The sequence below is a fragment of the Gouania willdenowi genome, chromosome 11 (assembly GCF_900634775.1).
Source record: "Gouania willdenowi chromosome 11, fGouWil2.1, whole genome shotgun sequence".
NCBI classification, from domain to species: Eukaryota; Metazoa; Chordata; class Actinopteri; order Blenniiformes; family Gobiesocidae; genus Gouania; species Gouania willdenowi.
In genome coordinates this window covers 3,701,531-3,753,676 of record NC_041054.1, presented here as the reverse complement: position 1 = coordinate 3,753,676, position 52,146 = coordinate 3,701,531, and the positions used below count along the sequence as shown (strand labels likewise).

The 52,146-nt window shown below is 37.8% G+C and overlaps 1 protein-coding gene across 1 annotated transcript; it reads left to right on the top strand.

Moving 5' to 3' along the window:
• The first annotated feature begins 42,146 nt into the window (after positions 1–42,146).
• Positions 42,147–50,278, top strand: LOC114472700 (cyclin-dependent kinase 5 activator 1). Its single transcript, XM_028462018.1, has 2 exons — positions 42,147–42,478; positions 45,085–50,278. Exon 2 carries the CDS (start codon positions 45,208–45,210, stop codon positions 46,198–46,200), a length of 993 nt encoding a protein of 330 aa, XP_028317819.1. The 5' UTR covers positions 42,147–42,478; positions 45,085–45,207; the 3' UTR covers positions 46,201–50,278.
• The last annotated feature ends 1,868 nt before the right edge of the window (positions 50,279–52,146 follow it).

Below are 52,146 nucleotides of genomic sequence, written 5' to 3'. Positions count from 1 at the left end.
CAAATACAAGACATAAATTCACCCATTATATGGTGAAAAAGTTTGCATAATATTGTCCCAATACAAATCGGGGAGGGTTTAGTCTGTGTCATAGCTATCCACCATATGACAAGATTTCGGAGAAAGATTTTGTACAAGACTAGACATCTCTGTCTTTTTGGCCAAACGTTTAAAATATCTGTGATAAATTGTGATGTTGTCCCACAACGTGCATGGGAGGGTATGTTGTGATTTCCCCTTGATTGAAACAAGAGCACTCATTGAGGGCAAAGCTCCAAATCTCCTCTTTGCCAGATATTGAGAGTTTTTGACAGGCTTGGGAAAAATTTCTATCCCAATTAATAACCATACAGTAGGTCTAAATGTATGGCCACGCACATTTTTTGTATTGAAATTCGCAATCTGGTGTCATGTACTGAGAGCACATCATACTGAGATTGTATGTACGCATATATGTGTATGCGCACACATGCGCACTACTGGAAAATGAATTTTTGCTAAAAAATAATAATTCATTTTTGTTTTCAAAGTGAACAGATACGTGTTTTATTTGTTTATTGGATTAGGTTAGGGTTATAATCTCTGTACGGAGGTAAACTCAGACCGGATTCAATTTGGATAAAACTTAGTGGAGTAATTGAAGAACCAACCTGACGTAACAAATCAAATTTCACAAAGATCCATCAATTAGGCAATGTACTGATCCAGAATCAGCTGTGGCTACACTGTAGCTTACCACCATCAGTATGACTGTGTGAGTGACTGGTGTAAATGAATAATGGCTATTATTATTGATATCTGCGATCGTTAGAAATCAGAGGCCCTAAATTTGAATGTAAAAATAAAATAAACCAATATGTAAATCTAGGACAATATCATCATTGTTATTATTATCATAAATTGGTTTGCATCCCCCAAACGTTTGACCTCTGGCTTCTAGATTCAGCTGTATAACTAATATGTGAAAACTAAAAGTAACTTACTTACACCAGGTACCATGTTATAAAACTAGTCCGTGTTTAATTCCTTAGATGGTGTTGTTATGTTGTTGCTGATGATTGTTGTTATTGGAAGGGTTCATGTTTAGTTGATGAAGTTCCTGTAATGGCACCAACAATATGGACATTGTTCTGCATTCAGGAGACACACAGGCTCCTGATGAAGCTCCTGTAAGACGACAAGCTGTGGTCCGTAAACTAACAAGAATCCTGTTTAGACTAATTAATTAAACATTTCACGGAGAAGTTTAAAAAACTAAGATTCCACAAATTGACTCATCGTGATACGAGCTCCAAATATCTATAAGTATAGATATTTGGATTGCTTCCACTGACTTGGTTGGACAAATGCCATTCTGAGGTAATCTATTTCATCAATCAACACATGGTTTAAATGATGGTTTTAGAGCCAGCTCTGATGACAGATGGACTGATCAACTGATTGTGACTGAATTATTCACTCTGAACATAACTCCCTATTCTGCTGATTTTTTTTCTTGATGTAAGCGCCCAAGGATTGCATCCCAAGATGCACTATTCTGTCGCCAACCTCGTCTCATCCGTGGGACCCTGATGCCCGACCTGAACCCATTAAGCCCCTCGGGCCCACCAGGCCTTTTATGAGGGCTATTAGGACCACCATTCAGGTCACGATGACCTTCTCTTGAGCTAAAGGGGCCACAGGGCGTGGAGGGAGGGGCTGGGAAACAACAGGGTTGACCTCAAACTCCTGTGTGGTGAATGGTGTGACCTTCACTCAGTGAAGAGAAGACGAAAAGGCCAACGAGACAAAAAAGACCAAAGGAGTGAAAAAGAGGCTCACTCAGGACTCTACAGAGGGGGCTAGGATACAGTAAGTAAAGTTCTGGAAATCCTTGAATTCAACGCATCTCTTAGAAGAATCTGACTTTGTTGAAGAGGAGAATTCCATTTTCTGTTACACAATGTTTGCGAGGTGCAGAACAAGAGCATGGGTAATAGCACTACAATCAGGCTTTTCATAGCAATTAGCCACCAATGCTACCAACCAATATCGATAACATAATGAATTAAAAACAAGACGTATTAATGTTAATGGCGTTTTAAGATTTTCATTGCATGATATTTCCAAAAATGGGCATCATTGGACAAAGTCTGCATCAATATTATTGGAAATAACAATATCAATACTTTGAAATTTGAATAGATTTAGATAAATTTTACAGATGTTTTTGAAACATCAGTCGGGGCCGGACAGTCGCCCTACATGATACTTAGACACTTTAAAGAACAGAATCAATCACATAATTAATGTTTTTTGAAAACGCAAAGTGATTGCATGTGTATGGGAGGTACAACATATATGATACTTTTTTTAAAAGCATTTAACATTTTTAGACTTAAAAACATTTTTTTTTTTAAATTAATTTCTTTCTCTAACTATTCCAAAAACAAACTATATCAAATGTTGATATGAACAGTTTCCATAGTACAATTCTTACCAACTTTTCTTGAGCTTCAGCTTCAAACAGTGCTTCGTTATTGAGAGAAGTGTCTCATCTTAATCTCTCACAGTTTATATTTTATATGCTGGAATTTAATTAAACTGGAAAGACTATCACCTGCTACAGAAAAGCTATAGCAAATGACTGTTTCAAGCCCCTAATTTTTTTGCATTTATGAAAAACCATGGGCAATAAATTGACAAAGTTGTAGGTTTAGACCAGGGGTCCCCAATCCTGCTCCTCAAGGGCCACTATCCAGCATGTCTTAGATGTTTCCCTCTTCCAACACACCTGATTCAAATGATGAACTCATCATCAAGCTCTGCAGAAGCCTGATAATGATCCTGGTCATTTGAATCAGGTGTGTTGGAAGAGGGAAACATCTAAAACATGCTGGATAGTGGCCCTTGAGGACCAGGATTGGGGGACCCCTGGTTTAGACAAAGCTACGATCCTACATGTCTCAGAAAAGTTATAAACGATGCAGAAAGACCCCCTCGGTAACAACACATTACACCAAGAAAATTAACAATCTAACGCCTCTTTCAGATGGGATGTTATTTTATACCTGTGTATTAAACACCTAAGACATTAGCAACGTCAACTCATCGGCCAATCATTGTCAAATGACCTTCAGTTCCGTGACTTTTATGGACTTTAGATTCATTTGAGATCTTCTTGTAGGTATACTGAAATCTGCATGCTGCTAAACTTCAAAACTCAAATTGTACAATCTGCAAGATTACAGTTCGTTGCTACAGTAAACCTCTGCACGCGTGACCGCAAACGCTTTAATCTGCGACTCTTTGACATGAGGATATGAAAATTACAGTGAGTTATCTCTGTTGAGGTTTATGTTTTCAGTCTGCACAAAGGGAACGTGTACACAGCTCTTGTTTGGGTGCGTGGAATAAACACTGACACAAATGTTAAGCACTGTACACATTATTATGAGCCTTTTTCATTGAAATTGAAAATAAAAATGACCCGCTGTCATCTTTATGACACTGAGCAGCATGTTCCATAACATTTGTTCTTTGTTCCATAACACACAGAACGTACATGCTGTCTGCAGAATGAGAGCTATCATATGAAACTAAGTACAGTGGAAGACAACAGACTAAATAAAAAAAAAAGAGTTTTACAGTTTTAGAGATCCAACAGTGACACCGTGCTGTCAGATTTCATAACTCACTAGTGTTTGATGTGATTAATGCTTGAAAAACATGTTTTCACTAACAAATATAATAATGTCCGTATAGAGAAGGAAGACAATTTAGAGGTTTCGATTTTCCATTTAAAAATTTCCCAAATTCTGTTTCAGAGTTCACCCATTTCAGTTTAACCTCTTCTGTTTTGTTCCGCTTCATCAGCTTTCCCTAATTAGATGTCATTACTGGCTTTTAAATTGACTGAAAATGTGCCAAACATGCTTAACTGAGTTATATATTTTTTATTATTCGCACTGAATGCATGCACTGAAATTACATAGAATTTTGCGTAAGATTTGACGTATGTCTGTTTGCTAAAGTTATTACACATTAGACCACCCCGTTTTATGGTGATAAATTGCATGAAAACGTGTCATATCATTGTCCCAAAAAATGTCAGTGGTAGTGAAGATTTAGTCTATGTCATATCTATTTCCATTTCATTTGCCATCATATCATGTCATATCTTGACCACTTGTTTGTTGATGGTAAAAGATTGCATGTAAATGTACCACATTGTCCAAAAACATGCATGTGAGGTTATATTCTCATACATTTTGCAATTTCCACTTGATTTATAAAATAATAAAGATAATAATAACAATATTGCCATTTCCATTTCAGGAAGTGAATGCAGTTTTTTCCGTCCGACTTCCGAGATCATGGAAAATCGGATGCTCTAGGTATTGTGCTTTATAGGCTCGGAAAATGACCGTACACTGTGGGATTCAACATGTTCACAGGCCACAGTGTTATTATACCAAACACAATCTCAAGCAGGCAGAGGATCAGAGAAAACATCAACAGAAGGCAACCACCCAGTGAGTGCAATTATTAACTATTCGCCTTTTAATAAGACCACAAAGAAATATCCGAGTGCATTTATATTTAGAGCTGAAGAAAAAAAAACAAAACACCGCCGCTAAACAAAAGGAATGTTCGGGGCGAACAATCTGAGCAGTCCAGCAGCGAATTAAAAACCAATCGTCTGATCTGCAAGTCACGCAAAGCCTCTGCAGACAAAGAGCATTTCCACATATTGTTACATAACGCACACTATTGTGTGACATGTTTCATCTATGCAGTGTTGCCGCGCCACAAACAAGGAAAAGACTTTGGAATGTTTACCTTCACTCGCTACACTAGGTCTGTCAGTTGTTCTATTTCAAAATCACATTATTCACTTTCTGAATTTAGATTACAATGTACAAAACAAACATAAAGAGGGAGAGCACAAAATGCAACCGAAACTCCTCCTAAAAAACTACTTCAAAGCATTAGAAATCATTTCAGTATTTGTAAAATCTATGAGTTTTGAGATTTGATTTACATCAGTGCAAAAGGAGGCAAAAATCAACCAATATTATGTGACGATCTGTAGTGAAAAATCCCAGGTGGGGCCAGAGGTTCACCCTCACACACTCCGATTCACTCCTTCAGGCAATTTAGATTCCAATGAACCTGACACGCATAGTTTTGGATTGTGGGAGGAAACTGGAAAACACTGACGCCAGCACGGGGAGAACATGCAAACTCCACACAGAAAGGTCCTCAGTGTTCACTCTGGAGCTCAAAACCAGGACCATCTTGCTTTCAGGCAGGCGAGCAAACACCTTCACGAGACATGGTCAATCATTGTGTAATTATTTACTGTGGAAAGAGCTCTGTAAAGAATGAGGCAAATACTTCAATCATAACACTAACATGTACCAAACAAAAGGTTGATGATCATGTTGATTCTACATTAAAAAAAAAAAATTGTGTAAGGAAAGATAATAAACATGGATAATGACCAAAGATATCAACATTCAAAGAAAAAAAAGCCGTTTCTTGTTTCTCTTTCTCTTTATTTCAAATCAGGCCCATGAAACAAAAAAGCCTCACATGCATGTTTTAGGACAATATTCCACATTTACACGCTATTTTTCAGCAGAAAACGGGTGATTGAATGTCTAGAAAGTTTGACGAACAAACAAATGTGTCCAATTTCACCTATAATCCTGATGAAAATCTCTCACTCCGTACATGTTATGGTTTGAGTAGTGATCATGTTATCCTGTATTATTGTGTTCTGATGAAAAAGCGGTTCACATTATAATGACTGTGGTAATCTGAACGGGCTCTGATACAAAGACAGGTTTAGCTGATGGTGTATTAGCTCAACTGGTGATGAGTTTTCCTGGTGACACGTCACAGCAGACGCATCTCGTAATCACACGGCTTCATAGGTTTTAATGCAAAACGTGACGATGATTCGCCAGTTGTCTGTAATCAAAAGTTTGACAATGTATTTGGAGTGTGGCGAACTTTGCACTTGCAAAGTGATCTTGCATGATTTTAGCGTCACCATCTCATTTATGTAAATCATCTGAAGCATATCCATGTAAAATAATAACAATAGATGACTCTATTAACCATATTTAGCATGTTCCGCATGATTTCAGGAAGCTTAATAGCCTCTAGAGAGTAAAGTCATCCAAACAGAGAAAGATGATAAAACAAAAAAGTGTTGCATGACGAGGAAATTAATTAACCCTGAAAGAGAATTTGGGAAATTTTGAGATGGAAAACCGGAGGCCCTATGTATAAAAAAGAAGTCCTAGGACTTAGGAACTCTTCAACACATTGGATATTGTTTGGAAATGATGAAGAAAAACACCGACATGGACTATGAAAAACCTTGGGCATTCCAGGATTGTAAAATGGGAAGCACAGTGATTCCTGTCACCGTGATAACGACACTGCAGCACATCCATCAATGCTCGGCTGTATTTGTTTAGCAGAGTGTTTCCTCTGTCCAGTCTTCAGTCTGAACACTGCCCTGCTCTTTTATCTCTTTAGTAAAACACGGCGTATCAACGCTCCAGCCGCTGCAGTGCAGACATCCGGACGTTAGAGAGTGAAATGTGCTTCACTCGGAGAACAGATTGGTTTCTGCACTCACTTGGTCTGCTGACCTTTCCTCTGGCACAGGAGCTGCACTGACAATGACAGCCCCCATGATAAAATGGCACAGTTTGGACGTGAAAGTCAAAAACATGGCCGGATTTTTCTTGGCAGCTAGGTTTGTTATCTTAGAGTTATTTAAGCAGCAGAATGAAAGCAGTTACTTTTTAAAAAAGGACAAGCTTCTGGCAAAGACTCCACCCTCATATTTCACCTGTGGGACGGCTGAGACAGCTCAAAGTCAATATATCTTTCTAATGTTAGAAGATATTTTTCATCCAATTTATATCCTACAGCCACTCTCTTCCCATCTGTGTACTTGCTGCTGTTGTACTTGGGATTAAAACACTGCACTGTATAATAATGAGTGAAAGCTAGGCCTGGGCAATATATTGAGATTTCAGATATATCGAGTTTTCCATCTTGGCAATGCAGAAAATTACAATAGCGATATATACTTTTTTATAGCTTATTTTGTATTAAAATACTTGTTTTAGGAGTCACTGCTTTTGCTACAGTTTCTGAGTGCGTCCTAACCCAGACCTAAAAAAGCCACAGTACAACACTCACTCACACTTGCTGTCCCCTTCTGCAATATGTGCTAAAAGTGGCAAATATTGCAGAAGCTGTTTGTTAATAAATGTGCCTGTGTGGCATTTTGAATCACAACATTTTACATATTAATTTAATTGTTTGACTTTATTTTAATTAAAAATATCAATATTTATATCATCTACTGTCATTTTGAGAAAAAATATTGAGATATGACTTTTGGTCCATATCGCCCAGCCCTAGTGAAAGCATGAGTTACAATCCCTTAAACATCTGTGACAGGGTGACTGTGGCAGCAGATGTAGCTGACCTCCACCAGTACGAGTAAGAAGAGGGAATACTGTAAATATTAGCGGCTGCAAACACATTTCAGGTGTTTTCTCGGACTGGAAGATGTGGCAAAACAATGGCGGATGTTTATTTTGAGGGATTACACGGAAAGACCTGAATCCAGCCGAAATTGAATGTCTAGTGTAGTGAAATGGTTTCACAGAGAATACCTGGAACAAACAAGAAGAGAAATATAGTTAAACCAATCACTGGCCTCCTTGTCTGGAGAAGAAACACAAGAAATCAGAGAAAGAATGAAGTTACACTTCTATGCATCCGTCTACGGACTCCACATCCCACAATGCAACGCACAAGACTTGTCCCACAATGTTAATAAGAGTGCAGCTTTAACTAATAAGATAAAATACAGAAGTCCTTACAGATTACCAGCTCTACCATCACATTAAATCTCTCATCTGAGATAATGTCACAGCTAACAAAGTGGACTGGACTAGATTTCTCTGCACAGGAAGCAAGTTGAAACCATTTCTCAGCCCATTGTGGGGGCGATTGTTGGTCACTGAACCTGAAACAAGTAGTTTCTCCTGAAAGGCCAAAAGGAAGACAAGAGCAGGACAAAGGGGTGAAAGAAAGAGAGGAATGAAGAGCAGAAGCTGTAGGTTAGAGTGCAAAGATGCAGAGTGAGGTGAACCTGAATCCAGAGGATTCGAAGCACACGTTCTGATTTCAGATCCATATATGGATGTCTTTGGTTTTAACACTGTTTAATTATCAGAGCTGAGGAGAGATATCACAGCACAATCCTGTTTTTTCACCTTTTTTCTTTATGTTATCACTTGTTTATCATAACCTGAAGTGATTTTTGGTCTTGTCTGAAATAATGGTTTAAAATAGCTTTCAGTGGAAGCTGTAAAGAGCCAACACAGGCATAGGGGACACTGATAGTATCAGTGAGAGAATGGTGAGTTACTTGCCTTTATTTGTTAAAAGTTGTGCCTGTTTAATATCCCTTTGTTCACTACATAAATTAATAATAATTTGGTTGATTTAATGTGGTTTCATGAACACAAACCTAAATGTTAATCAGTGTTATTCAGGTGTAGTACTATGAACATGTCACAGATTGTGCGTCAGTATTTTCTTAATTGCATTTATGTTAATGAAAACTATGTTTAAGATGTTTATTGCATTTATTAAATATTTAATACGTATTTTTTATTTCACTTAAGTAATATTTTGAGCTACCTTTATTTGTATTGCAGTAGTTTAAGATAAGAAACAGCTGAAGTCACTGTCAGATCTATTCAGGTAGATCCATCAGATAACTATCCACATTGGTCATGTGATGCAGGTATCAGCAGCTCCTCTAAGGAAATCCAGGATAAGCGTGAACTCTTATGGTAAAGCGTTGGTTTTTACCGCCTCAGATTCAGAGGCCGTTTCTTTGAGACCTCTGACAACAACAACGCAGATCAAAGCTGCACCCAAAGGTCATGGGGTTCAGGCCCCCCGTGGGCTGATTAAAGTCATCAAACGCAGCTGCATGATCCCAACCTGAACCTGTAAACCTGTCTCTCGCTACACGATGAAATACGTCCAAGTGTTGCTATGGCGTTCACGAATGCTGACAGCGAACATATCTCGTCGACATTGAGGTCACCCAGTCAGCACAGATATGAGGAAACGGCCGAGTCGTGCTGCTGTCGCACTAATCCCACAGCCCTGTGCCTGCAGCACCGTGCGCTGCCTGACAAATACACACCTCAAAACACTCTTAACAGCTCCATTAGCTGGCTGCCATCGGCCGATGGCGTCGACAGACAGATCCTCACTGAGTTAATCCTGCTGCTCGCAGCGGCTTCAGAGAGATAAGGGCTACAGGGCAGCCTCTGACATGGTTTAACATTATTTAAAACTTCTTATAATCATCAAATAATTTCATTTAGGATTAGGAAAGAACACCAAGAAAAGCATTTCCACACAGTAAGTGAGAATTAATTTCAACTTTCCTTCAAAGTCTATTTTAAGACGCTCACATTTCTAGTTCAGATTCAAATTTCTGGTTTGGAAGTGTCTGAACTTTGGTGATTACCAGTGAACCAGCCTGTGTTCAGACCAATTTGAGCATAACCAAGGTGGACAGATGGAGGATCTACACCCCAATCCAGTAGGTGGTGGTAATTCACCTGAAGATGGTTTTCAAACGGCAATTTAACCTATCATCAGAAGAATAACAGGTGGCAACAATGGAAACTTGATGGATCGAGTATAGTTCTATTCAAAAGATGAACAATGTGTTGTAGAACCAAAGAACGGGAGCCGGAGGGGGAGTATTCAGCGCAGAACTCCAATCTTCTATTCGCCATTTAACACTGCTCTTCTCTCTCTCACTAACGCAGAAGAGAACCAGCATGTGCAACACCCAAAATACTTCCCACCGGAAACACACAATAAGGTCCCACAACCTCCCATTCACTGGGTGAATTATGAACATAAACTGTCACTACAAAGTGTTGTTTCAAAAATCATGTTTTTGTAGCTTCACTCATTTTTCTATTTAAAAAAACACATTTTATACACAATCTTAAACTTATCAGCAAAACTGTATCTGAAATCTCGACACAGTGTTTACCGTGGAAATGAAAGCAGACTTTCAAGTGGCAATTTAAATCTCCTACATTTGTTTGTTGAATAACTGATCTTTATTTATGAATTGATCTATGAAGCCTACACTATGTCTTTATCTGATTTAAAAAAAGAATCTTTAAATGAACAGTCACAATGGTAAATAGACTTGATATACAACACCCTTTAATAACCACCAAAATAGTCCCAAAGCACTTTACAATGTCAGTTACATTCACCCATTCACACTCACAGTCACACCAATGGTACAGCGCTGCCATTATGTGTGATATCTCTTACTATGGGTGTAAGAAAATATCAATTTGCCGATATATCGTGATATTTCCCCGCACGATTATCGTACTGATCCAGAAAATGTCCAAATTGATTTTTTTAATCATGTTTTTTAACCAAAAAAAAAAAAAAAAAAATTTAATTGCAACATATGCATAGTACGTAAACGCTCGGTCACTAGCTGTCAGTGAACCACATCAGACCTTGTTAAATTACTTCACTCCTCAATGCATTTTAGCTGGAAGTTTTATAGATTTGGTTACTTTAAAAATATATATATATATAGAATCAAGAATCTGTTGTAGAAGCAAAATCTTTCCAGTTATTTATTACAATTCAAGTCGTGCAAGTCCAATGAATAGCTTGAAATGGTACAAAGATAAGTGCTGAACAGCCAGAGGTTAAAAAAAAAGGTTTGGTTACCCAAAACTGAAAAATAATGTACATTTCAGAATTATACAAATAGGCCTGTAGCAATGAAGGTTAAATCAGCCTTGAACGCTGGTGCTACTAATTCCAACAGGTGTTCCAACTTTTCTTGGTTACTTACAGTTCCAATTCCCTCTGTTTGCATAAATGGATTCCATGATTTATTTTTCAACTAAAATTGCTTATTTGTTTTATGCTTTCATTTCAGAGTGCAATGACACAATAAACTGATTAATTTTCACACAAAAAAACTGTAAAACTGTTCTAAAACTTTTGACCAGTAGTGAAATTCAACAGTTTGATAAACATATCACTTGTTTTTGATATTGGTACCTGAATTACAGTTAGTTACCATTTACTTGTTCTCGCAAGTAAAAAAAAAAGGAAATCAATTGTATGTCATTTTGTACATGTAAAGGTGAAATTTGTAATTAATTATATACTTCACGATGTATATCGTATTGTTTAGTATCGGGATATATCGTATCGCGACATGCAAATCGTGAATCGTGTCGTGAGATTCATGGCAATGCACACCCCTATCTATTACAATATCACACTTAAACACAGAAGTAAGTGAGAGGTGAATATGTTTGTATACTGGTGTGTTATAGAACCAGTGAACCTCACCACAGCTCTGCTAACTCTGTGTTCAGCCTGAGTGAAATCAGCTGAAAAACCTCAAACAACTCTTTTACGAGTCACTTAGAGCATGTGAACATTTGATGCTTCAGCCTTAGCTCCCAAAGCTCCGCTGGAACATTTTTCCACATGGCAGGTGGTCTAATGACTGGTTTGTTTTTCATAATCTAGCAATCTGTTTCACTTCAGGTGGTATTTGACAGCAATGAACATCTCTGTGTAACGTAAGTCATCCCGTGGTCGTGGTTCGATGTTAGCTCTAGAGCTCAGGTAGATCACGCTGAAACTATAACCACACCGCACAGAGATTTGCGTGATGTTCCGAGTGCTGCGCTGCCCGTAGGGAACATTACACAGACAGTGATCATGCTTGCAAGCACCTGCTAAGGATTTTGGAAAAAGAAATTCCTGACATTCGTGTTGTGTGTGCTCCGCATTGACCTTGCAGTTCACACACCAGCATTCCTGAGTTACTACAGGGAGGAAAGCTAATTTATTCCCAGCTTCAGTAAAGGGACGAGCCGCAGCACACACACATTCCTGTGACACATGGAGCAGATTTGATTCATGACAGCTGAGGTTTAGCTGATAATGCTGTGAGCGACAGGCCGACAAACACTGCACATGATACACTGTCAACATCGGCAGCAACAAATAGTCAAACATGCAAACAGTTCCTCTGCAAAAGCAAATAAAGGAGTAGTAATATTGTTTAATATTTAGACTTAAAGAGACAAAATAAAATATCTAAATGCACCAAAAATAACTGTCCTGAATGATTCCAATCACAATCAGATTCCATCTTGTACAGAAGCATCCTCTTTTGCAGAAGTTTTCAACTCTTGGGTCACAAACCAGTTTTCTCCAACATACTTGAGTCACAGAAAACTTGTAAAATGTGCTTTTATTTTGAAGGGAATCTATTCTTATAGCAGTTTTTGATCAATTTCCACTAATAACAGGTTGCAGTCATGGTCACATGATCACTCGTCCATCTGTGACAGGCAGCAAGAGATTTTGAACGGAATTATTGGCAGAATTTGTCAGTTTCTCACACTTTCTAGACAATCAGTCACACGCTTTCTGAAGAAAAAAAACTGTAAATGTGTGATATCGTCCCAAAACATACATGTGAGGCCTTTCTGTGTCATGTTGGGGGAAAAAAGAAACGGGCCAGATTTATTTTTCCATTTCAGAATGTGAATTCCTTTTTTTCCGTCCACTTTTCCTGAGCCTGCAGAATCGGACGCCACGTTATCCTATAAGATACCCCAAGGGTGAAATTTATGTCGTCTACACAGAATTAAAGTCAGGATTAGTTACTGCTCTGTCACATGCACAGAAACGTGTCCACGTACAATAAAAATAGACACTTTAAAAAGCCTTAAACATCTGTTTTAGTCTGTGGGAGGAAACTTACATAAAAAGTCACAAATCTAGATTTAAACCTTGGATCTCCTCCCCGTCTCTCTGAATCCCCTAATTAGGCTGGTGGTGATTAAAAAAGACACATTTATGACCCTGTTTAGATCAATTCTGATTGAAATAAGTATAAAAAATGTACTAGCGTATATATTTGCCTTCAAATTTAAGTCAAAGTGGAAATAAAAGACCATAAACTAACCCATGTATAGAACATTATTTTAATAAATCTCTGCTGCAGTGATTTCCTTATTGAGAAATATTTTAGAGACTCGGGCATCAACAGAAGAAAGCTGAGCGTGCATAAAGTGAGCAGAAGGTGCGTTTGGAGTTTAAAAAACAGGATCATACATCATTATTTATTGTTGTAGGAACTAATAAGTTCTAATATGAGCCGCACAAAGCCTGAGATGAAACCTCTCGGCCTCTTTTGATTTTCCTGACGTGTCCGAGCGACTTAGATGTTCAGGGAGGTCAGGCGACATTTCTGAGCAGGAACGTCAGTGTTTGTTTGGGGTTGGAGGATCTGTGTGTAGCTGCAGGAGGCCCCACCTGGAAGTACTTCTGCAGGGTCAAAGGTCAATGCTATTGAACCTGAGTGACAACGTCTGTATGCAAACAAAAAGCAGCGCGGAACGAGAGAAATGTTCATAGGGACAAAAGGAAAGGACACATTACTCTTAGTGAGCATCACTGCCTTTTTAGTCGATTCCTCATTAGCTTTAACAAACAAAGTTAGTTAAAATACCAATGATACTATGACTACAACTACTAATTAAAATTATTTCAGGGTTTTTTTTTTCATCTTTATTTAGTTTGATTGAGATTTGTTCCATGTGAACATTTTTGTTTAGTTTTTATTTTACTGACATAAATTTCCATCTTCTTTGTCTTGCATTCAGTCTAGTTACAAGCACTCACGGACCAACCTATGATGAACATCTTCCACAGCAGTAAGCATTTAATAGGTCTTGTATCTAGACACTCATCAGAACCAGCAAATCTGTATTAAGGTGCGTTCACACTGAAAGCGACTACAGCGACTCTGGCAACTCGATTACATTCAAAATCAATGTAAATGACACAACGTCAAGTGACCTCCTTTCAAACGACGCAACTCACGCAAGTCCAGCGACTCAATTGCGCGATCTGAGTCTCTGGAAGTAGCTCAAAGTTGAAAATGTTTAACTTTTCAAGCAATTTTGAATGACGCTGTGTCGCAACATGCAATCATCAATAAGTTTCTTCCTACTTCACTTCTCGGATTGTCACATCAATGGAGAAACATGGAGGAAAGAGTAATTGTGGCTGAATGCGGCTACCCCGTCTTGTACGACACCTGTGCTCCTTTTTACCGGGGCCGCAATAAAAAGGAAGGAGCAAGCATGGGGGAAAGTGAGCCAAGATGTACGGATCAGCCATGTTTTATGTGAAAATGAAAATTGAGCCGGAAACAGGCTTTGAAATTGGCGGCGTAGATGATGAAGCTAGCAAAAAGCACGACTATGTTCAAGCGACTCATCAAAGGCTATTTAAGCAACTATAGTCGCTGAAGTGGTATTATTGTGGATATTGTGAAGCAGTCAAAAAAAGAAAGTTGATTTAAAAACACGATTGGATGTCGTGTCGACCACCATTACATTTTTAGAAAGGCTGATGTAGATGCAAAACCAACAGTACGTGAATATAGCTATTTTGTTGTTTATGATGTTTCTAGCAGTTTTGTGGGTTTTTTAATGCAACATTTCTTAAGCTATGTTATCTTAAAAAAAAAAAAGATTTCTGATTTCAGTTTATTTTATACAGTTTACAGGATTGAAACATGTTTGTTTCTAAATTAGCAAACTGGCACCAGCTTTTCTTTTCACTCACAACAATTAATCCATCACTCATCCTTGTTTGTGCTTTGAAGTTTCATAGTCTGGATTCTTTCATACAATCATAGGAAACAAAAAACTGTTTTATATCAATAGTGGCATCTGATCTAATATCAATCATGAATGTAGAAACAAAATCCTGACAGTCACAGGAAGGCCTCCACCAGCAGACAAGAATAGGTGTCACTTTGTTTGCAGCTCTTTGTGAGGACGCCACTGGCTCGCTATCACAAAGCCTGGTTCAACAATCAAGGATGCCAACTGTGGCTGAGTAACGCAATGAAAGGCAGGACGCAACATCAACAACAAGCTAAGCTGCAGAGACCAAAACTGAGCTTCTTCCCGCCTGATTCGTTTTCAGTGTCACAAAGGTGATAAGAGGATTTTCCAAGAAAGCCGTGCTGACTGTTGTCCTGGTTCCCACCAAACTGGAGAGAGCACAACAAGAGGAGAAGGTGGTTGATAAGCCTGCAGCTCCTGCCAAGTGTTTACTATGTGTAGAGGAGGTCACGATGCTTTTGAAACCTTTTTAGCCAAAATTAGAGGCACATCAGCAGGACTTTGACCCAGTCAGAAAGAGAGTCCAGATTCAACCAAGGACAGAGAACCGTCTCCAGGAGTATTTAGTCTATTCAGCGATCGCTCCTCATAACATCCACGGGGGGTTCACAGCCATCGTGTCTCTGCTTATCGAAGCATGCCAGACATTCCCTGGGCCGTGTGTGGATGTATGCGTGGAGGTGTTTGTGTTTGTGCATGCATGCTCTGACCTGAGCGTAATGTGAATTCACCTCCTGCAAATTCCAAACACTTGTAGCGACCACGAGCCAAAACAAAGGGATGGTTTCCTGTTTTGTTCTAGGCACATTTGAAAGGAGAGATTCCCACCCTCCTTCATCACACGCATTGACACACTCAACCTTCACTCTTTGGTTTATGAAGAAAAGGATGGAAAATCTCTGAGAGTGAGAGGTTTTCCATTTTAGCTGGTTTCTCAGAGTTCACAGCTTTTGTGTTTATATCACAAACAGCTCAACGTGACCAACAAACACTGAGTCATGCTTTCTGGCAGAGGTACAAACCACAAACCACAGCTCACTAGACTTTTCCATGAGGATCACTGAGCAGATTGTGAGGTAGATTAGACCAATACTACAGGACTTGATTCTTGATTCTTTAGAAATCATGTCAGAACTATCATCAAGCGCTGTACGTTGTTGTTGTTGTTGTCCATCACGTCCAACCTTGATTGCATTGACAAGAGTCTTCTGTATCACATGACCACGAATCGGAATTGACATGTATCGGTAATCAGAGCTTCTTTACTTCACGGTTCTCCACAGTCACCTGATCTCCAATCAATAGAGCATCTTTAAGGCAGTGACGTGTGGTGAGGTTGACAGCAGGTGAAGCACTGACTCTTTTAGAGTCAGATTTTATTCATCATTTGATTAACAACACACAATGGATTATGTTTTATATCTCATATCAGCATTCTTTACACAAACATGTGATGCACATTTCATTTGAGGTAAAAATTAATTCCAATTGAGCCTATTTCAAACTAGTGTTAACCTTTTCTTCTTTAGCCTCTGTTAAGCCGAAGTCTAGGAAGGGCATGGAGCGCAACATAAAAGTAACAAGGAACGGGAAATATAGCTTGACCAACAACGGTTTCAAAACTAAACACGAATTTATTAACAAAAAGAGGCCTGACAAACAGGTAGAAGAACAACAAAAGGAACAAACCAACAATCTCACAACTCCCGACAGTGCAGAGTACGTACAAGTGGAGGAACTATGACAACATGCAAAATATAAACAAGTGTCCAAACTGACAAAATATACTTACTACCGAACTTGCACACAAAAGATAACTTTGGAGACTAAGTTTTAGGGGAAACACACAAAGGCAGCTGCTGTCAAGGTTGAGTGTCCCACGACCAACAGTTCTGGTCTCCTTTTGAAGATGACGGTAATCCTCCTGCAGCCTCAGCCAACCAGAGAAGACCGATGCTGCTCCATCTTAGAGTTGTCTCACTCGGACAGCAGACATAAATTAATACGGCCAGGGCAGCAACACTCCTAACCGCTGTTGGGGGACACATCCGTTTTCTCCAGGGCTGAAGGCAGCTCTACCTCCAGGGTTAACGCCCGTAGACTTCACATTTGTTAGTAGTAGTAATAGCACAGAAAGAACAGGCCGTTTTGCTGCTGAAGAGTTTTGCTTTATTGGCTGACTGCTCTGAAGTTTACACACTGAACTCGCTACCTGCACCGGTCGCTGTGTCTGTCTCTCACCGGCATCACACCCGCGCATTGGCCACGCGCATGCACTCACTAACTCAATCACACGTACCCATGCACTGAGCTCCCTGATCGACAAACAGTCAAGCTCCCACAAAACTAGACATAGTAAAAGTTTATGGTCTTACCTTTAGTTTGGAAATGTAACCTTCAGTTTTGAGAAGGTGGATTGTAACAAGAACGAAGAACAATTGTAGGTAATGCAAGAATCTGTGGACTTGCATGCTCCCTCTGCCATTAGTCAGGTTTGCCTCACAAAGTCACTTTTCTAATTGCGGTTTTATTGTTTAATCTGCGAGCCTAAATATATTTCATTCTTATTCCAGATTATGGAAAAACAGAGCATATATTCAGAATGTTTGAAAGCTTTTTATTTGCGATATACAGAAGGACAGCGACACACTATTTGCATCACGGCACATTTCTTCCCTGTATTCGAACCGACATGTGGAAATTCTGCTATTCTGAATTGGAAAAAAAACATTTTTATATTGGATTCGAACAGAAAAAAAAAAAAAAAAGTTTATAATACATACCAGCTGATTTAATATTTCACTTTTTTTTCTTTTCAAAATTGACAGTTAAGGCTTTACCTCCCCTGACTGCACGTCACTGTATACATTCGGATGAATGTAACCATGTCGGAAATAAACTGAATAAATAAAAAATAAAAAATATTTCTTGCGTATTCATCCTTTTTGCACTACATAATAATATTTGACATCAAACTTAGTATGGGTAGTACATTAGTATGGCCTTTCTAACACAGCCAAGATTTTACTGCTGCTGACTGCATCCCATCATGTACCACAATCCATATATGGTCATTCTTCAAGTGCCAGCTGGAAAGCACACAAGATTTATGATTAAAATTCTAAATTGATGTTAAAAATTGCTAAATTTGCAGAACTGACATGATCATCCAGGCAGCAACCCTAACTTTTGCCCTACAAACTGTTTTGAATTAAAAAATGACAACATTTGATGTATTACTTTTAATAGCCAGCGTTGGCTTTGCAAAGTGCTAAAGGGTTTATATGGCAAGGTGTGGCCGCATAAATGAGATGTATCGAAGGTCAATTAAGTCGATTAGATTGGATGTTTGTGCTCCCATCCCTTCAGCAGGTTTTTATAACAGGTTACATCAGAAAACAAATAAACTGGTAAGATTGTTCCTTTCACGATAAAGAAAAATAGATTCTCATGAAGCTTACGGAAACTCCAGCCTAAAGGAGATGCATTTGGAACGATTAAACAGTTACACCGTCATTCGTCTCAATACTTTTGTCAACATCGTGTATATTTCTGTTTCAGCCTCGTTGCCAAGTTATGCAACAGTGTTGGATCATAAATTAGTTCAGACACACTGACTGCAGCTGTCCAAACAGAGAATCCTCCTTCAGCTCAGAGCACAGCAGCAAAGGTAGAGGTGTTTTCCTGTCCCCGTATCGCTGGAGAATGACATTTGTGTAGGAATCTTTTCTGTAAATAAACTGGAGGAAATGAAGGGGCTCGGGGGGGGCGGGTGTCTTTTATTGCACTTGTTGATTGTTCTCCGGCCACTGCGCGCTGGCATTGTGATAACAAACAGTCCTCCTTTCTCTGCCATCGCCGTTTACACAATCTGAATTTTGAGGCGGTGGAAAAAAAGTGTCAGGAGTAGGTTCGAGTGTCTGCGTCCTCGTCGGAGGAATCGCAATAACAGGAACCACCGAGTGGCCCCTGCAGCACTGCAGATAAGAGCCACGCTGAATGAGGAGCTCGGCCTGTTCGAGACGTTTCAGTCATAAACACCCAGCAGTGGCTAAAGTACAGAATTCCTTTACTTTGGTAAAAGTACAGATACAGGGAGGCAGACAGCTTTTATGCATTAGCCTTTGTATTTTTGTGTAGGTTTTCACATAACTTTGTTTTAGTTGTGATATAACTTCTTTTGCTGAAGAAAAAACATTATTATCCTCCCCAATATGACCTAATTTCATCAGTTTTGGGGCATTTTCTCACAGAATATTTATATTTTCATCCAATTTTGCAGTTGAACCAATGAACAGTTGCTTTATGGCAAACAAACCTCAAATTCTACCTGCAATTAATATTTTTTTACATAATAGAACCAAACTATCTCATTTAAACACAATAAATTCAACCTGGTAACACAGCTTCTACAGTACATTAATTTATATGGTTTTTAATTTACAATGATGCCTGATTTCCTTAGTAGAGTTTTAAAAAAAGTTAAGTTAAAAGTTAAAACAGGGGTTTTTAAAATGTATTGAGTAAAAAGACTTTTGGATGTTTGTAAAAAAATGTGAGAAAAAAGTAAAAAGAAGCCGGAAATCCAAACGTAGACGTAAAAAAGGGCTCTTTCAGTGAGTGCGTCAATCAGACCGAAAATACAGGATTAATTTCCTTAAACGGAAATGGCCATATTATTATTTTTTAATTTAACTTAAAAAAATTGAAAATTAATATATCCTCACATGCATGTTTTTAGAAAACATCACATATTTACACACAATTTGTCTTAGCAAACTGGTGGTCAAAGACATGGAAATGTAAATCCTGGTGCAAAATGACGTAATATGGCAGACTTCACCGTCTGAAATGAAAATAACTACGGTAAATGTCATGAACTAAACCTTTTCTGAAATATGTTGGTGCAATATCACACATTTCCATGATGTTTTTTCGCCCTGGTCTATTGTCTAGCTTTAGCAAGTGTAGCAAATTTTGCGCAAAATTTCGGCTCATTTTTTCTTGTATGAATATGAAATTTTTGAAAAAAGCCTAATACATTAACCATATTAAACATGTTTGGCGTGATTTCAGGAGGTTTAATATCCTGTAATGACAGCTGATTGGAGAAAGACGATGAAATGGGAGAAAAAAAACGGAATTGGGGATATTTTGAAAGAGAAAATCAGAGGCTATACTTAAAACAGGAAGGAAGTATATGTATTTGTAATAAAAGACTGCTGTTTGTGGACAACAGATCTCCTGTTTTACAATGAGGCGCACAGCGTCACACCTTACGATGACACGTTGATGGGACACATTTGTCACGCCAATTGTGAGACATTTTTATCTTCATCTTCTTCAACCGGTTGCAGTGGAAAACATAACAGACCTGAGGAATGCTGCCTGCTTCAGATCTTTTAGGTTACGCGACGCTCTCACACACCATGGCTGGGAATGTAAAGATGCCTCACTGCTTGAACTCAAACTTTTGTTTGTCAGCTAAACTGAGCTACAATCCAGGCCCACGTCCAATAAACACAGAGCATCTTGGCCGCTCGAAGTGGAAATATTATGAAAGTATGAGGAAGTATTTCAAAAACAAGCTCACTTATCAGCATTTATAATCAGCCAGAAGCAGAAGTATGATGGTGTGTAATTCATATAAATAGACTTCTGATGGGAATCTGAGTCAGCATTTAATGTTTCACATAAATATCATAATCTTGGGGCGTCTTGCGGTCGGTGAAATGATAAAATGTAGACACTCAGTGTGATGACAGGAAGCAAACTGATTGTGCTCCTTTAGAAGGGGAAACTATACTTGTTGTAAATAAACCTGTGGTTTGCAACAAGCTGCGTTCCAAGGCCTCGTAATCATCACAAACTCAGAATAATCACTTAAATATAGATACTGGCTCCCACAAATGAGCCTCCTCACTGTAGAAGAGCACAGAAATACCATCACCGTCCAGACTGGTAAACCTCCAAAGAGAAACAACCATTCATTGAAACTTCACTTGGTTTAATGTGAGATTTGCAAATAAAACTGTAAAACTCTTGAGATATCATTTAAAATCTCCATCGTCCATAAGTAACATTTAGAAGCTACAAGATGGTTTTGCTAAACCACTTTTCAAAGACAACATCATTCATTCTTGGACCGTTTGCACTGGCTGCACCTTTTCATAGGAACTATTTCACCTCATGAGTATATTTAGGTTGATCTAAATTTTATCTAATAATAACTTAACAGTTTATTGGCTGATAGCTGATTAAAAAGCAAAACTTTTTCTCTTAATTTGGATGTTTAAAGCAAATCCATTACATGCTTTTGCAAAACATTTAATGTATTGAATAAATATGTGAATTTATTAAAATGTATTGACAAAAACACGAGCTTTCCAAGTGCCAAATCTCCTCTTTAAACATTTCTAGAACATGGCTGTGCTGTTGTATGATCCAAAGCATGTAATGCCCAAAGTCACCAACAGTAGGTGTTGTAGAACCAACTCAAACAGCTGAACATAGGGATTTTTCAAAGTGATCCAGATTTGAGATATTGATCATAATCATCCCCAAAATCTCATCACTTGTCCATTATTCCATTTTGGATATTTCCTCATAATTTCATCAATGTTCATCCACAGACAAATAGACAAAAAAAAAAAAAAAACACAACCTAGTTTGTGGAGTTGTATCTGAAACATTAAGCCATGTACACAAACCATTGTTGCTGTAATTAACCAATGAGGAATTGATACATGAAACAATAATTCAATATTTACAATTAATATTAAGTCAATCCAAATTGTAGTGAAAGAAATTCAAAAAGGGTGACAAAAGGAACAACATGACCAAATTTAGTAGCCGATAATTTGCACTTTAACTATTGTAAATGTTATAAACAGATTGTATATGTTCTTGTATTTTTGCCGATGCCAATCTTGGCCAGGATTCTCTTGAAAAAAATACTTTTAATCTCAAAGGGATCGATCTGGTTAAATAAAGGTTAAATAAAATAGAATAAAATATCTTAATACTATAATTTATTCAAAATTATTTGAGATTGTTTGATTTTGTTTTGTATATAGTTCTGCACAACTTATCTATAAAATTGCTTTTTGCTTAGAACTTGCAATAACAATTAAAAAAAAGGTTTAAGTGAATCTTTGAAAAGTAGTTACTCACTGGAGCTCAGTTGACCCACTTCCACTGATCCATCAGTGAGTCTGGTTGGAGCAAGCAGAGAGGTGGATCAAACCAATCTGGGGGCAAAGAGGGGAAGATGTAATGTGATAATCAGTAAATTGAGCATATATACATGACATAAGACCAAGGAGTGTCCTCTTTATGAACATATTCCAGAAAATCATGACAAAATCTGACTGCAGAGACAAAAAGTATATTTATAGAAATGAAAACACTTTGTGGAGCGTCTCTGTTGTAGCCTGATCATTAGCATTGCGAGCGCTACGTGATGCCAGGACAAAAACATGTGACAGCTGTAATTTTAACAGCCATGAGATTCCAAAGAAGCAGGTATTTAATCCTGAACAAAGCCATTAAATCGGCTGAGAACTCAATTGGTGTGAACTATGGATGCCCTGAGGACGTTGGCAGGTGAGCCAGAGACACATTCTCACCACTCCTCACACGTAGTTCCCAAACAATTACAACTACCGACATGTTCGGTGGGAGGTGAGCAGAGAACGACACCTCCAACCAAGGGCATTCGAGGAACTCGGTTAAAAAGGAAAAGAGCAGGATCAAGGATTTCGAGAAACTCAGTGTTTATACCACGTGGGTCAGGACCCAAACGGGAATTGCACTGAACAAAAAAAAGATATTGTGCTTTTATTTTGAAGGGAACGCCAACCATGCACTTAAAAAATGGGACTCCAAGTTTTCCAAAGCAAAACTTTTTTCCTTACTGTATATTTCAGATATTTTGGGTCAATGATAACTTGACCTTATTGGTCGATTCAAATAATGACCAATATGTGAGCATTAATACAGAAAAGAACAAAGTATTCTGTTTTTCTTTGTTGTCTTTTTGTATGGTTTTGTTATTGTCTTGGAAGTTTTTAGTAATTTTGTGGTGTTTTTAGAGTCATTTTGTAAATTTCTATCATTTTGCTAATTTTTGTTGTCGATTTTGTACATTTATAGTCATTTTCTGTATTTTTGTTGTTTTGTGTATTTTTCTGTTTTATGTAAATTTGTTTGCATTTTGTGTGTCTCCAGAGTCATTTTGTTTACAGGTTGTTGCATAGTGTGTTTCAATAGTCATTTTACGTTTTACGAGTCATTTGGCATATTTATTTTAATCTTTTTGTGTGTTTCTCTTGCTACTTTGTGTATTTTTATTTGACATTTTGCTTTCATTTTGTTTGTATTTGAAGTTATTTGAGTTAGACTTCATATTCCTCCAACTTGGTGGCTGAACTTGTTTTTGAGCACCCGCACAAAATTATGCCGAGGGACGCATGTGGCCTCTGGGCCGCAAATTGCCCATGTCTGATATATATCTATCAATCATCAGCATAAAGGCACACATTATTTTGTATTTTGAATCTCACTTTTTTACTTTGTCAATATAATTGTATTTCGTGATCCTAAGATCCGATTACTTATCTCTCCCTTTTTCAGCATTTTTGAAATAGTAACTACTGCACATATGTAAAACGTGACGTAAGCAACAGAGAAATGCCCTGGACTTTAGGAGGCGGAGCCAGGAGTGTCTAGAGCTCATTATCCATCCGCATTTGACCCCCCAATACACCATACATAACTTTATTTGCATAAATATAATTGTCGATTTGCAGTCGACTTTAAAGCTGATATCCAGAGTTTCTGAGAAATCTATGTTTATGTATGATTCTTTTGAAATGCGAAAAAATACTTTTTACTATGGTCTACCGGCCGCGTCACAACAGCAAACAGGTAAATATGATTTTGGCTCTTATCTGACCCATAGACCTAGATCAATGCAACCTTGTTATGTTCCGTGATGCGCGTGCAGAAAAGTAGAGGCGTGGCTTCTGGTAGATTGGGGAGGAAGTGAAGCTGTTTAGGGCGGAACATCGAGACGTTTCTCGGAAACTCTGGATATCAGTTTTCAACATGGCAGAGGCTGAACGCTTCATCCAATCAGCATCAAGCAGAATATTTAAGAACCACAGTTCAACAAGACACCCTGTGGTACGTTCCAGCTGTTTGGCTTTCTGTGTTCGCTTGTTATTTAAACAAGAGCAAACCAACCATGCAGCGAGAACTACAATGGAGTGTGCCGAGTCATTATTAGCTATCATGACAGGTGGACAGCTGCTGCTGAAGAGCTCGCCATGGCGGCTTTGATCTAAGTGCTACTATATTAGTAATTAGAACTGAAGCTGGAAGAAAAAATGTTGCTATGGGCAAAATGGTTTTCACAACAAAACACTCCTTTCAAGTCCTTCAGCAATCACTAACATTTCAGTGCAAGTTCAGTCCCAGTCCTCAAAGTTTCAGTCCAGCACAAGAGCCCTGGTTTATCCTAAACGTCTTGGCAGCGTTTCCACATGAACTAATGCACCACATGACCGGCGTGTAACAGCAGGCACAATGAAACCCTGGATACGACTTGTTTGTCAGCGTGTTTTAAGGAAAACATTCACCTGCAGCGATGGAGGTAGTAAAAGACATTCAAACACACGCGAGGAGAGAAAGGAGCAGTAATATTTTTGATGGAAGTTTGCCACTGCTTATTTTTACACATTTACCTTGAAGCAAAAAAAAAACCCCTTCTTGTCTCTTTCTCTTCGTTTTGCAACACACCAAACATTAAAAACACGAGAAATCAACCCCTTTAATGTCATTTTCTTTAGAACCTTTCATTTCAAATGTTCCCAAATTCCTTTTCAGTTTACCTGTTTCTGTTTCATCAGCTTTCTCCTAATCAGATGTCATTACTGGCTTTTAAACTTCACGCCTTAGTACGGATAACGGAGTTAACTATTGTTGTTAATTTGATATTTCTCCATTGTATTTGCACCGAATGCATGTGATGAAATCATGAGCCAAAATCACGTGAGAATTTAGTCTGTTTGCTAAAGTTGTTACACATTAGAGCAGTTGTTTAACAATGTAAGTGTTAAACATAAAGCTAAATTTTACTAGGTAAACTCACTCGTATCACGTCTTATTATGTTGCACGAGAATTGATCATTGTTTATGATGAAAAATTGCGTGTAAATGTGTAAAATCATCCCAAAACGTGCATGTAAGGTTATAATCCAGTCATAATGCAATTTCTGCCTGATTTTGTTATTTGTTTAAATACATATATATATATATATATATATATATATTTTTTTTTTAAAGATTTAAAAAATTAACAATTGTAAATATCCTGTTATTCCAGTTTCGCCAAGAGAATTCCGTTTTCGGCGATCACTGAAAATCAGACTGCTACATCTATTCTGTATATATTATTTTCTGGCAATCCTTTTTAAAATAATTTCTCATTGACACAGCAGTCATACCGGTGGAAGTAATCAACATCTGCAGCCACAGCTACACATGGTAGGGATGCACTAAAATATGAATATTTGGCCGAAACCAAAAATGAAAGCCAAAAAGCGAAACAGAGAAAGAAATTATTATGCAAACGATTAGTGCCATTGCATTTATGGCTGTGAATGTGTACTAACCTCACTAAAATTAAAACATTGCAACTGTATAAATTAATCTTAATGCTTCAAATGAATGCTCGCATCATTACAACATCCTGTTTTGATTGGCTTGTTTTGGTGAGGAAAGGATTCAGTGCATCACTAACACATGGTTGTCATTTTGTAACAATGGCCTCGCTGACCACCACCAAACTCATTTAAACATCCACTTATATACAGCAAGGGCAGAGTTTAAGCAGTAGTATTAAGAGTATGTAGAAGATTTCCCTATTCCCTATAAGTCTATGACTGTTAAAGTAAATGAACCCCTTCGTCTGCTCTTTGTCTAGCTGTTACTAACTAAAAGACGTCAAAAAAACAGGAAAGGTATCAAAAAAAGCTCTGAAGAATCCTGCCTGAGTTTTTACATCTATAAACTCACTTATTAAACAAATCCATAGCGTCTTCTTCACACACGAGAGCATCATTCTAGTATTAGCATTGCGTGCCAGGAATTTTCCTCTCCCGTCTGCGTTCTGCGCCATGACATCATCATCAAAGGTTTGTTTGGTTTTGTTTTTTTTTACATATTGTGTGCCGCTCGTGTTAAGTCGAACTGACAGGCGGTGACATTAAGCAGCATTCCTTGCACACCGCCCTGTTGGAGAAAGTCATTAGAGTAGATCATAACATGTTTGAGTGAGGTTTGATGAGCGTGCAGAGCTGAAGGGAAGATACTTACAGAGGATTTCTGACGATTACGTTGAAGCCAATAAACGCTGCGTCGCTCAGTTTGGAGTGGAGTGGAGTGCGGTAGAAAGAAGAATTACTGGGAATGAAGAGTTTTTTAACGCGCCAGCTTGTAAAATTCAGAGAAAATAATTGTGGGTTCATCTCTCCAACGTTGCCATTCTTACGTTTACGGTTTGGTAACTGAAACAATGATGATATTACCAGTCTGTGTTTCCAGTTAGCAGTTAGTCATTTTTTTGGAAAACTAATGGGGATTTATTCAGCCTAGAGTGACTTCTACTTCCATTATTTAATTATGACTATTACAGTAATAGGCTCATTACCATCATGTTTTCTTGAACTTGGTTAAATTTTATATTTAGCCTCTAATGTTGGCCTTTAGGGAGCATTTTTTTTGCCATTTTCTTTAGCTGCATTTTAGCCGTAAACCTGGTGTTAGTCATGTGAAAAAGTACAAACAAATTATAAGATATAAATTCAAATCAAGTCTACACTGGACAGTGTTACACTTCAACCCTCAGCACTGTAATATACACCAGTAGTATGAATAAATTATATATATCGAAACAAGCCAATAAATCAAAATCTGCCTTTTTTTCCTTTCATTGGATGGCTTCAAATCAATAATTAGTAATTTAGGTGTTATGTTATTATTATATATATGTTATTTTAACTTTCATAGCCAAGAAATAACCAAAGGAAATTATTTTGTGCTTTTTTTTAGCCCCAATTAGTGAAAACTAGAAAATTCAAATAGTTTAAGGTTGTCCAGGCTTTCGACAAAGTTTAGATTCCATCAAGAACAAAATTGTGAAAAGCCAAAATTACTCACACTAACAATATTTAGGGGCTGCAAATTTCCGTGATCATAGAAAACCGACAGAAATGACAGAATTAACTTCTTGAAACAGAAATGGTTTTGCACGGACACCCTCGCCTGCATTTTTAATAATTTTCTCCATTTAACTGATGGTTAAATAAATGAGTAGCAAGTGTTTAGAAGACGTAAACAGACAGATTTTTTATGTACAGCACAAAGTCTACACAATCCCATGAGACTGTGTGGCTTGATTTCACAAGATTTGGCACAATTTGAGCAGAACGTTTCAAAATCTGAAACATCATAAAATATAATTGTTTACCAGACTAATTCTATGAAATCAGGAAAAGACAATAAAATGACAATAATATAAAAATTGCTATGTACCCTGAAATTAAATTTGGGAAAAATTTGAAATGAACCAAAATATTCTCCCATAAACCAATGAATTAAAATGTAAAAGGGATGAGGTTTGGTCATAGAGCTTTAAACAGATCTAAAACCAGAGGTGCTCCATATTATAATAGAGTATTTGTACCAACGTCACACACAGTGTGGGCAGGTCGTTGGTGCATACCTGAAGGTAAATGAAGTTGTTTGTGTATGTTTGGGAGTGGTTGTGTAGGGGTATGTCAGATAAACCTGATCTTTAAAATATGTGAGGGTGACTACACCCTCGCTGAGACTATCTGTGTCGGATGTCATCTGATAGCAAAGGGCGTGAAAAAAAAAAAGGGTCTGAATCTGGAGTCACGAACACCCTGATCATCGCTAGCCCAGCGTACCCGGCTGTTAGCGGCAAAATCCTACAACTCCAGTTAAAAAGAGATTAAAAGGCAGAATGCCATGGAGCGGTGACATCAGCCACCATGTTTACAGGCCCCGACAGACGGAGACGAGCTGGATCCTGGTACAGCAAGAAGCAAGGCGTGGTGTCACCTTCATAATAATAAACGTTATGAACCACGACTGCTTTACGCTGCCCATACTAACACAAGACCAGCTGGTCCTTACACCAGCTGATAACATGGTTCACAACATCCTTGCTCTGCCCTGTTTACACAGATTTATATCATGTGCTCCCAACAGTTCCTGTAGAGCAGTGGTTCTGAACCTTTTTAAGGATTCATTTTTGATCATGTTTGAACTCATATATATATATACATATATATATATATATATTTTTTTAGTTTAACGAGATTTATATTTCACAAAGTGAAAGTATAGGCAAACAGTTTGTTGTCATTTTTTTTTAAAGAATAATCATTAATCACCCCACATGGGGTCCCGACACCAAGGTTAAAAAACATTGATTTAGTGGCTGCTGAATAGATTTATTTCTATAGTTTTTTATCATTTCCTGTCATCTCACGCCTGGGATGGGACCAAGACTGACACTTTATTAATATGCCATTCTCTCTCTCACTCAAGTATCCCGTTTGAACAAGTTCTGCTGAGCTACGGCTGATGAACGTCTCCGCACCGAATAGCACGTCCCACGTTCCCGAGAATTCAGTCAAATGACTCGGTTATACCGAGTAAAACAAATCAAATTGTGCAACGTAAAATCGTAATCTACGTTGAATTATCTTTGAAACAATATATCACACGACTATGTTCCTATAAATTTGGAAATTACCAGAAATGGGGGGTGGGCTTCATTTAAAAAAAAAAGGGCTCCGAGCGTCTCATCATATTCATTCATAGAGTAATCATACCAAACTAACGGAGGAGTGGTCATTTGAAAAATGGGAACCCCCGTGACACATACGGGGTAATGGGCCCCATTTATATATTGGTATGTGCCAATGATTCACTACCACCAACCATCGTAATATTTGACTCGCAAATAAATGTAAAATCGACTTCCGTTTTTTTTTTCTTTTGGGGACCCTTGGGGCCCCCCTGGGCTCCAAATCCAAATCAGGCATTGATGCGTACACATCCATAGATTATACATACCAAATTTCGGCCTGATCCATGCACCTGCATTTAAAATCGCCAATATAATGCATATTGTTTTTATTGGATCTATTTTCAAAATGTGTTTTAGTCAATTGTATTCAATAAAAATAAAAAAATATAATTGTAGAATATTCTTCTGTTTAAGGTTACAAGGTGTGTGACCCACTCTGTAATAATAAACGTGTGTAACAGCAAGTATGAGACACTTATTTTGAATCACTCGTTTCTAACATTCCCCGGGGACAAAATAAGTAATAAAAATATGTATCATTATATTAGTGCTGATATCGCACTGGGAATTCTATCGGTTGAGGTCTGTGGATTGATCACATTTGTCCAGCACATCCCACAGTGGCTGTTCTTCCAAACATTCATGAACCCTTTTCTGTATTATCCTGTTGAACAAATCTCCCAGTACATCATCACCAAAACAGTAATCAAACCATCGTTGCTAGCTTACATTCACTTGCCATCTCAGTGTTGCAAGAAAACTCAAGAGAAAACAAAATACACCAGCACTTTGTAGTTCCAAGTATGAAATAGTGAAACCCTAACTGTCTGGGATCATCTAGGATTTATCCAGCTTTGATATAAACATAACTGCATTGTTTTTCTGTTGCCATGGTAGCAAGGGAAACTAATCGAGCCGCACGAGCAGGAAGGGCCGCGAGGACAACAGGATGTGCTGCGGCTCCGTCGCCGAGGGTCGAAGAATTCCAGGAAGTTATTGTACTTTGTGGAATAGGCTCAGGAATGCAAGATGTCTGCCTTTTAATTTGTTTTTTTCCTAATAGGTCTGAGCAGTGTCACATGACAGAAAGGACCGCCTTTGAAGACCATGTTGACCTCATTTAACGTGGCCGCACGGATGCTCGCGGTCGCAAACCTTCACCTACCAAACATGAGTCAGCAGGATTTAATTTGCAGCACAGAAAGGCTTCACGTTCAGACAGAATGAGTTTGTAAACCAACAGCTCTGAAGATCTTGTTTGATGTTCCTTTGTATGCAGCATCATCAGATCTGGAGCACAAAGCTTTGAAGAACCGTTCTAACGGTTCCTATTAGAGCTGGGCAATATATCCTGATTCAAGATATATCGAGTTTCCTATTTTGGAAACACAGAAAATGACAAAATGGCCTATATCGAGATATATCTATTTTTTTAACTTGTTTTTATTTATACAATCACACAGTAGAAATCACATCATACAAGTATTTAATATCATTCATACAGTATAGTCAAACAATGTATCCATATTTCTGAGATATATGTATTTTATAGGTTATTTCGGATTAAAATACTCACTTTGACACGTGATGTTCTATCTCAGGAGCGTCAAACTCATTTTAGTTCAGGGGCCAAATATGGACCAGATTGATCTCAAGTGTGCCACAGATTTTATGCTGGAAAACGAGTCATTTCAACATTATTGTGCCCTAGTTTTCACATCTATGTATACATAAAATACAAAATATATATGAATTCAACAATATCCAAACAATAAGTGATAGATATCAGTCCCAACAGGATCTCTACTTTAAATTTCCTAGTTTTTGTGACCAATTTCTATTTAATTAAGGGAAATGTTATGTCATAATTTGAGGAAAATTGAAGTATTTTAAAAGAATTTTCAGTTTTTTCAACAGTTTAACATTAAAAATGACTGCAATACATGTACCAGGAGTGTTGAGTTTCATTTACACAATGCTTCATGTTCTCCCTGTAATTTTTACTTTCTCCTGCGGACCGAATTGAATGCTCCAAAAGGCCGGATTTGGCCCACGGGCCATGAGTTTGACACATGTTGTACTGACGCGTGGTTCAGGCTGTTGTGTTGGAGGTCAGAGGGCAGGGAAGTTGTGGGTTAACACCACAGGCTGCACTACAAGCACAAACAAGGTGTCCCTTAATCCCTGGGCTTTTATCAGTAAACGGACACCTAATGTTTCAATTTATGCTGAAATGGCCACCGTGAATGTCTGGTTTTGACATTTGTCTGAGGACACAAACCTAAGCTGTTGTTTTTTTGTTTGAAAACACATTGAGCTGATGGGGGATGAGAGTGAGAGCACTGATCTCCGCCCGGATCAAATGTTTACTCAGTGGTGACAGCTACGGCCCGTCTGTGTGCCTGAAGGTGTAGTGAGCAACACATCAGACCCTCGTTGATGTGATCTTCAATGGAGAGGTTAACAAGTTTGACCCCGACAGCCACAGAGGCACGATGGTCCGAGGCCGGCAGACGACACACAAACACGCAGGACGCCAGCAGAGAGGAAGTGAGGAAACATTAGCCCTTACAAATTAAACCCTCCAACACCTGCTCCAAGAACGTGTTCAACCTCGCAGTGATACACGCAGAGAGAAAAATACACAAAACAACAACAGTGACAATTCAAATACAGTATAGCAAAAAGACACAGAATGAGAGAAAAACACATGAAATGACAACAAAAATACTCAAAATGAATACAAAAGCACCCCAGAGAAAAGAAAAATACACAAAACGGAAACACAAATACACAAAATGACAACAAAAACCCTCAAAAAGATCATGATACAATGACAATGTCACATTTTGACAGAAAAATACACAAAAGAACTCCATAAACATAGAAAATGACTATTCAAATACAGCAAAAAGACGTAATGACAACAAAAATATACAAAATTAATCCATAAACACCCAAAAGAAAAGAAAAAAACATACAAAATGACAACAAAAACTCTCAAAACAACCATGATACAATGACAATGACACATAATGACAATGAAAAATACACAAAATAACACAAATATTTTCACAAAATGACCATTCAGATACAGCAAAAAGACACAAAATGAGAGAATACACGAAATGAAAGCAAAAATATACAAAATGAATCCAAGAACACCCAAAAGACAATAAAAATACACAAAATGAAAACACAAATACACAAAATCACAACAAAAGTTGAGAAAATGACAACAACAAAAAAAAACACGTTGAAAGAAAAGTAGGCGATATGACAGGACCTTCTGAAATTAAATTTGCTGTACACAGACTAATCCTTTTCCTTTCCCTTGTTTTGGGACATTATCACAAATTTACATAATATTTCACATTTTTATTTACACACAATGGTTAAAACCATTAACTGCATTAAGCATGGTTGGCATGATATTGGTACATTTAATTAAAGTTTGTAAAACAGAACTATGTGAACTGAAGCGGAGCTGACACAGAAATGGGTCAACTCTGAAACAGAATAAGCAAAATTTTGACACATCCTCAACGTTTGTAGTACAAACACACAAAAAAAAAAATATTTATATATATATTACACTTTTTCTGAGAAAATTCATTCTTTGAAAATATTTTAATCAAGAAACTTGTAATAAATCAATGCAAAATTTCAATTTAAAGAGGAAAAAACCTCTATGTCAAAAGAATAGAACCTATTTATGAATCTGTGTGTCATCCTCAGCCTAAAAACAAGCAAAAATCTAAAACATGCTGGACTGGAGAAAGGTGTGCCACAATAACATTACAGTATTCTTACAGCCAGAGGTAAACACGGTAGTTTGCAGTCAGCTATAATTTGTGAAACATTACCATTCACCTGAAACAGGATGTTATTTTTTTTTTTCCAATTATCAAATGTTCCTATGAAGACAATTACTGTACAGACACATGCATTATAATAAGTCATGAGAAAAACCTGCTGACATGCATGAAAACAAAGGAGTGAAGGCACCCAGGCACGGGGAGGACATGCAAACACCCCTCATTCATTAAAAACATAAAATCACAGCTTTCAAACATAAGCAAGCATAGAAGATAATGAGATACGTTCATATATGATGTATCTTACTACAAAGAACTATCGCTACATAAATAGTTCTCATTGGAGGGGAAAAAACAAAGTGTTTAAAACAGAAAAAAACCTCAAAATGTGAATTTTGTAAAATCTCTCAGAGCATCAGTAGTAATAGTGATGTCTGTAGTAATATCTCTGATTAAACATGTTATTCATCTTAAGCATTGCATGAGATAATAACAGTGTCACAGATGATGAATGTCAGCTATGTGCGGATAGAAAACATTTGCAGTGACTAAACAGGTTAGAATAGGTTCACGTCAAACTGGCACCAAAGAATAAAAACATCAATCATCAGATGAGGTTAAAAAAAACACATGCCTGCAGGAGAGGACAGTATATCATGGTGTTTATCTACTGCCCTCTACTGGGAAAACTGGGCACAACGAAAAAGAAACCTCCAAAGCTTTTTTGGAAAGTTAAAGCCCAACTTTAAACAACATATTTAATTTATACATCAAAGATACAGTTTCTTCTCAAATAATTCATTTTCTTTTAATTGAATGAGCCCAAGTCTGGTCCTGGAGGGCCCCTGTTCTGCATGTTTTACATCAGACATGCGCAACTGTCAAAAAAAATAATAACACCACAAATTCACAAAGGGCTTATGCTACGAGTCTAGATAATTATTTCCTGGATTAATCTCCGTTAGCGGGCTTCAACTAACCAAACATTCCCTGTCAGAGAAAAGCTGTCTCACAACAATCGATAACAAAACGCTAATTTAAAGCAGAACTTAGTAACTTGCGCTTAGCGCTCCACGCTAAAGGTCCCTTTAGGTTGTGTCATTGTCGTAAAAACGCTACACCGCCTGCCCCGCCCCACAGCTACAGCAACCCATCACTGAATGTTTCGGCTGTAAACCCAAATACACTTTTGGCAGAATATTTTCGATGCATCACTAAAAAATACAAAAAAAAAAAAAAGGACAACAAAAAAAAACACAAGAGGCAAAAAAGACGCGAGATGTACAAAACAACAACAAGAATACACAAAAGTAAGTCCTGAAACACAAGAGAAGAAGAAAATCATCAAAATGACTTAAAAAAAAACACACAACAAATAAGTGAACTCCGAATCAGAATTATGGAAATTTTGAAATGCTCTAATAAGATTAGATTGTACTTGAAATACATAAATTGATCTCAAATGAGCTGTACCAGCTAAAAAAAAAAAAAGAAAAAAAATTCCAAGTTTTTATTTTCTTATTATCTATATTCTTGATTTTTTATTTACATTGTTTTTATTTATAATGCTACAAAACAGTGGAATTTTGACATTATTTTGTCCTAGTTTCAACACCTTCACATAGTAAACATTAACATCCAGCGTGTGTTGGACTCTACTGGTCAACCACAGCTGAATATAAAGGGGAGATATTTGTAGGTAGTATTAATGAAACATGCAGGACATGTGCTCTCCAGGACCAGACAAGATCATCCCTGGTGTAAAACATTTATATGAATAACTGTAACTGAACTATGTCATGATTTACAGAATTATTAATGGTTCAAACTCAATTTTAAATTGAGTTTTTGTTCTTCAGTTTAACACATTGATCCTGCAGCTGCCTCATTTACAAATACTGAACTCAAATATTACTTTATGTGCTTATTTTAGGTGTACAGTACAATTACATTGAGCTTTAAAAATAATTATTCGTTAAAACAATGTCGAATATAAAGCAAACAAGCAACGTTAGTTAGCATAAGCATTATAGAAACGTATTACCTGATCGGTTCATGCAGGAAAATGTGATTTATTTCCGTTCTCTTGACTACATATATGAAAGTTGTTAATACTTGTGCTCATTATCCTTGTTTTCTTTAGACTTGTACATATTTTTTGGGCATATATTAACTAATTATCCTCCTCTTTGATAACTGTTAGCTTAGCTAACATCCACGCTACTTCTAAGGCCACGCCCACAGAAACAAATCTGTTTTAGATTACACTCGATTTTTCTTTGACGATTATTATTTTTTTTAAATGTATTTATTGATGACGGTTACGTATTTCTTCAAATATGAAACTAAATATTATGTGAATGTATTATAATGGGAAAAAAATAATTTAAAAAATATTTAAAAGTAGCAATACGTATCCAAGGCTCTGAGTCTCCATAGCAACGGGAGAAGTAAATATTCAAAGGCTGCAGGGTTTTAAATTTTACCCTGCTTTAATACACCTAGCTAGCTGTACATAAAGTTTAGTTACAAGATTTTCTACTATTATTTCACATTATATTATATAAATAATTCTATATGCATTATTATTAATATTATTATTATTATTGTGATTGTTATTTTTTTTATCATTAATATCATTCTATTTTAACATTTTTCATTCACTTTTCAATGTATTTGCATCCCCTTTTAGAAGCAGAATATTCTGCATTATATTTAACTTGTTTATTTTATTATATACTTTATATATATATATATATATATATATATATATATATATATATATATATATATAAGTTGCATGCAGTGCACTGTTTTGCTGCCGTGGCAACTGAGTTTCCTAAACTTGAGATTTTTGTTAAATCCACCTGATTGAATAGTGAAGGGAAAAGTGACTATTTTATTATTATTATTATTATTATTATTATTATTATTATTATTATTATTATTATTATTATGGCATGTGTAAAGAAAGTGTATCTTCATACATAACTTACTTCATACAAATCTCCATTTATCTAATGAAAAGATTATCGATTAGACCATATTTCCACTAGGGGGCAGTGCTTTCACATGACTGGTGATTCAATTAATCATTCAGACTTAAAGTTTAATCAATACAAACTATACTAAAATATTCATAAAATTAGGAATAGAATCATTTGCATCTGAAGACATTTATAGAACAAAATACATAAATAAAAGACAGTATAGGTACACTATGAAAAGGGTAACAAATCTATTTCAGGAATTGAAAAGTACAATGATAATTTAATGCAGAGGTTGCTTGTTCTCGAGGTTTTTTACTGTTAAATTGTGGCCATGCATTTAGTTGGTCTGCCCATGTGAAAATATTCTGTTTGTTAATTTGTTTTATAACTTTTGTGGTTTTTTAAATCATTATGATAAATGCTATAAGACAATCAAACTCTGTCATATTTGATGCTATATGAATTAAATTGAAGTGAATTGACTGGCTGATGTTAAGTACAGTGCTTTGACAGTTTTTAGACTTTCATGTTTCAACATATAGATCCTGAAAATGTCATTTCCTTTGCTGTGCTGGTCCTCTTTTGTCCCTGTGCTGCCTGCAGCTGTATGCAGAGATTACAGAGCGTGATGAGTCACATTGACAGATGTGTCATCGTAGGTGAACTGCACTGTCTGACTGCAGCCTGTCTGTGTCCTCATTCTGCAGCCCTGCTTTTTTTTATTTGTCCAACATTCACCTTTTCACTCCCTCTCTCCTTTGTCTTTGTTTCCTTTTGTCACATTTTCCTCTCTGTGAACCCACTGCCCTCTTCTCATCTCATCTCACCTGCTCGTGTTTTGGTGCTTTATCTGTTTACATTATTTTATAAAGTGTGATTGATGCTTTTTAGTTGATGCATGAATGTTGGGAACGGTTGTATCTCAAATGCTGAGTTGTTAGCTTTAGTGACGACTTGAAGAAGAGCATCTACATTTATAGTGAGCACATAGCTCACTTTTTAAAAGCCTGAGACAAACAATAAGAGCAAACGTCAAAGATATTTATGATAAAACCTCAAAGTTAAGTCCTTTAGGGTTAGAGGCCATGATGTGGCCCTTGGTTTAATTTGTCCACCAAAACACAAAATGACTCAAAACAATAAACAAAATGACAGAATTGTTCACAAAATGTATCAGAAAACACACACAAAAAAAAAAGACAGGGAAACTTCTCAAAATGATTAACAAAGCACAGAAAAGGACAACAAACGATGACTGATAATAGGTAAAATGTCAAACAAACAAAAGGAAGTAAAACAACACAAGATGACACAAAAATCACAAATATGATGACAAAGATATTTAAAAATGACAGGAAAATAGACAAAATGTCTCAGAAAATTCTCAAAATCACCCAAAACTACACAAAAGGACCAAAAATCATACAAAATGATAACAAAAATACACAAAATGACACAGAAAACCAAAATAGACAAAACCCTTTGTTCTTTTCTTATTTTTGTGCATACTAAATTCAAACCAAGTGAATGAGGGAATGAACTGTAGCAGACAGGGTGGACAATCTATGACAAAGCAGAAGAACTCACTGTGTTCAAACACCCCTTAAGTGTTCGGGGGAGGCAATGGGAAGATGTGGTGCACCTCAGTGAAAACAGGAACTAAAAGAGGAACTACTCAGTCTCTCACAAGCATGTATCCTATACCGACAGGAAGTGAAGAAACAGACAGGGTGTCCATTAAAAACAGACAAAACTACAAGCTAATTAAATTAAATATACGTAAATCACCAACAAAATACTGAACAATGACTAAAGCAGGACTAACAGAATCAGGATAAAAATCCAACTAAAAAAGGACTTTGTTTATGACCAACACAGTCCATGAACAACACATCACCTACTGACGACATCATTAACAAATGGACTTAAACAGTTTCAAAGTGAACAGAAACCAATCCCACTGACAGAACCGAAAACAAACGTCTTCCTTCATCACACGCCAAAAAAAAGGTCAGGTTACATCTAATGAAAATGACAAAAAAGATCAAAATGACCCAGTGTTCTCTAAGGTATCAGTCAGAATCTATAAGTGTTATTATAGGCTTTCTATTCAATGCAACCTGCTCAGAATTAAATAAAGAAGTATATTACTATATTGACTGGTTACAGGATGAATGATCTCAGATAATTAATGAGATCAACAGTTTGAGCCTCGACTCTGAGACCATGAACGTTTCATGTAAGATAACATCTCACCATCTGACAGCTGCCTATTTTCTGACGTGATCTGTTCTTCATTTTGACAGCATTAAAAAAGCAGGATTAAAATCCCACGTTTGATCATGTCTATGCTGAAATAAAAAGAGAGTGGTGCACAGAAAACAGCTGCAGAACAAGGTTTAGGTTTTGATGTTAAGATGTTTGATGGGTTTCAATGCAGGAAATCAGGATAATTATTAATTTGCATTTTCAAGGAAACACTTAGTATTATGGGCTGGTCTCCCTTGTCTCCCATGCACAAAATGTGGGACATGAGCACATAGGTTAGACATGACGCAATGGATGTAGGTCAAAAATCTGAAAACAACCAAAGACAATATTAAAGGAGGCACAAAAATCTTTAGTTCTATTTTTGTTGTCAAATGCAAGCAGGAATATTTTCAGTTCAACTAAAGCAGCTTTTAATCCCAGGATTTGAAAATTAAACGTGAGAATGGGAATTTAAAAGGGTGTGTGTGTGTGTGTGTGTGTGTGTGTGTATTGCAGTAATAAACAGTAAGAGCTCTTTTCACGTCTGTCAGTGCATCCGGGTCAGCTGCACAGGACACACCAGAGTCCTGCAGCTGTTAAAGGAAAGTGTGTGCATGTGTGCGTGTGGGTGTGTGTGTGTGTGTGTGTGTGTGTGTGTGTGTGTGTGTGTTGAATGTGGAGATCTCTCCTATACAACAGCAGCAGCCAATCACAGGCCTTGATCCTCACACAGAGGATAACACAAAGACGAGTTTGTAGCAGAAAAAGCTACGTCAATGTGAGTTTTCTCTGTGTTTATATATATATATATATATATATATATATATATATATATATATATATATATATATATATATACAGGAAATTCCTCAGACATTTTTGTTTACCAGAAGACAGAGGAAAACATCATTAATGGTCATTTTTCTAAATGCTGACATGAATGTTGGATCAGATATAATTTTTTTTTGTAATTTTCTGATCACAAAGGTGATTCATATTCAGTCTGAGAACTCCAATTGAGAAGTTCCTGATAACTCATAAACTTCTTATCGTCGTCTCCTGATGGATGATCTAACGATGCTATTCTGCTGCTTTACGACACAGATGTGCTTTCTTTGCCCTTCCTTGAGGTCTCAGGAGAGGTTCTCCTCTATATCTGCTGCTGTGCTTTGATACGTGTCTGACTGTGTTATAAAAGTCAGGAGGATCTGACTTTGTTTCATTCCGCCCTCTTGAAATCCTGCTTCCTTTAGTCCTGCTCATCTCAAAAAGCTGCGGGCGACCGAGTTTGTTTCCATTCTTAAATGAACGATGTGTTTGTTTACTTGTTTATTTTTAGAGCCGAGCACCACAAACGGAAAGTCTACGCTGATTATCTTGTTTCTCAGAGATAAGACGGAATTATCGAGTCAATCCTTTTCGTCTATGTCCTTTTGCTTTTCCATCATGTTTGTGTTATCTGCTGTTAGTTTCCTGCAAGCCTTTATCTCCAAGAAATGATCAGCTAACAACTTCATCCGTCTTGTTTTCTCAAAAGGTGCTTTGATCTGAGCAGCACAATGATGTTTAGGAGCCACAGAAGCTTCTGAGTCAATCCTTGTTATTGATATCCAGCACACTGGATGTTGACTAACTTATCTGAAACATCAACTGTATCAATTTTAAATTCATAAGCTTCTCTGTAACCTCAACTAATGTCACACCATGTCTTTTTTAAGTCACAACACAAGTTTCAATGAATCATCTTCTCTCTTATAACACATTGTGGCGTTCCTCAAGGCTCTGTTCTGGGTCCAGTTTTATTTTTTTCTTCTAAATGTTGTACAAAATTTGGTAATTTCTTATAAAAAAAAAAAGAGGAAAAAATCCCTTTTATGCTGATGATAAAGACATATACCTTTACTTTAAAGAGTAACTAAACCCCAGGTTTTGGCTATAAAGTGTCTTAATTATGGGTGTGTCTCCTGAAGTGGTTAAGAAACATATACTATAAAATCTCCAAAAAAACTAGTAATGTTATGCTAACTGGCTACTCAATACTCACAATACCACTCTATTCACAATGTGCTCTATTCTCCCATGCGCGTAAGTCAAAAAAGCCGTGCAGTGGCGCTGTTTTTGGCTGCGCGCTATTCTCCCCCTGTACTTAAGTCAGTCACTGCGTGCGGCCCTGAAATGTGGGCGCTCCCATTTAAATCTGGCTTTACGCGTATTCTCCCGTCTGCTTAAGTTGTTTTCCGCTTACGCGCTCCTGAACCTGGAATAAGTGCAGCGTCCCAGTAAGGGGAAACATTATATTGCACTAGAACTATGGACTTAGTTACAATTTAAGCCACATAATATTGCAACCAACAGCAGATTAAAATACTATGACAAAAATTTAGACAAGAATCAATCAAAAGGAAAGTGTTTATTTGTACGGTTGCCGTACGGACAACCCCCGGTGCTAATGGTACGGTTACGGAAATACACGTACGTAGCGTCTTAGGGTTAGGGTTGGGTTTAGTTTAGTCTCTAAACTGGCCAATGACTGACCTATCACGTGACCTAAACTGGCCAATGAGGAGCGCTGCAAATGGATAGAATGTCGGTATATTGATACGTCAACCGTACGGATAGCGACTGCCAATCAAAAACACTACTTTATACCCAAATAAATGGTTTTGGGGGTTTAGTTACTTAGATTTACTCCCTAAATAACTAACATGTAATGGAAGACAATAACAACCTAATGCTGGTATCAGGTAATAATGTATCCTTTTGAATTGGCTCCACTAGAACAACATGTGAAATGGTCTCTAATGACACTTTGTGCTGATAGAGAGGCATTTAAACCTCAGATTTTGTGTTAGTTTTATTTGAAATATATTTTCACATTTTCCAGTGTTTGATGCTATTCTCTGTTCCTTTTACCACTTCTTGTCTTGACGAGTACCGCCCCCTCTTTTTATGGATCCAGTATATCTTTTAGCCGGAAACGACAATGTTTTTAATCATTTAAACAAATCTTCAAATCTTATTTGTCCAAATTCAAATATATAAAAAAAATATCTTTAAAAAAGCTTTAAATGATGGATCAATATGCACTGGCATTGGTTATCATACCTTCAAAACTTCAGCCATGACGACAAGCGAATAATGCCATAGGAATGGATTAAAATGATAAGACAATGACTAAATGTCCGGCTTGGTTTCATAACGATGTCCTCAGCAGCACGCACAGAGACAAAGCTGCCTCTGAGGAGGTGATCACTTCATTGATATTTTATTGGATGTCTTTACAAACTGATCTGATCCTCTTACAACGCACAGCTCAGTGACCCACAATACAGGATGGACTCATGGAGACTGTTACATAATGAGCCCAGACCTGTTACCATGTGAGGAAGACTTAGACACAGCGACCTGCAGCCATTCTTCATATAACATCATCTTTACATTCATTGGATTTGGATTTGATGGGTTATATGTTCTATGTAAGCTTTCCCAGTAAGAATGAGAGAAGATTTAGAACCTTTATATCTATCTATATGTGTGTGTGTGTGTGTGTGTGTGTGTGTCTCAAATATCTCAGCGCATCACAATCAGACTGATCTGAGACTTTCAACAAGGCTGCTGCTCGGTTCAACAGTGTGCAACGTCGGATTTGTTTAGCCCGCAATGATACCGTTCATGAACATTGTCTTAAATGCAGCTTTGCAGAACAGCTCAATGTTGACAGGTAGTCATGGTAACTCAGAATAGGTTAGAACAGCGCAATGTTGACTGGTAGTCATGCGAATCGGTACATTTACATTTAACATTTAAGATTTAGATTTAACATTTAGATTTAGATTCAACAATTAGATTTAGAAACAATATTTTCCATTTAAGATTTAGATTTACAATTAACATTTAAGATTTAACATTTAAAATTTAGATTTAAAATTTAACTTTTAAATTTAACATAAATCTAAAACATTTAGATTTAATTTTTATGTTTACGCATTTTTAACAATGATAGGAAATGCTGTTTTACATGAATTTACATGAATAAATGTTCAAAATATGTCAGCTATGAAACAGTGACCCATCAGTAACCCAGACTGAGGCACATCTGATCAAATTTATGAAATTGATTGTAAATATTCCTAATGTCCTGGATATAATTTAAAATAAAACGTGTATGTAAATAAACCCATTATGTAGGATTGGTTTGATGATGATGACTCACTGCTGTTCACATGTGTTCAGATGTTTGCAGTGTGCGTGCGTGCGTGCGTGTGTGAGTGGGAGGAGTCAGTGTGGGTGGGTGGTACCTTTAGGACAGTGCACACACTCCTCCTCTGATCTCAGAGTGTGTGTATGTGTGTGTGTTCTTCGTACTGGAGGTCGGACGGTCTCCATCAGCTGCTCCATCCCCGCTGTGTGGCTCCTTGGGTCGGATGCGTCCTTTACGCGCGTCGCTGCACAGATGGAGAATGGGATCATAGGAAGGTCTCACACTGCATGAGTTATGAGAAGCAGCTCCATCCCAGCAGAGGTTCCCCTCTCCGCCTCCCTGAGCTGAGGAACGGCGGAGGATGAGAGCTCCATCCCCAGCGGGGACCAACGCGCTGCTGCTGCCCCAGAGAAGCGGCTCTCACTCGGACTCACTGCGCTCTGCATCCGCCTCTGCATGAAAAGTGCGGCTCTTACACACAGGTGAGCTGCTCCCAGAACACTTCTGTCTGTTTGATTTAGTATATATTTAAATAACAGCTCACATTAATTACATTTAGAAATCAGTTACACTGAGGTCCTGAACTCCTTAAAGAAAGAAACATTTGCAAACAAAGTGAAATGAAAATATACGTTATACTGTACTTTATCGCAGAAGTAACTAAAAAAAAATAATGCTTAGTGTTTCCCTACATTCAGAAACACAAAATAAATGTGCAATTAAATAAAAATGGTTCATCAAACGATAAAAACTGATGAAAACTGAGCTAAATATTGTCTCCAATATCTTTAAACCGATTAGATTGTGTTATAATTCTCTTTAAAATAAATTAAGTGCTTAAAACAGGTCTGTGACCCACTTCAGGGCCCCGAACCACCAGTTGGGAACTGGTTTGGACCTTTCTTCACTCAATAATACAGCAGCTCTATAGCACAGCAGTTGTATTCCATCTAAAAAATATCTCTTTAAAATAGTTACCAATGTTTTAACTAAACATACATCAAGTTTAAATGTGGCATTATGTGTGCATTATTTCAATTACTTATATTTTTTAAACCGTTTTTTTGCATTTAAAGTTTAAAAAAAAAAAATAAAAACAATATGTAAACATCAGGGCATGATCAAAGGCTGTAATTGCAGCTTTATGGATTTTCTCCATTTTCAATAAAACATCTTTATTGAACACAAATTCTTCAATCTTTTTTTTCAATGTGCCTCAATGTTTGCAAACTCTAAATTTCTTTTAAACCCTTGTATTTTACATGCAGGGTGATTTATTTATTAATTAGGTTTACATTCTTTTTATTCCATGTATGATTAAATCAAGTAATTTATTTTCTTTTTTTCTACCATGTCTTCATATCATCAAAGGTCAACACTAAGAGAAGAACAACTTTGTATGTTTTGTTCTTGCAAAAAACAAAAGTACTAATATGTTTAATATTTTCCTAATAGATTTATTCCTCAACTTTAAAGACTTACAACCAAGTTATCAACAAAACACACATTATCTGCACTTCCAGCAAAACTAACATTGCCTCAAAATGTCAAACAGAAAAAGATGTTCCTCACATAATAATCAGCGTTCGATGGGCTTTGAGCCAGTTTTATTCCTGCTGTGTTGCAGATGCATTACAAAGTGTTTTTTTGACCAATAGATGGCATCAGCACAAGTGGAAGCTTTAGTTTGGTTAATTAAATTTACTGGTGTAATTGATTTGATGGATTTAGGGAATGTTGCATCTGGGACTTGCTTCGTACCAAACTTCAAAAAGCAAGAACACAGTTTTTCTTCATTGGCGTTCAGGGGAATTCTTGGGACAACATGTACATTTATTAAAGCCACTTTAGGCTATCGCTTCAGCTAAAATAAGACTGAAAAACATTTGTTTAGAAACATGTGACCAACAGTGACCACATGCTCAGATATCATGATAAATACTTGTATTACTGAGCAGTTTGAGTTAAAATCAGCAACAAAGACTTGATTGTTAAGGCATTTTATCTGCAGTGAATTTATGTAAATCACGTGGTTCATTTTTGTTATTATTAGAAGCACATTTTATTTTAAAACATGTCCCATGATGGGTTTGGGATTTAGCATTTAATCTCAAGTGGGCCCAGTGCCCCAGTTTGCACTTTAATGTATAAATGAATTACATAAGGAAGCTACAATATCCATGCAATAAATCCAAAATGTCAGTCCATGCTGGATCTTCACTTATATTTCCTTCATTTTGTGACCAATTTTCTATTTAATTTGGTGAAACTTTGTGGGGAAAAAACCAGAGGATTTTGAATAAACTGAGTTCTTTCAACATTAAAAATGACTGTCATAATGTGATATACTGTATGCATGGGAAAACTGTGAGCACTGCAACTATTGTGAGTATGTGTTTATTTATTTGTTTGTTTGTCTGTTTGCAGGATTAGGTCTAAAGTTCTTAATAGATTTTGACAAGATTTTAACCAAAGATAGACGTCACGGAAGATTCCATTTAATCTCGATCAATATACCAATTTTTGGATAAAACAGAAATATCTTTATCTCATCATTGGTGAAATTTCAAAAATGTGCATCTCGGTTTGTAATTGACCGATCTTTACAAATTTGACTCAGTAATGTCAGATTGGTTCTTCTATTATCTCACACAGTTTCATCCGGGTCGGATGAAGATTGAGCATTTTATCACAATTTTACAAAAAATGGGATCTCCATAAATTTGGACCTACTGTATAGTTATTAATGGTGATATACAGTACATGTCTTCTGACCCTTTATAGTGTGAATGGTCATGGTACCATTATCAGGTTCACTGATCTAGATAACTTCCAATATCTGGTATTCGGCTGAGGTTTGGAGATTTACGCTCCAAGGACTTGTTGAGGCTGAGATTTTTACAACTGAATTATTTGGTAAATTACACAATCATTCATGTTTTCTGCCCTTTTTACTTTCTTCTGTGGGTTCTAAAGAGCAGCATTTGGCCACCGGGGTTTGCATTATAGCAGACACATCTATTGAGGTGAGACTTTATGCTTACCCTGTTTACCTTTTGAAGTCTCTCTTCTTTCTGTTTCTCTTCAGCTCATTCTTCGCGATGCTTCCCTGATGAACGTTCTCAACCTCTGGATTCTAAGAAGTGAAACCACGCGGGAGGTGTCGTCCCCCGGCAGCACATCGTTGTAATCCTCGGAGCAGTAACTCATCATGGGGACGGTACTGTCGCTGTCCCCCGGATCCCGCAAATCAGGTTATTATGACAACCGCCCTGGCTCCCTCAGCCACTACCCGAGCCTCAGCACCCGATCTCTCAACAGCCAGAAGGAGCGCGGGCTGAAGAGGGGTCAGTCCATCTTCCTCCCAGCGCTCACCTGGAAGCGACTGGTGGCCTCGACCAAGAAGAAAGGAAACTCCAAGAAAAACCCGGGCGGCGTCCCTGTCGGCCTCAGGGACCCTCTGAACAACAACAACATCAACATCTACCAGAACGACCCGGTGCTGCACCTCAACCGAGAGAATGTGAAGAAGTCCCTGTCATGTGCCAACCTGTCCAGCTATGAAGGCCCGCCCGGGTTGGGACTGGGAATCGGCTATGGACTGGGAATTGGTCAAGGTCACGGATATGGTTACAACAAACCCCCGCAGCTGTCCTCGTTGAAGAAAGTCCCCCTGTTGACGGCGAGCTCGTCCCCAAAGCGTGTCATTGTGCAGGCGTCCACCAGCGAGCTGCTGCGCTGCCTGGGGGAGTTCCTGTGCTGTCGCTGCTACCGCCTGAAGCACCTTTCTCCGGCCGACCCGGTGCTGTGGCTGCGTTCCGTGGACCGCTCGCTGCTGCTGCAGGGCTGGCAGGACCAGGCCTTTGTGACGCCTGCCAACGTGGTCTTTGTCTACATGCTGTGCAGGGACGTGGTGGACGGGGACCTGGTGTCGTCGGAGCACGAGCTGCAGGCCATCCTGCTCACCTGCCTCTACCTGTCCTACTCCTACATGGGCAATGAGATCTCGTACCCGCTTAAGCCCTTCCTGGTGGAGGCGAGAAAGGAGGCGTTCTGGGACCGCTGCCTCGCCATCATTAACGCCACCAGCTCTAAGATGCTTAGCATTAACGCAGACCCGCACTTTTTCACGCAAGTATTTGCTGAACTGAAGAGTGAAGGCGGATGCAGCCCCCAGGACTATAGCCGGGTGTTGGATCGGTGAGAGGAGGGGCTGCGGACCGCATGCCTTCGCGTACACTCATGCACTCGTAGAATTACACTGGAAACAAATGTGTTTGTCTCTTTGAAGTTCCCCCCTGTCCTGCCAAACTCAATAGACTTACTGAGGGTACTTGTGCTTTTATTTTGAAGGGAGGCTTATTTGTTTTCTTCCTGTGATATGTTTCACATGTTTAAAGTTCTAATTTCAGGTGTTTAAATTAAACACACAACCTCAACTGGTGGTTCAAGAAACTCCTGCGAGGAGACGTTGCGATTCGATTACATGCTGATTACATTTGCAACGACGCTGGTGTCAAATTCCAAAGTATCAGTGCTGCAGTCAGACAGATCCAGAAGAAAGTGAGTACTGAAGCTGCAATGTTACAGAAAAGGCTTGTAAGAGACATAAAGATCAACTGCTCCCCTTGTGGAGCATCGGTGTATTAACAACGAGGGCTGCAGACCACGGTTTTCATTCATTATCGATCAAATGACGACTTAACACTTAAGAACTACGTATTTCTCCTTGAAGAATATTGTTTACCAAATGCAGACATCGAAAGATGATAAAGTATCATGAGTTATATAGATAACAGGTGCTCTACCCACTTCAAACAGGCTGTGCTTACAGATGAAGAACTTTCCCTATAAAATTAAAAATGGACGACATCTTTTTAAGCTACAGAGAAAAATCTAGATTCCAGTTTAGCCATGTTTGCTACATCAGTGTTTCTCAAATGAGGGTACGCGATGGCACTACAGGGTGTAATTAAGAGAAAGTGGAAAATTTACAAATCATAGCATTAAAAATAGTTTGTTTAAAAATGATAATCATAATAATGATGATGGAAATGATCTTGATTAGAACATGGACTGAAAATACTAGAGTCAGTCTTGGTCCCACACCAAGCAGATGATTGGAAACGACAAAAACTATAGAAATAAGTCTATCTATTCAGGAGGCACTAATTACCAATTCTTTCCACTTATTTACAAAATAAGATAATGTAATAATATGTTTTCACTCATTCATTCCATCATTATGCTCTATAGTTGTTATTTCACAGTATTCTCAGCAAAATGTTGCGGTCAGACAAAGGGGGTACGTTTGAGAACTACTGTGCTATGTCATTGTTGCTTACACGATTGGCTTTCATTGAAATTCCAGTCGATTAGTTTGAATGGTGATTGGTCGATTATGATTCCTTAATAACAAGTCCTTCAACCAATTGGTATTTTTTGCTATTGTCTTCTTGCAACAGGTTTTTATTTTAAATTGGCTCGTACAGGCCCATGTTTGCTGCCTTTTATCTGCGTTTACGTCAGTAGCCGAGCATTCGTCCACCTGTCCCATGTGACCCTCGTGGTCATCCTCACACTGTGCCCGGATGCCGTGACCACTCTCACTGGCTTTGTTGGTCTGTGATAAATGACACAGCCTATATGATCCTAGCTTCTCCTGCACGCCACAAAGAGCCCCCAGGAATACAGTCCTAGCATCTACCGCTGGCTAAGTCTGTCAGACTGACAGGCACAGCTGAGAACTCATGTAGGTTTCCTGCAAAGCAGAATAAACAGCCGCTGTCTGTTGGCACAGTTGCTGTTTTTACGTTTGCACTTGTTCGAACCCGATCAGCTTTAGTTCACGTTGAGGAGAGTGTACGGGACTGTGTGTGTGTGTGTGTGTGTGTGTGTCATCAGCTGTTTACCCTCCTTTGTTCCCATTGTTCTTGTTGACAGGGCAACCACAGCAGTGCTATTAATGAGATTAGCAGATTAATCTAGCCCCGCCCCTCTCTAACAAACATCCCCTTCCTCTTGGCCGGTCGGCCGGTCAGAGGATAATCCAGGCCACGTTGGACTACACAGACCTGTAAACACACACGCGTGCGTTTCTTTCTCAATAGTGTATTGTGCACGATGCACGTGAAGCGATGAGGGAAGTGGAGCTTTCTTCAAGCACGAATTATGAAGGAATTATGAAGGAATGATGGAGGAATGATGCGTCTGATTTTGTCCCACTTTCTCATCGGTCAACTGTAAAAAAAAAAGGCCTCCAGGGCCTCCGCTCATGTCGTTATCTCCAAGAGAATCACTCAGATGACTAAACCTTTAGTTTGTGGCGCACTGACTCTCATGATGTAGTTTGAGGACACTGTCTTTTTTTTCTTTTAAGACTTTTGTTTTTTGGATCTTGTTATTCTATATCTGCCCCAACTATCAACTACTAAATATCCAACTCTAAAATAATCTGAAGAACTTCCCTAGTGAGTGTAGTCATTCTGATCAAATCAATGTATCACTAATTTAGGGACACTTATTACACTTTTTACCCACTACACTGCCCATGTCACAATTTAATTATTTACTAGAGATCACTAGAAATCAGTTCATCAAAGTAACAAGAGGCAAGTCCTAAACTCACAGTCATTTATGTACAGTTTGTCAAGCATTGTTAAACATTACTTTAACGAAACTCTTTGGCTGTGTTTGAAATGGCAGCATACTAACGTACTACTCATAATTCACATTAAATAGTATGGAAAGATGGAGTACTTTTTTAGGTATGCACGGTGAGCGCACTAGTCATACTCATCCGCCCCATCATGCATTGTGAATGGAATGTAAAATCGTCTTGGGACCGGCTTCAAACTAAAACATCCCCTTTTCAAAACAAAGCATCTCTTGTTGTCTTCTATTAGTTTTTAAACGCTTTTAAAAATAGGGCTCTTGTTTTGAAGTTAACCGTAAGTTTCATCAGTAGTAAATGGCTGACCATATGGAATATCCAAAATGTCGGAATGGAATGTGTTTCCGCGAGTTTTATGAATCAAATGCCCACATGATGATATTCTATTTGGTCACTTTCTCGCTTAAAATGAGTAATCGACAAAAATAACAGGTTGGCGCCTCCATATTTACCATAGATGTAATTTGGGCGACCTTGCCTGTGCTGTATAGAGTCAATGAGAAGCTCCTCAGGTCGTTTTTAAAAGCCTCCATCATTCCCTCCCCCGCTTTATGTGTTGGCGAGTTTGCTTTGATGCTGCTTTGTACCACAAGGTTGTATGATAAGCGAGCATCCTCCTGGGAGACGTGACCTTCACACACATGCACAGAAACACTGCAGTAATCCAGCCCTAATCCTTCCACCTAATCAAATAGAGCGGGACGCACAGGATGAAAACGTGCAGGAATAAGTGAACCACTCAGGATCAGATGAGGTTTGACGCGTGTGTTTCTACAACGCTTCAAGCTAAGGTTTGAGATCCAGGAACATCAAAGTTAAGGGTTGATTTCCAGGACCATTAAAGCTAAGGTTTGAGATCCAGGAACATCAAAGTTAAGGGTTGATTTCTAGGAACATCAAAGCTCAGGTTTGATATCCAGGAACATCAAAGCTCAAATTTCATATCCAGGAACATCAAAGCTCAGATTTGATATCCAGGAACATCAAAGCTCAGATTTGATATTCAGGAACATCAAAGCTCAGGTTTGATATCCAGGAACATCAAAGCTCAGGCTCGAGCTGAGAGATCGAGCAGCAGAAGCAGTCTTTCTCAAGATGGAGAGACGTCTCTGACTGGGAGCCATGTTGGGATGCGGTCACTGGTTCTCTCTCTCGCCGCTCTTTCCTCAGCTTTGACAAGGGCACTAGTGTCCTCCCTCCTTTTCCTCCCCCACACACACTCAGCTGTTGTTCGCCTCCTGCTTTATTAGATATGACACCCCGTCCCCACACCCGCCTGCAGTGGCTTGTGAGGCACAGACTTTTTCAGAATCACATTCACAATCATAAGAACGTGACAGAGCAGCTACTTCACCGTTGGACAGGGTGGATTTCAATGGTCTCACCTTTCCTTATAACAGACGTCATGTGTTGTTTCTAGATTGTCCTTTAGGACTAAAATGAAAAAGTAAATGATGGCTGCACATGACGACTCACAGACTCAGATGGAAGCTGCTTGCAGTCTCTTATTTTGAAGGTATACTTTACAGGGGTGTCAAACTCATTTTAGTTCAGGGGTCAAATACGAAGCAGTTTGAGTTTAAGAGGGCCACAGATTTATTGTGAGAAAAAGAGCAAATTCAATATTATTGTGCCCTGGTTTGCACTTCCACATATAAACAGTATATAAATGATATACTGTAAGTATGTTAATATAAAGTATGTGAGTATATTAGTACCTGTAGAATCTTCACTTTAATTTCCCAGATTTTGAAAATTTAGGGGCATTTTGTGGAATAATTTGAGAAAAATTTGCTAGATTTTGGGAAAATGTAGTTCTTTCAACAATTTGAGATAAAAAAAAAAATGACTGTTGTCATGTGATATAATAAGTGGAAAACTGAGCTCTGCAAATATTGTGGATTTTAATAGATTTTTTGTATTTGGAGGTGCTGAGATATCTACAACTGGATTAGTTGGTAATTTACAAAATGTTTCATGTTTTTTCTATCATTTTTACTTTTCCGAGCAGGCCGAATTTGATGCTCTAAAGGGACGGATTCGGCCCCCGGGCCTTGAGTTTGACACGTGGTTTAGAAGAAGACTCTGTTGGCTCATGAGCACCCCCTACATGAGGCATGAGTACTGCCTATAATTGATAGTGAGACAAAACATTTTACACACATATTTATATGAAATACATCATCTAGATTATTGAAAGTCAGGGCCTGTAATGACAACCTCCTGTCACTGTTTACTGGTTATTGGTTAAAACAGTGGTTCTCAACTGGTTTGGATTCAGGACCAATCATCAGTTGTTTTTTTAAATACAGAAATATGCTTTAAAGCTAAAATAAGACAGAATAAGATGCAGGCCTAAAAAGAAGTTGTAATCAGTGATGCTAAAGATTGAAATATTACCTTTAAAAACTACTTTTTAGTCATAATGAGTCACAATCTCAGCTGCTTTCCTTTATGTACCCAGTAAAATGTTTGCTATCCAATAAAAAGGGGTCCCAAACCACTGGTTGAAAACATCAGAGTTAAAAAAAACCACGGCCATGATTAAAGTCTAACTGAAAGTCTGTCCTGTTCAGCCAATCAGAGAGCAGCGGCCTGATTCCAGCTCTCTCTCTCTGCGACATCACCATGTTTTAATGACGTCTGTTTTAAAGGAAATCCAGCTGCTGCTGCTGCTGCTGGTCCAGATGTTAAAATCAGTTTAAACTGGGACGTTTTGGGTCAAATTGGACTAAATTTCCAGGTCAGCTGATGGTTTGGCAGTAGTTTGTGCGTGAGAACACAGACAGCGTGTGAACATGTGATGAAGGATGTGAAAGAGTTCATTCTTTCTGCTGTGCACAAACACCTCAAACTAAACTCCCACGTGTTGCATCAAGATGATTTAGTTGTTCTTTTTATTAACCTACAAATGAACCAGTGGCCTGTTTATTATTATTTACTGTTTCACACAATGTCAATATTGCCAACAATACTCGATCAAAACCAGAGAATTTGTCAGGGACTACTTTTAGCTGTGGATGGTTACCTTTCAAAAGTAAAGCACAGCCTGTAGCAACTGTGTAGTGGGTTTTTTTAATGGTATTTATATATTATTTTCTGTCTATGATTTTTCTGGGGAGGGGGGGTAAAATTACCCTTTTATGAATTTTATCCAGACTATTTTTTCTGTGTATTTTAAATAATTTTAGATTAGTTTTTTTTTTTTTTTTCAGAACTATAAAAAAATATTTCTAATTTAATTTAAAATGAGTAAAGGAAATTGAAAAATTTGACGTTTGATCTTATTCCCAAAGGCAAATATTGGTGTGATGATCCAAGGGAATGAGGGATATTGTATAAGATATCAGAAAACAGATTATTACCATAACTTATTACATTATCTGACTTCATTCTTTGTTTATTTTATTTATTTAAATGATTTTTATTGACAGTAGTAAAAAAAACACACACACACACATGGTTCTCATCCTCTGG

What these genes read in the sequence shown, in the direction of transcription:
- LOC114472700 (XM_028462018.1), top strand. Translation starts at nt 45,208, where the DNA reads ATGGGGACGGTACTGTCGCTGTCCCCCGGATCCCGCAAATCAGGTTAT.